The 54,618-nt window shown below is 39.4% G+C and overlaps 4 protein-coding genes, 2 non-coding genes and 3 pseudogenes across 12 annotated transcripts; 5 read left to right on the forward strand and 4 right to left on the reverse strand.

Moving 5' to 3' along the window:
• Positions 1-11,196: 11,196 nt before the first annotated feature.
• On the forward strand, positions 11,197-22,386 carry LOC147941551 (uncharacterized; annotated as a pseudogene).
• Positions 15,682-15,754, reverse strand: TRNAF-GAA (transfer RNA phenylalanine (anticodon GAA)). Its single transcript has one exon. It is a non-coding gene; the product is annotated as a tRNA-Phe (tRNA).
• A 931-nt stretch (positions 22,387-23,317) lies between the features above and the next one.
• LOC104701527 (pentatricopeptide repeat-containing protein At1g68980, mitochondrial pseudogene) lies at positions 23,318-25,338 on the forward strand (annotated as a pseudogene). The gene has a single exon (XR_015560823.1). The product of XR_015560823.1 is annotated as a pentatricopeptide repeat-containing protein At1g68980, mitochondrial pseudogene (transcript).
• LOC147941552 (pentatricopeptide repeat-containing protein At1g68980, mitochondrial pseudogene) lies at positions 24,551-25,338 on the forward strand (annotated as a pseudogene).
• Positions 25,339-36,385: 11,047 nt separating this feature from the next.
• Positions 36,386-42,370, reverse strand: LOC104701528 (DNA-directed RNA polymerase 1, mitochondrial). The gene is made up of 19 exons (XM_010417223.3): positions 41,332-42,370; positions 40,969-41,202; positions 40,725-40,858; positions 40,546-40,612; positions 40,316-40,374; positions 40,023-40,140; positions 39,761-39,874; positions 39,473-39,604; positions 38,976-39,392; positions 38,767-38,817; positions 38,576-38,646; positions 38,398-38,482; positions 38,061-38,216; positions 37,859-37,933; positions 37,649-37,738; positions 37,497-37,544; positions 37,177-37,291; positions 36,985-37,088; positions 36,386-36,866 (listed from the first exon to the last, which is right to left on the reverse strand). The coding sequence occupies exons 1-19, from the start codon at positions 42,097-42,099 to the stop codon at positions 36,756-36,758; spliced, it is 2,949 nt and encodes a 982-aa protein (XP_010415525.2). The 5' UTR covers positions 42,100-42,370; the 3' UTR covers positions 36,386-36,755.
• Positions 42,371-42,509: 139 nt separating this feature from the next.
• TRNAM-CAU (transfer RNA methionine (anticodon CAU)) lies at positions 42,510-42,581 on the forward strand. The gene has a single exon. It is a non-coding gene; the product is annotated as a tRNA-Met (tRNA).
• Positions 42,582-43,149: 568 nt separating this feature from the next.
• Positions 43,150-45,247, forward strand: LOC104701529 (transcription factor BIM2). 2 transcript variants are annotated; one of them, XM_010417224.3, is made up of 7 exons: positions 43,150-43,383; positions 43,535-43,619; positions 43,831-43,900; positions 43,995-44,090; positions 44,235-44,596; positions 44,706-44,835; positions 44,910-45,247. In XM_010417224.3, the coding sequence occupies exons 1-7, from the start codon at positions 43,269-43,271 to the stop codon at positions 44,994-44,996; spliced, it is 945 nt and encodes a 314-aa protein (XP_010415526.1). In that variant the 5' UTR covers positions 43,150-43,268; the 3' UTR covers positions 44,997-45,247. The 2 variants fall into 2 exon arrangements, with proteins under 2 accessions (XP_010415526.1, XP_010415527.1); XM_010417225.3 differs by having other exon boundaries at positions 43,172-43,383; positions 44,706-44,830.
• A 30-nt stretch (positions 45,248-45,277) lies between these two features.
• Positions 45,278-48,880, reverse strand: LOC104701531 (uncharacterized). 5 transcript variants are annotated; one of them, XR_015562194.1, is made up of 11 exons: positions 48,315-48,880; positions 48,071-48,225; positions 47,760-47,982; positions 47,519-47,664; positions 47,220-47,425; positions 47,010-47,144; positions 46,801-46,920; positions 46,232-46,656; positions 45,922-46,158; positions 45,637-45,830; positions 45,278-45,558 (listed from the first exon to the last, which is right to left on the reverse strand). XR_015562194.1 is itself a non-coding variant. In XM_087459094.1 (11 exons), the coding sequence occupies exons 1-11, from the start codon at positions 48,689-48,691 to the stop codon at positions 45,360-45,362; spliced, it is 2,397 nt and encodes a 798-aa protein (XP_087315220.1). In that variant the 5' UTR covers positions 48,692-48,880; the 3' UTR covers positions 45,278-45,359. The 5 variants fall into 5 exon arrangements, 3 of the variants coding, with proteins under 3 accessions (XP_087315220.1, XP_087315221.1, XP_087315222.1); XM_087459094.1 differs by having other exon boundaries at positions 45,922-46,138; XM_087459095.1 differs by having other exon boundaries at positions 45,922-46,138; positions 47,220-47,426; positions 47,564-47,664; positions 48,315-48,818.
• Positions 48,881-48,983: 103 nt separating this feature from the next.
• LOC104701530 (uncharacterized) lies at positions 48,984-50,948 on the reverse strand. The gene is made up of 6 exons (XM_010417226.2): positions 50,398-50,948; positions 50,203-50,309; positions 49,981-50,078; positions 49,288-49,484; positions 49,125-49,198; positions 48,984-49,028 (listed from the first exon to the last, which is right to left on the reverse strand). Exons 1-6 carry the CDS (start codon positions 50,849-50,851, stop codon positions 48,987-48,989), a joined length of 972 nt encoding a protein of 323 aa, XP_010415528.1. The 5' UTR covers positions 50,852-50,948; the 3' UTR covers positions 48,984-48,986.
• Positions 50,949-54,618: the final 3,670 nt, after the last annotated feature.

The raw sequence follows: 54,618 nt of genomic DNA on the forward strand, positions 1-54,618 counted from the left end.
CTTTTCCTCTTTTGTTTCTCTCAAAAGCGGCTAAACACGCCTAATGAGACAAAACTCGAGTTTAAGGGTTTTACTAACCCAAAATGCAGCGTTTAACTTAAGTCAAAATGCAGAAACTCAACCCTGCATCGACCGATGCACAACCTGCATCGACCGATGCACAACCTGCATCGACCGATGCAATCCCTAAACCGTGATTTCGGATCGTGGGTGTTAATATTCTCCCCCACCAAACTAGATTCGTCCTCGAATCTCGAACAACCATCAACCAAGGACTCCCGTGCAACTCTCTCCACGGTCCGCACTCCTCCGACCGAACTACGAAAGGTCACCTCTAGGCGATAGACTCACGCTTCAGGCATTATTTTCTCCCGACTTTTGGACTTCCTTTTTACTCATAGGCCTAAACCTTGAGTTTTTATTGGCTCCTCATCAGACCTAAGTCTGCATGCCATTATGTTGGCTCCTCATCAGGCCTAAACCCGCATGCCATAATATATAAGAAAAAATCCAATACTCGTCTCTCGGGTTGCCACCCTACAACGCGCCCCCGGATCGTCATCCAAAGTCGATATACCAACCATACTCCCAAGCCACAAAGTCTCAGAATATGGCAGTACTAGGAGAACCTAAGTCCCCCAAGAGTCGCGAGCAAACAATTCTGAACACGTCTGAGCCCTATCCCTATCCAGGTTTCCTTCCCGTGGCTCGCATACGACATCTCAATGTCCTACCAACCACATATCCCCTCACTGGGATACCTCATGACCACACAAGGATCATCTCACTGCCACATGGGACAAACAAATGTCCTAAACAGGACCGCCACCAAGGTCAAACAAATGTCCTAAACAGGACCACCACCAAGGTAAACAAATGTCCTAAACAGGACCGCCACCAAGGCCAAACAAATGTCCTAAACAGGACCGTCACAAAGACCATCTGTCCCGAAGGACCGCCTAAACAGGCACTCTGGCTAAACAGCCCGCCACAAAGGCCACACATCTCGCTAAACAGCCCGCCACAAAGGCCACACATATGGCTAAACAGCCCGCCACAAAGGCCACACATCTGGCTAAACAGTCCGCCACAAAGGCCACACATCTGGCTAAATAGCCCGCCACAAAGGCCACATAATATCTCAAAAGACCGCCACTAAGGCCACACAATGACTAACAACCAACCACCCCAAGCGACCAAGTAAACAAGAGAGATGGGCTGGAATACTCCATTCCCGCTCCAGCCACGGATTACAGATGGGACCAGGCTAGACAAGCTCAAGTCTCGGCTTGCTTCTCATACCACTTCTTAAATCTTGCCTTCATCCTCGCCTCAGGCTCCCAAGTCTCCTCCTCAACACCATCACAGTCCCAAAGGACTCTCATAAGAGGAATGTTCTTCTTCCGAAGTTCCTTGATCCTCCTCTCGAGAACCATCACTGGTCTCGCCTCCAAAGTCATGTTAGGCTGAAGATCCTCAGGAATCTTAACTAACAGCTGATCATCCTCACGGAGACACTTCCTCAACATAAAAAGGAAAACCTTATGGAATGCACGCATAACCTCAGGTAACTCCAGTCTATAAGCCACTGGTCCAACACGCTCAATCACTCTGAACGGACCCATATACCTCGGACTCAACTTAGTCTCAGTCAATGACCTGTTCGGACCCCGCAACATGACCATCTTGAGGTACACTCTATCTCCGACCTGAAACTCAAGATCTCTCCTCCTCCTATCGGCATAACTCCTCTACCGATCCTGAGCTTCCTTCATGTTCAGCTTGAAAACCCGGATCTTCTCCGAGGTCTCCTGAACAAAATCTGCCCCGTACATGCTCCTCTCCCCCACCTGAGTCCATCATAACGGCGTATGACACGGACTCCCATACAAAGCCTCCTAAGGAGCCATGCCAATATTCGCCTGATAACTATTGTTGTAAGCAAACTCTACCAAGCTCAAGTGTAAGCAAACTCTACCAAACTCAAGTGATCTGTCCAATGGCCACCCCAATCCAACACACACATCCTCAGCAAATGCTCCAGCATCTGGATCGTCCTCTCTGACTGTCCATCTGTCTGGGGATGATAAGCTGTACTCATATGCACCTTAGTGCCCATCTCTACCTGAAACGCTCTCCAGAACACCAAAGTGAACTTGGAATCTCTATAAGACACAATGCTTGTTGGCACCCCATGCAACCTGACTATCTCCTTCACATACTTCTTAGCCAAGACCGCTGCTCCATGAGTCTTCTTAATGGCCAGAAAATGTGCCGATTTAGTCAACCGGTCCACAATGACCCAAATAGCATCAAACGTCCTGGACACTGACAAACCTACCACGAAGTCCATAGTAATCATATCCCTCTTCCACTCTGGAATGGGAAGACTCTTCAGTAACTCTCCGAGAACCTGATGCTCCACCTTCACTAGCTGGCACACATCGCACCTCGCGACCCAACTAGATACATCCTTCTTCATCCCGACCCAATGATAGTACCTCTTGAGATCACGGTACATCTTAGTCGCTCCTGGATGAATAGAAAACTTGCTCCCATGAGCCTCTCTCAGGATCTCCGGCCTCAACTCCTCATCTTTGGGCACACAAACCCGACCGTGCACCAAGATAGTACCATTATCTGAGACCTAATACTCTGAATTCACATCCTTTGAGGCATTCACCAGCCCCAAATCCTTCTCCTGAGCCAACTGCACCCTGCTCAGAAGATCTGCTCTATCAACCGCCTCCAAACCCAACGGTTCTTGAGACACAACACACAAACTCAATGCACCGATCTCTCCTACCAGAGACTCCATCTCCTGCTCCTGAGCCGAAGCTACCCTTTTCCGACTCAGAGCATCTCCAACCGAGTTAGCTTTACCAGAGTGATAGGCTATCTCCAAATCATAATCCGCCATCAACTCCATCCATCGCCTCTGCCTCAAGTTCAGCTTGGGCTGAGTGAATATGTACTTCAGGCTCTTATGATCTGTAAATACATGTACCTTTGCACCATAAAGATAAGATCTCCAAATCTTCAGGGCAAAAATTACAGCACCCATCTCCAAGTCATGAGTAGGATAGTTGCCCTCATGCTTCCGCAAATGCCGCGAGGCATAGACAATCACCTTCCCATGCTGCATCAACACACATCCCAAACCAACTCTAGATGCATCTGTATAAACCACATAGGGTTCTCCCTGCTCAGGCAAAGCCAACACTGGCGCAATAGTCAACATCTCCTTCAGGCTTGCAAAGCCTTCCTCACACTCTTGTGACCAAACGAAAGGAACATCATTCCCTGTCAACTTAGTCATAGGACGTGCTCTGCTCGCAAACCCCTGCACAAACCTCATGTAGTAGCCTGCCAAACCAAGGAAAGTCCTGATCTCTGTGGCATTCTGCGGTCGAGGCCAATCCCTGATAGCCTGAATCTTCTCTGGATCTACAGATACCCCATCTGCAGACACAATGTGACCCAGAAAACCCATCTCACGCTGCCAGAAACTACACTTGCTCAACTTAGCAAACAACTTCTGCTCACGCAACTTCTCCAGAACTGCTCTCAAATGCAGTGCATGCTTCTCAGGACTCTTAGAATAAATTAGGATGTCGTCGATGAAAATGATGACAGACACGTCCAGAAACTCCTGAAACACGCTGTTCATCAATCTCATAAACGCAGCTGGTGCGTTAGTCAACCCAAACGGCATCACCACAAACTCATAATGCCCATACCTCGTCCGGAAAGCAGTCTTCCTCACATCTGCCTCATCTATCGGGATCTAATGATAACCCGATGCCAGACCTACCTTGGAGAACCAAGTAGCACCTCTAAACTGATCCAACAACTCATCGATCCTCGGAAGAGGGTACTTGTTCTTCATAGTGACCCGGTTGATACCCCTGTAATCAATACACAAGCGGAAACTCCCATCTTTCTTCTTAACGAATAACATCGGTGCTCCCCATGGTGATACACTAGGACGGATGAATCTCTTGCTCAACAAATCCTCTAGCTGCTTCTTCAGCTCTGCCATCTCTGCTGGAGCCATTCTATAAGGAGCCTTGGATAACGGTGTCGTCCCTGGTTCTAGTCCAATCGTGAAAGGATCCGACCGAGAAGGTGGTAATCCCTGCAACGACTGGAACACATCCTCAAACTCCACCACAACCTGAATACCGCTAACTGTAGACTTCTCCACTGACTCTGGCATAGATATAGTAACCAAATAAGCCTCATGGCCCTTCTCGATCATCTTCCCAGCCTGAACGGCCGAGATCACGAGACTCCCAGAAGTCGGTCTAATCCCCTGAAAAACCAACTTCCTTCCTGAGCGCTCAAACTCCACTCTACCCCGATGACAATCCAGATGAACCATATGCCGATGCAACTAGTCCATCCCCAAGATAACGTCATACAGCTCCACAGGGCTGATAAGCAAATCCGCTGGCCAAGACTCTCCCGCGATCTGAATATCGAAACCCCTCGCTCTACCAATGACCCTCAGAAACTTGCCTCCAGCAACTCTGACAACTCCTGCACGCTCTCCGGGATCTCCCACGATACTCGCACTCTCTGCACACTTCGAGGTAATGAAGCTATGAGTAGCTCCAGAGTCAAACATAACATGGGACTTAAACCCTCCCACCAACAAGGTCCCTACACAAACCTCATGTGTTGAGAACCTAACACTTTATCACAAGACAACATAAAATCTGAACTTACTAAGAATTCACAAAGACAAAGTACCAGAAATTATACGTGTGATTGCTCCTGCACTGGTTCCACCAGTCTCTGCAGTCGTGTAAACCCGTGGCACCTGCTCAATCCGTGCCACCTGCTTCCCTCCCGGCTGCACCTGCTGCAACGCTGCCACTGCTACCGGCTGCAACTTGGGACAATAGGGCCTGATGTGCCCTGGCTGCCTGCAGTGATAGCACACACGATCTCCTGCCGTCGGAGCACTCCTCTTGGGACAGCTAGCAACCTTGTGATCCTTGCCCTAACACCCAAAGCAACTCGGACCACCCGGCCTCTGCGTAGCCTCCCATCTCCTCTTGGTTCCCTGCGCAGGCTTGCCGCCCTTGCTAGAACCTCCCTAAGGCTGAGCCTTGCTAGGCTGGGCTGCTGGGCTAGCCGCTACTGACTGTGCCCGGATATCCTCCTCAATCCCTGTTGCAGTCTCAACCAGCTCTTCACGCGTAGCGTAATTCCGCCCTCTACAGTGAACCCTTAAGTTATCACGTAGGGCCCTCAAAAACCTCCTGATCTGAGCCTCCTCAGACTCCATATCCCGACCCCCATACCTCAGAAGTCGACTGAACTCCAAGTCAAGCTCCCGCACTGACCGAGTTCCCTGAGCTTGCTGAAGGAACTGCACCTCCAACATATCCAGTGCCTCTCAAGGGAAATACTTGCGGTTGAACTCCAAGAGAAATTCAGCCCAAGACATCTCCCTCTGCACTCTCTTGGCTGCCATAGAACTCCACCACAACTGAGCATCACTAGTCAAATGGTGGACCCTAATGTCCACCCAAAACTCCTCAGAACATCTTAGAGTAGAAGTTACGTTTCACACTCGTCCTCCACGCCTCCGCAGCAGTAGGATCTGTACTTCCCGAAAACCGCTCGGTACGAATACAACCCATCTTTGTCAGCATGCTGATATAACGAGAATGGACCTCCACATCCGCAGCCACTGGCTGCCGCTCCTCCTCCACTACTGGTGGCACCACCTGAGCCTGAGTCGGTGCCACTTCCGGTAACCGCTCTAACAACTGTGCTAACAAGCCCGCAAGATCAACACCAGGGACTCCAACCGCTGGGATTCCTACACCCGGAACCCTAGCATCACCGGACACTGGAGCATCAACACCGCCCCCTCCGGCCACACTCAAAGAATCCCCCTGGACATCCTGCGACTCGCCAACACCCTCAGCTGTCACACTCTGGTCCTCGGTCTCACTAACCAGTGGGACTCTGCCCCTACCACGACCACGTCCGCGTCCACGACCACGTCCGCATCCACGACCATGACCACGACCAGCAACATCATCCTTTCTAACCATCTGCACTACCATGAACAGAAGGCTAAGCACGCAATTATACATAACACAAAAACATATACTCACCGTGAAATCACACTGTAGGCTCGAAGAGGATGTTCTAGGACTCCATGCCACACACAATGGACTAACTCACATAATCGATCAAGACATGCAATCCCAAACATCACAACAGAAACCTAGTGAACCCAAACCTAGAACCGTAAGGGCTCTGATATCAAACTGAAATGACCTGACCCGTCTTTTAAAAAATAATAATAATAAATAATAAATAATAATAATAATAATAATAAACTACAACTAGTGGTCTCATACCCACTAGCCACCTAACCAAAAGCACAACCAACAGCAGAAATAACAGATACCAATATCCAAACAAGAATCCAATAACTAATAACCAATAATCAAATATAACAATACTCCAATATCAAACAACAAGAAACAAGGAACCAGCAACCTAGCATGTTCTAAAAACCCAACTCTAGCAACCTAGCAATGCCAGACAACATCCAATCGAGTTCCTAGAACATCCTCCTCTTCATTGCCTTTATTCCACGATGCAAGCCTTGTGTCGGTCGATGCAGAGCATGGTTTGTTTGTTGATTGTTGCTTGATTATTAGAGTATAGCCCAGTAGATGGAAGGATTGCCTTACTGAGTGTTTATGAAATACTTATGCATTGCAATTTGTGTTTGTGGTACAGGTAAAGGCAGAGTGTGATCGTGGAATCAAAGCAATGAAGAGGAGGATGTTCTAGGGACTCGATTGGTTGTTGTCTGGCATTGCTAGGTTGCTAGAGTTGGGTCATAAGAAACATTGCTAGGTTGACGGTTCTATGATTCCTGTTGGTTGATTTTTGGATATTGTTTATGTTATAATTATTGGATTATTATTGGATATTGTTATTGGTTTTTCCGCTGTTGGTTGTGATTGTGGTTAGGTGGCTAGTGGATATGGGACCACTAGTTACAGTTTATTTATTATATTATTAATATTTATTATTTATTATTTTTTTTTTTTTAAACGGGTCGGGTCGTTTCAAGGAGCAAACACACTAAACAGATTCAAGATGACGTTAAATGACTAATAGAGACTCTTCCTTGAAACGCAAGAAATGTGTCTTAGGCTTCTAAATGACAATCAGTACTTAAAATCCCAAAATAAGTTGGAAAGATGTCCAAAACACCGAATTAATGGCACAATGAAGATAGAGACTACCGATGAATACAAAACAACAACCTAAATTACTTGATTTATTATATTATTATTATTTATTATTTATTATTAATTAAAAAAAAACGGGTCGCATCGTTACAGTTTGGTATCAGAGCCCTTACGGTTCTAGGTTTGGGTTCACTAGGCTTTGTGCTATAAATGTTTGGGATTGCATGTCTTGATTGATTATGTGAGTTAGTCAATTGTGTGTGGCATGAAGTCCTAGAGCATCCTCTTCGAGCCTACAGTGTGATTTTACGGTGAGTTTATGTTTTTGTGTTATGTTAATTGTGTGCTTAGCCTTCTGTTCATGGTAGTGCAGGTGGTTAGAGGGGGTGTTGTTGCTGGTCGTGGTAGAGGACCGGACGTGGTCGTGGACGCGGACGTGGTCGTGGTAGGGGCAGAGTCCCAGAGGTTAGTGAGACTGCGGACCAGAGTGTGACAGCTAAGGGTGTTGGCGAGTCGTAGGATGTCCATGGAGATTCCATGAGTGTGGCCGGAGGGGGAGGTGTTGATGCTCCAGTGGCCGGTGATGTTAGGGTTCCAGGTGTGGGAGTCCCAGCGGGTGAAGTTCCTGGAGTGGATCTTGCGGGCTTGTTAGCACAGTTGTTGGATCGGTTGCCAGCAGCGGTACCGACTCAGGCTCAGGTAGTGCCACTAGTAGTGGCATAGGAGCGGCAGCCAGTGGCTGCGTATGTGGGAGCACATGGTTGTTATTTGTCCATGCTCAAGGAGATGAAGGGCATCGAGACTGCGAAGTTTTTGGGTGGTACAGACCCTACTGCTGCAGATGCGTGGAGGACGAGTGTGGAACGTAACTTCCATACTCTGAGATGTCCTGAAGAGTTTTGGGTGGACATTGTGGTCCACCATTTGATTGGTGATGCTCAGGTGTGGTGGAGATCAGAGGCTGCTAGGAGAGTGCAGCAGGAGATGACTTGGGCTGACTTCATAGGGGAGTTCAACCGCAAGTATTTTCCGAGGGAGGCATTGGATGGAGGTGCAGTTCCTTCAGTTATCTCAGGGGACGCGGTCAGTGCGAGAGCTGGATTTGAAGTTTAGTCGACTTCTATATTATGGAGGTCGGGCTATGGTGTCGGAGGAGGCCCAAATCAGGAGTTTTATGAGGGCTCTTCATGATGACTTGAGGGTCCATTGTAGAGGACGGAGTTAAGCTACGCGTGCAGAGCTGGTTGAGAGTGCGGCAGAGATCGAGGAGGATATCCGGGCACAGTCCAACAGTTTAGCCTAGTAAGGCTCAACATCATGGAGGTTCTAGCAAGGACGGCAAGCCTGCGCAGGGAACCAAGAGGAGGTGGGAGGCTAGGCAGAGGCCGAGTGGTGCGAGTTGCTTCGGTTGTGGGAGCAAGGATCATAAGATTGCTAGCTGTCCCAAGAGGAGTGCTCCAACAGCAGCAGCTCGTGTATGCTATCATTGCAGGGAGCCAGGACACATCAGGACCTTGTGTCCCAAGTTGCAGCCGGTAGCAGTGGCAGCGATGCAGCAGGTGCAACCGGGAGGGCAACAGGTGGCATGGATTGAGCTGGGGCCACGGGTTTACACGACTGCGGAGGCTGGTGGAACCAGTGTCGGGGCGATCACAGGTAAAATTTCTGGTACTATGTCTTTGTGAATTCTTAGAAGTTCAGATTTTATGTTTAAACTGTGATAAAATGTTAGGTTCTCAACACATGACGTTTGTGTAGGGACCTTGTTGGTGGGCGGGTTTAAGTCCCACATTATGTTTGATTCTGGAGCTTCTCATAGCTTTATTATTCCGGAGTGTGCAGAGAGCGCATGAATCAGAGGGGATCCCGGGGAGCATACATGAGTTGTCAGAGTTGCAGGTGGCAAGTTCCTGAGAGTTATTAGATGAACCAGAGGAATTGATATTCAGATCGTACGAGAGTCGTGGACAGCAGATTTGCTTATCAGTCCAGTGGAGTTGTATGATGTTATTCTCGGGATGGATTGGTTGCATCGGCATATGGTGCATTTGGATTGTGATCGGGGTAGAGTGGAGTTTGAGCGTCCAGGAGGGAAGTTGGTTTTTCAGGGTATCAGACCGACTTCAGGGAGTCTCATGATCTCGGCCATTCAGGCTGGGAAGATGTTCGAGAAAGGCCGTGAGGCTTATTTGGTTACTATATCAATGCTAGAGTCAGTGGGGAAGTCTACGGTTAGCGGTATTCAGGTTGTTGAGGAATTTGAGGACGTGTTTCAGTCATTGCAGGGATTACCACCATCTCGGTCTGATCTTTTCACGATTGAACTGGAACTGGGACGACACCGTTATCCAAGGCTCCTTATAGAATGACTCCAGCAGAGATGGCAGAGCTTAAGAAGAAGCTAGAGGATTTGTTAAGTAAGGGATTCATCCGTCCTAGTGTATCACCATAGGGATCGCCGGTGTTTCCGGCCGTGTATAGACTACAGAGGTTTGAACTGGTCACTGTGAAGAACAAGTACCCTCTTCCTAGGATCGATGAGTTGTTGGATCAGTTGAGAGGTGCTACTTGGTTCTCCAAGATATATCTGGCTTGGGGTTATCATCAGATACCAATAGATGAGGCAGATGTGAGAAAGACTGCATTCAGGACAAGGTATGGGCATTATGAGTTTGTGGTGATACCGTTTGGGTTGACTAACGCACCAGCAGCGTTTATGAGATTGATGAACAGCGTGTTTCAGGAGTTTCAGGACGTGTCTGTCTTCATTTTCATCGACGATATCCTGGTTTATTCCAAGAGTCCTGAGAAACATGCAGTGCATTTGAGGGCAGTTCTGGAGAAGCTGCGGGAGCAGAAGTTGTTTGCTAAGTTGAGCAAGTGCAGTTTTTGGCAGGGTGAGATGGGTTTTCTGGGTCATATTGTGTCTGCAAATAGGGTCTTTGTAGATCCGGAGAAGATTCAGGCTATCAGAGAATGGCCTAGACCGCAAAATGCCACAGAGATCAGAAGTTTTCTTGGGTTTGCAGGTTACTACAAGAGATTTGTGCAGGGATTTGCGAGCCTGAAGGAGATGTTGACTACTACGCCAGTGTTGGCTTTGCCTGAGCAAGGGGAACCCTATGTGGTTTATACTTATGGATCGAGAGTTGGTTTGGGTTGTGTGTTGATGCAGCATGGGAAGGTGATTGCCTATGCTTCACGGCAGTTGTGGAAGCATGAGGGCAATTATCCTACTCATGATTTGGAGATGGCTGCTATATTTTTTGCCCTGAAGATTTGGAGATCTTATCTTTACGGTGCAAAGGTACCAGTGTTTACAGATCATAAGAGCCTGAAGTATATATACAATCAGCCCAAGCTGAACTTGAGGCAGAGGCGGTGGATGGAGCTGGTGGCAGATTATGATTTGGAGATAGCCTATCACCCTGGTAAGGCTAACACGATTGCAGATGCTATGAGTCGGAAGAGAGTAGTTTCAGCTCAGGAGCAGGAGATGGAGTCTCTAGTAGGAGAGATCAGTGCTTTGAGGTTATGTGCGGTGTCTTAGGAACTGTTGGGTTTGGAAGCAGTTGATAGAGCAGATCTTCTGAGCAGGGTGTGGTTGGCACATGAGAAGGATTTGGGGCTGGTGAATGCCTCAAAGGATGTTGATTCAGAGTATCAGGTCCCAGATAATGGTACTATCCTGGTGCACGGTCGGATTTGTGTGCCCAAGGATGAGGAGTTGAGACAGGAGATCCTGAGAGAGGCTCATGCGAGCAAGTTTTCTATTCATCCAGGAGCGACTAAGATATACCGTGATCTCAAGAGGTACTATCACTGGGTCGAGATGAGGAAGGATGTAGCTAGTTGGGTCGCGAGGTGCGATGTGTGTCAGCTAGTAAAGGCTGAGCATCAGGTTCCAGGCGGGTTACTGAAGAGTCTACCCATTCCTGAGTGGAAGTGGGATATGATCACGATGGATTTCGTGGCGGGATTACCTGTGTCTCGGACTTTTGATGTTATTTGGGTCATTGTGGACGGGTTGGCTAAGTCAACACATTTTCTGGCCATTAAGAAGACTGATGGAGCAACGGTCTTGACTAAGAAGTATGTGAGGGAGATAGTCAGATTGCATGGGGTGCTAGCGAGTATCGTGTCTGATAGAGATTCTAAGTTCACTTCGGTGTTCTGGAAGACATTTCAAGCGGAGATGGGCACTAAGGTGCATATGAATACACCTTATCATCCCCAGACAGATGGACGGTCAGAGCGAACGATCCAGACGCTGGAGGATTTGCTGAGGATGTGTGCGTTCGATTGGGGTGACCATTGGGCAGATCACCTGAACATGGTAGAATTTTCTTACAACAACAACTATCAGGCGAGTATTAAGATGGGGCTCCTTATGAGGCTTTGTATGGGAGGTCATACCGTACACCGTTATGCTGGACTCAGGTGGGGGAGAGGAGCATGTTCGGGGCAGATTTTGTTCAGGAGACCTCAGAGAAGATTTGGGTTCTCAAGCTGAACATGAAGGAAGCTCAGGATCGGCAGAGGAGTTATGCCGATAGGAGGAGGAGAGATCTTGAGTTTCAGGTAGGAGACATAGTGTACCTCAAGATGACCATGTTGCGGGGTCCAAACAGGTCATTGACTGAGACTAAGTTGAGTTCGAAGTATATGGGTCCGTTCACAGTGATTGAGCGGGTTGGACCAGTGGCATATAGACTGGAGTTACATGAGGTTACGCGTGAATTCCATAAAGTTTTCCATGTGTCTATGTTGCGGAAGTGTCTCCGTGAGGATGATCAGTTGTTGGCTAAGATTCCTGAGGATCTTCAGCCTAACATGACTTTGGAGGCGAGACCAGTGAGGGTTCTCGAGAGGAGGATCAAGGAACTTCAGAAGAAGAAGATTCCTTTGATGAGAGTCCTTTGGGACTATGATGGTGTTGAGGAGCAGTCTTGGGAACTAGAGGCGAGGATGAAGGCAAGGTTGAAGAAGTGGTTCGAGAAGCAGGTCGCGACTTGAACTTGTCTAGCATGGTCCCAATTGTAGTCCGTGGCTGGAGCGGGAATGGAGTATTCCAGCCCATCTCTCTTGTTTACCTGGTCGCTTGGGGTGGTTGGTTGTGCGACTAAGTAACAAGATGAGGTGGTGTTCGGGGTACAAAGTTTCCGTGAGGCGGGATTTTTGGAGGAAAGTTTCCTGAAATGGAAGTTTCCAAATGTGGAAAGTGCTAAAAATGGAAAGTTTTATGTGAGTTAGAATTTGTCCATTTCTAATGGCGGAGAGCCTTGGAGGAGCTTGTGTGGCCTTTGTGGAGGGGCTTTTTAGTCGTGTGTGGCCTTTGTGGCGGGCTGTTTAGCCAATTGTATGGCCTTTGTGGCGGGTTGTTTAGCCAGAGTGCTTGTTTAGGCGGTCCTTCGGGACAGATGGTCTTTGTGACGGTCCTTCGGGACAGATGGTCTTTGTGATGGTCCTTCGGGACATATGGTCTTTGTGACGGTCCTTCGGGACAGATGGTCTTTGTGACGGTCCATCGGGACAAATGGTCTTTGTGACGGTCCTTCGGGACAGATGGTCTTTGTGACGGTCTTGTTTAGGACATTTGTTTGGCCTTGGTGGCGGTCCTGTATAGGACATTTGTTTGTCCTTGTTGGCGGTCCTGTTTAGGACATTTGTTGGCCTTTGTGGCGGCCCTAGTGGAAGTGAGATGATCCATGTGTGATCATGAGGTATCCTAGTGAGGAGATATGTGGTTGGTAGGACATTGTGATGTCTTACGCGAGCCACGGGAAGGAAGCCTGGATAGGTATAGGACTCAGACATGTTCAGAATTGTTTGCTCGCGACACTTGGGGACTTAGGTTCTCCTAGTACTGCCATATTCTGAGACTTTGTGGCTTGGGAGTATGGTTGGTATATCAACTTCAGATGACGATCCGGGGGCGCGTTGTAGGGTGGCAACCCGAGAGACGAGTATTGGATTTTCCTTATATATTATGGCATATGGGCTTAGACCTGATGAGGAACCAATAAAAACTCAAGGTTTAGGCCTAAGAGTAAAGGAAAGTCCAAAAGTCGAGAGCAAATAATGCCTGGAGCGTGAGTCTATCGCCTAGAGGTGACTTTTTGTAGATTGGTCGGAGGAGTGCGGGCTGTGGAGATGGTCGCACGGGAGTCCTTGGCTGATGGTTGTTCGAGATTCGAGGACGAATCTATGTTGGTGGGGGAGAATTGTAACATCCGCGAACCGAAATTCCGGTTTAGGGATTGCATCGGTCGATGCACTATGTGCATCGGTCGATGCAAGGCCAGTTAAGTGCAGACGAGTTTAAGTTAAACGCTGCGTTTTGGGTTAGGGAAAAACCCTTAACTCGAGTGTTTTGTCTCATTCGGGAGTTTAGCCGTTTTTGAGAGAAAAGAAAGAGAGAAAAGTGTTCTTTAGTCTTCTTGGGGATTTTGGGAGATTAGAAGCTGTTCCTGTAGAGATCTGTAGCTGGGATCGTTGTAGGAGCTTTCTGGAAGTGTTTTCTTGTTTGTTTAAGGTTCAGAATCGTCTTGGCAAAGGTAAGTGCATGACCATGGCTTATCTAAGCTGGAGATCTCTCTGATTTGCTTGTTATGTATTGTTAGGCTTGCTAGATTGTTATTTAGGACGTAAGGAAGCTTTCTTGTGGCTTGGGATCGAGTTTTGTGGTTGTAGGAACGAAGATCCGGCGAGAAGCTTTGGGGGAAAACGATGCTCGGCAATGCATCGGTCGATGCACTTTGTGCGTCGGTCGATGCAAGTGCGAGGACGGCGCGTAAACTTTACGGTTTTCGTGCTATGTCGAGCATGCGTCGGTCGATGCATTGGGAGTATCGGTCAATGCAAGTGAGCTTTGCATCGGTCGATGCATATCATGCGTCGGTCGATGCATGTTTGGTGTCGGTCGATGCAGAGTCCTAGTTTGTTATTGTTGATTGTTGATTGTTGTTTGATGGTTAGAGGTATCTCTATTGCTTTTGTGTATAGCCCAGTAGATGGGAGGATTGCCTTACTGAGTGTTTATGAAATACTCATGCATTGCAATTTGTGTTGGTGGTGTAGGTAAAGGCAGAGTGTGATCGTGGAATCAAGGCAATGAAGAGGAGGATGTTCTAGGGACTCGATTGGTTGTTGTCTGGCATTGCTAGGTTGCTAGAGTTGGGTCATTAGAAACATTGCTAGGTTGATGGTTCTATGATTCCTGTTGGTTGATTTTTGGATATTGTTTATGTTATAATTATTGGATTATTATTGGATATTGTTCTTGGTTTTTCCGCTGTTAGTTGTGATTGTGGTTAGGTGGCTAGTGGGTATGAGACCACTAGTTGTAGTTTATTTATTATATTATTAATATTTATTATTTATTATTTTTTTTTTTTAAAACGGGTCGGGTCGTTTCAAGGAGCAAGCACACTAAACAGATTCAAGATGACGTTAAATGACTAATAGAGACTCTTCCTTGCAACGCAAGAAATGTGTCTTAGGCTTCTAAATGACAATCAGTACTTAAAATCCCAAAATAAGTTGGAAAGATGTCCAAAACACCAAATTAATGGCACAATGAAGATAGAGACTACCGATGAATACAAAACAACAACCTAAATTACTTGATAATTGAAAGACAAATCTTCTCTCCTATTGGGATATTGTGGGAGGAAGCCAAAACATGCAAGCGGGTGGTGGAGTAGAGTCGGAGAGATAGCGGATAGTGCAAGAAACGAGCTCATATATGAAATCGGTTGGACCGGTGTAGTCAGGGTTACAATTGTTCAAGTAAAATCTCCGGGTTTTTTCCAAGTAAATGACAGTAAAAGATAGAAAAGATGGATAAGGCACGTTGATGTGAGTCCTTTTAAGCAACCATTTGCAGCCTTTGTGGTCTTGGTGACTTGGAATGGAATCGCATCGACATGCCTTATCCATCTTTTGTATCTTCTACTATCATTTACTTCGAGTCACCAAGACCACAAAAGTTACAAATGGTTGCTTAAAATTGAAAAAATTAAAAATATTAACTTAACAAAATTCCATTCATCTCCAAAATAGTGGTTGAACAAGTTGAACATTTTGCCTGTAAAATTAGTTTATATTTTCAACTTTTTAAGTTGAATGAGTTGAATAATTTTTTCAACTTTTTCAACCTCTTCCATTCAAATGGTGAAAGTTGGTTGAATAAGTTTTTTTCAAATCCTTCAACATTTTCAATTGTGCAACCATCTGCACCCAAATACTGATTTGTGAACCGTAAAACTTAACAGCAACCACACAGTCTTCTTCATTTGAAGATGAGATAGAGACATTGACAACATCTTCGTATTTTTCTTTGGTTATTGGAGGTAAAGGTATAAACCTATAAAAGCACAATTTTAAAAAATCAATATGATGTCTTGTGACATAGGAATACTATATGTGCAAAATTGGAAATAAATGCGGTGAGCGTGGATCGAACACGCGACCTTCAGATCTTCAGTCTGACGCTCTCCCAACTGAGCTATCCCCGCTTGATGTTTATTCAGTTTTTGTTAATATAATAACTCACTTCTCCTACATATGAAAGATGAAGGGAGTCTCTCTATCCATGATAATCCCCATTTTCCATCTTATCATTCCATTTTGTTATTTTGATATTGAAATTGCTACTAATCTTTTTTTATCAAAAACTTTTAACTAAAAATATTTAAAAATATTTTTTTGAATTCTCCAAATCTTTTATTTAAAAGTTTAGTTTTCTTACTAAATAGAAAATAGAGATTCACAAAAAACATTGAAGTAGTGATTGATCAAAATTTCAGAACTACTGTAAAACGTCATTTTAATATTTTGTGATTTTTTTTTATGTTAACATAAGATTTTCTTACCTTGAAAATATTATTGAGAATTTCCTTTCAAAAATTTTTAAATCTAATATATATGTTCACACTGTTTTTACTTAACACATACTATTCACAACACAAAAGATGGTAAATAATGGTTTTTGTTTCCGGTTTTAATTTGGCATATATGATCTTGCCTCTCTAACTAGATCTACTCCACCACCCGGTCGCATGTTTTGACTTTCTCCCACAATATCCCAATAGGAGAGAAGATTTTAATTTCAATTTTCATTTAATTTTGGTTTTATTGTATTCAGTATTCACCGCTAGTCTCTATCTTCATTATGTTGATGATTTGGTGTTTTGGACATCTTTAAATTCCAACATATTGTTGGATTTGTTTAAGTACTGATTGTCCTTCTTTAGAAGCCTAAGAAACTATTAGTCATTTAACTTCGTATTGAAATTGGTTAGTGTAATAGTGTGCTTGTTCCTTCAAATGCATACAGTTTTCTGGTATTCGATTTCAAAGGATGAGATATGTTAGCAAACGACCCAAGCAATTTGGTTTCTAGTTTATTGAAGTTCGCATAAACACTACAAGCTATTTGGTATTCTATTTACTTGCTCGATAGTTACGACCTCTTTTCAAATAGAAAGATGGCTCACCATTAACGTTTGACAGCAAAAAATCATTCTTAAATTATCTATTTTTTTTTTCATAAGATGTATTATCTTTCTTTGTAATTTCAAGTTTCTATACTGAAGTTTAGGTTTTATATTTCAGATTTTGAGTTATATTCACAGATAAGAAGAAAATGATCAGCTCATTGTAATTTCAAGTTTTTATACTGAAGTTTAGGTTTTCTATTTCAGATTTTGAGTTATATTCACAGATAAGAAGACAATGATCCACTCATTTTAATAACTCATATAAATAGATAGAGTTTGTGCATCCATTGTGGCGTTGTATGGATGCATTGTCTTACAGGTTAATACTTATACTATGATTGACCGTGGTACACCACGAGATAATAGTTTGTATATTTTTATATATAATTGTAAAATAATTGATATTTGTTTTTAAAATAAAATATTCAATTTTTATATGTATTTTATTGTATTTGCAAACATTTACAATAGTAGTTAATAAATATATAGGTGGTGAGTTTGAAAGAAATATAAGTAAGTTTTTTATATTAAGAATATTTGAATAAGTAATTTTATTAAATTTTAATATATACTATTGAATTAATATTTTAAATAATTTTGGTTTCAAGTTATAATTTCAGATTAATGATTAGAATTTTGATGAATAGGATATTTATTAATTACAATATTTATTGTTAATGATAAAATTAGAAATATTAGTTTATCGATGAATGACCATTATATATAGAAAAATAATGAGGATCCAAATCATTTAGTTGAGTAATATATTTCAGTTTTGACCAAATCTGTAAAGATGACACAAAAATGTATTTAAAAGTGTTAAGATTGTTTTTTGAACGACAAGGGAAGTAGCAACAACATGAACCATTTAAGATTAGTGAGCAACTGTGATAACAAAAGTAATAAAAAAAATTAAAAAAATGCGGTGAGCGTGGATCGAACACGCGACCTTCAGATCTTCAGCCTGACGCTCTCCCAACAAAGCTATCCCTGCTTGATATTTACAGACGTTTTGCTTGTGAAAATGATGCATATTCTTTATTATGTTTTAAATTTTGGGATATTTAAATTCTATTTGTCTATGTACTTGGATTTTTTTTGAAGAAGAAGAATGAAAACAAGTGTTTGTTCAAAAAAAAAAGAATGATGGGAATCTCTGACACATAATCATCACTTTGTTTTTGTTATTTTGATATTTAAATTGTTACTAATTTTTTTATTGAAAAATATTCAATAAAAAGAATTTTTGAATTCTCCTCGTTTATTTAATAGTTTAATTTTTTATTATTAAATATGTCAGATTCATAAAACACTAAAATAGTGACTGATCAACATTTCAAAAACTAAATAAAAAATCATTTAAATATTTCAAAAACTACATATAACATAAGATTTTCTCGCCTTGATTATATTTTGTTAAAATGATTATTTAGATTTTTCTTTAAAAATATCTAATCATATATGTTCACACTATTTTTTTTGTCTTGATTATAGTTTGTTAAAATGATTCTTTAGAGTTTTCTTTTGAATTATCTAAACATATATGTTAACACTATTTTTACTTAACACATAATATTCACAATATGGTAAATAATGGTTTTTGTGTTGATTCTTAAGGCCATGAAATATTAAGCGTGGATAAAAAAAAATGAAAGAGACAGAGGCTACTGGTTAATTTGAGTTTTGGTCTCGATATTTTTTTGTACAAAGATAATAATAAAATAATCATAAGACCCACATATAATATTATAGATACACACAAAATATAAGAAATACATATATTTGTATTAACTTACAAATAAAATTACACAAAGAATAATTCATATTATTTAGAAGAAATAAATAATAATATATGAATTAAATGCGGATATTAATCTGTAATATATGAGATGGGAATATTTTTTCCTATAATATGAGATACAAAGATATGCATAAAACACAATCTTCCCCACATATGTGTGGATAGTCATCTTTTTTATATTATAAGTCACTTTTTTATATAACAGAGAGATCGTAAAAATAAACACATCAATAAATTTTCTTATATCATTTAATGACTCTGGCGATGTAGGAGAGTTAGTTTCTAGTCAGAGCCGGCCAAGAGGTCGCTTGGCTTGCGGCCGTGCATAATAAATAGAAAACTTCGGCCGTTTTTAGTAAAAGTTTTCCTTAGGCTAGTGGTTAAGTTGTACTAACATTATCACTATCTCTCAGGTTCAACCCCTATGAGCTGCGATCGCTGGAGTTTTCTTTGAGGTATAGGGTGTCGCCATGCACTTTGTTTATTCGGTTCCACATAATTCAAATATTTTATCACAATGAATGAATTTTATGTCTTCTCAAGCACTGAAATGTCGTTCTATCCTCGTCCTATGTTTATTTGTTGATTTTTAAGCAGTTTTCATCTCCAACCGCATAAATCTCAACTTCCGAGATCTACCTTTGAATCTATGAAGCTAAGCGCCTTATTGATATCAGACTTGAACTCGTTTGGTTTGTCGTAAATCATTAGACAATGTTTCCTAGTATCAAGCTTAGATTCGAAATAGCCCAATTACGTTATATTTTCTTATGCATACAAAATGGTGTTCGACTGTGCGTAATCCACTCTTTGAGCTGCCAAAGTTGATATTTGTATCTTTAATTAGTATGTTTTAGAAGGTTCAAACTTTACCGTCTACAATTCAGAAATAGCAAACTTATTGTGACAAAAAAAAAAAAAAAAAAAAAAAGATTCAAACTGGTAAAACCTATATGCTTTTTAGTTATACTTCTCATACTGACATGACATCATAAACTTGTTTTGCGATATTGGTTGCTTCGATAAAGAATTATTGTTACTATCTTTTCTAGACTACTACTTTTGATATCTTTTCATGTATCTGTCATTGCGAAGGAATGCTCATTACAATAATTAGTAAAAGATACACTAATCAACAAATCATTTGTCAAGATACTACAACTTGTAAATTTCCTTTCAGTTCATCTTTGTTTATGTCCAAACACCATGAAGTTAGAGTCGTTCTAGTACTGTATGTAAGTGAATCTTGGAGGTATTAGTTTAATCTATATATATATATTTTTGGAGACATTTATAAAATAAATCTTGAAATTGGTACTTTTTTATAAGCATGATATTGATATTAAATAATTAATTTAATAAACAAATGAACTTTACTTATATTCGATTTTTTAATAGAAACTAAATGTTTTAAAAGGTAACAAACATAACTGTAAATATATACAAATTTTATTTCCTTATTTTATAAAGAGGTGAGTGAAGAGTTATTGTTCTTTAAAATTTTGAAAAACTGATTTGATAAAAAGTTTTATTTCCTTATTTTATAAGGAGGTGAGTGAAGAGTTATTGTTCTTTGAAAATTTGAAAAACTGATTTGATAAAAAGTGACTTTTAGCCTCACATACTATATTTTACTTTCACGGGTTTCGTACGATAAGTTTTTGCGGATTAAAAATCTTTGAACATGTTGCGTGATCCACCTAGCATGGCGGATTTGGATTATAGAACCAACACTAAAACTATTAGTTTAATTCATATACTATAGATTTGTAGTCATAATTTGGAAAATTAACTTATAAATTATTTTTTAAGAGCATGACGGGATGACGGCATTATTTTTCCAGAGGTTCTGGTCCACTCTTAAAGGTGATCTGGTGGCTTTGGTGAAGGAATTTTTCCGCACAGGACGTTTCGATCCTCGGTTAAACAAAACGAATATTTGTCTCATTCTTAAAACGGAAAGAGCCCAACGGATGACGGAATTTAGGCCGATTAGTCTTTGTAATGTGTGTTACAAGATTATTTCTAAAGTCATGTGCTTCCGGCTCAAGAGATTTCTCCCATCTCTTGTTTATGAAACCCAATCGGCTTTCGTGTCTGGTGGTTTAATTACAGATAATATCCTGGTGGCCCAGGAAATGTTTCACGGTTTAAATACCAATCCTAAATGTAAATCAGAGTTTTTGGCTTTCAAGACGGATATGAGTAAGACATATGACCGTGTCGAGTGGGATTTCTTGGAAGCAGTTATGTTTAAGTTGGGTTTTGATAGTAAATGGGTTTCCTGGATTATGTGGTGTGTCTCTTCCGTCTCGTATCAAGTCCTTCTAAATGGTCAGCCTAAAGGTTTTATTAAACCAGAGAGGGGACTCCGTCAGGGGAATGCTTTATCTCTTTATTTGTTTATTCTATGTACGGAGGTCGTAATTGCTAATATTAAGAAGGCAGAAAGAGAACATAGGATTTCGGGTATCAAGCTAGCTCGAGATTGTCCCACCATCTCGCATTTGTTGTTTGCTGATGATAGCTTCTTTTTCTGTAAGGCAGAGGCGGCTGAATGTACTACGGTAATGGATATTATAGGAGACTACAGGAAAGCGTCGGGACAAGAGGTTAATTTGGAGAAATCATCAATCATGTTTGGCAAAAAGTTCCCCCTGAATTAAGGACTCAATTGAGTTGGGATAAGATGTGTCAGGATAAATGTGAAGGTGGTTAGGGTTTTCGTGCTTTGGAACAGTTCAATGACGCTATGTTGGCAAAGCAGTTTTGGCGGTTGATTCACTATCCCACGTCTTTGATGGCTCGGGTCTTGCGAGGTAGGTATTTTCGGAATAAACATCCTCTACTGGCCAAGAAGCCTTATTCCCCGTCATTTGCTTGGCGGAGTATTTTCTCAACTAAAGGCTTGGTGGAACATGGATCACGATGGGCGATAGGTTCGGGCGGTAATGTCCCGGTGTGGCGAGATCCGTGGATCCCGGATATTCAGCTGAGACCAGCTAATGGTCGAGGGAGGCAGTTACACCCCAATTTAATGGTCAACCACTTGATTAATCCAACTACGAAGGAGTGGTATTTGCCAATCCTAGAGGAGTTCATGGATCCGGCGGATATACAAATCATTCTTTCTATTGAGACCAGTAAATCCTATAAACCGGATAAACTGATCTGGCATTTTACTAAATCAGGGAAGTATTCAGTCAAGTCTGGCTACCGGCTTGCACGTGAATTAGTTAAAGAGGTCGAATATGGACCGACGTGTACGGCTCTTAGGGCGCATGCTTGGAAACTTGAGGTTCCCCCGAAGATTCAACATTTCTTCTGGCAGGTTGCCTCCGGTTCCCTCCCTGTGTTGGAACGCCTTGCTCATTGGGGAGTCAGGTGTGATCCTTTATGTAAACGATGTGGTTTGGCGGTGGAGACTATCAATCATGCTCTCTTTGAGTGTCCCTGGTCGCGTCAAATTTGGGCTTTGTCTCCGCTGGACATAGGCATTGAAGGCTTCCCCTATGGTTCTATTTTTTCGAACCTAGATTTCCTATATTGGCAGGTGCGGTCCCAGTCGGTAGCAACGGATACATGTTTACTCCTTCCATGGATTGTCTGGTCTATCTGGAAAGATAAAAATAAAAAAGTTTTTCAGGGTATCGAGGCAGAGCCAAGTGATGTCATTAATCAGGCGGCTACTGATAAGTTTTGATGGGAGGAGGCTAAGTCCTTCACTTCGGTTCCTTTACATCCTTTACCCGTGGAGGCTCGGGACCTGGGCCCCCCGGTGTCAGGTCGATGGTTCTTGGAAGGCTTCAGATCCATTGGAAGGGTTAGGCTGGTGTCTGTGCAATAGTGAGGATTTACCGTTGTTACTGGGAGCACGCAGTCAGCGACGCGGTCCTTCCCCTCTACATTCGGAGCTTCAAGCGTTGAATTGGGCGATGACATCCATTTTGGCGACGGGTGTTGACTGCCAGAGTTTCGAGACGGATTGTGCTGAACTACTGGCAATGGTGCAGTCCCCTGGTGAATGGCCCGCTTTCTCCAACCTGTTGGATGAGTTTAGCTTACTTCGCTCATCCTTTCCATCCTTCTTGCTTTCGAGGATTCCGCGTACATTCAATGTTCGGGCTGATTGTCTTGCTCGCTCTTCGAGATGTTTAATTTCTGCATTTACTTTTGTAAACTCTTTCCTTCCGGTTTGGACAACCAACCTTAGAGTTAATTTTTAATTTAATGTTTGGTTGAAAAAAAAATTATTTAATATATATGAACTACAAAATATTACACATACTTAACACATTCTTAATATTCAAAAAAAAAAATATATACACATAAAAATATACACTAACATACTATATATGCATATACCTCTATTTAATTACAGAAAACAAAACTAAGTGTTTTAAAATTTTATATTCTATCTAATAATAAATTTAATGTAATTAGGTTAAAAACTATATAAAACGTAAGAAGAAAAAAAACATTATAAATAAAATTATAAATTAATTAGATAAAGTTAATTAATTGGGAATTTGAAAACTAAATAAATTAAAAATTATTATTTAAAATACAATAATTTATAATTTAGTTAGGTGAAAACCTAGTATATATGAAAAGTATGAAACTAAAACACTTTTAAAGTTTCTCATAAAACCGGAAACCCTCTGTTTGTCTCAGAGTATCTCTGAGCGATCAATTTTTTATTTCACGATTCCGACAAGAGTATCATAATAAGATTGAAGTCGATAACGAAGAGACGGAGACGATCCCTGGTTTCTCGAATGTTGAGAAAGACTCTAACTTTAATCTCACTAAGAAGACCCTTCTCTTCGATTCCCCCAAAACCTTCACCTAAAACCCTAACCCTACATCAGAAGACCACCTTTGAATCTACTCTACGCCATTCCCTAATCGCTCACGACACTGATCAAGCATGGAGGGTCTTCCGATCCTTGGCCGCCGCTTCTTCTCTCCCCGACAAGAGCCTCCTCAACTCTCTCATCACCCACTTGTCTTCCTTCAACCAAGCAGATCAAAACACTTCCCTCAGGCACAGACTCAAGCGTGCCTTTGTTTCTGCGACTTACGTAATCGAGAAAGATCCGATTTTGCTGGAGTTTGAGACTGTTCGTACGGTTTTGGAGTCGATGAAACTGGCGAAAGCTTCAGGGCCAGCGTTGGCTTTGGTGGAGTGTATTTTTAAAAACAGGTACTATGTTCCTTTTGATCTCTGGGGACATTTGATTATCGATATCTGTAGAGAAAATGGAAGCTTGGCTTCGTTTCTTAAGGTGTTTAAGGAAAGTTGCAAAATTGCTGTAGATGAGAAGCTTGATTTCATGAAACCGGATTTGGTAGCTAGTAATGTGGCTCTCGAAGCGTGTTGTAAGCAGTTGGAATCTTTGGCTGATGCTGAAAATGTGATTGAATCTATGGATGTTTTAGGTGTGAAGCCTGATGAATTGAGTTTTGGGTTTCTTGCTTATTTGTATGCAAGAAAGGGGCTTAGAGAGAAGATAAGTGAGCTTGAGAATTTGATGGATGGTTTTGGGTTTGCGAGTAGAAGAATCCTTTATTCTAATATGATTAGTGGATATGTTAAGAGTGGTGATTTAGATAGTGTTTCTGATGTTATACTGCATAGTCTTAGAGGAGATGGTGAAGACTCGAGTTTTAGTGAGGAGACGTACTTTGAATTGGTTAAAGGGTTTATAGAGAATAAAAGCGTTAACAAATTAGCCACACTGATCATTGAAGCTCAGAAGTTTGAATCTTTATCCATTGAGGTTGACGGATCAGTTGGGTTTGGAATTGTACATGCTTGTGTCAAGCTTGGATTTTCAGGTAAAAGTATTCTAGATCAAATGAATGCTCAGGGAGGATCTGGAGGGATTGGGGTGTATGTGCCGATCTTGAATGCCTATTGAAAAGAAGGCAGAACAGGTGAAGCTACTCAGCTGGTTACAGAGATCAGCAGCTCTGGGCTTCAGTTAGACGTTGAGACCTATAACACTATGATCGAAGCTTCCATGACGAAACAGGATTTTGTATCTGCGCTTACATTGTTTAGGGACATGAGAGAAACAAGAGTAAAAGATTTGAAAGGATGCTACTTGACAATAATGACAGGTCTCCTTGAGAATCAGAGACCTGAGTTAATGGAAGAGTTTGTGGAGGAAGTTTTGGAGGATCCTCGAGTAGAAGTGAAGTCCCATGATTGGAATTCGATTATCCATGCCTTTTGTAAATCTGGACGCCTAGAAGATGCAAAGATTACATTCAGAAGGATGGCGTTTCTTCAGTATGAGCCAAATAACCAGACTTACTTGTCGTTGATCAATGGATATGTGAGCTGCGAGAAGTACTTCGAGGTGGTGGTTTTGTGGAAAGAGTTCAAAGATAAGAAAGCAAAACTGGAGCATGCTCTTGCGGATGCGTTCTTGAATGCGTTGGTGAAAGGAGGGTTCTTTGGCACTGCGTTGCAAGTGATAGAGAAATGTCAGGAGATGAAGATATTCGTAGATAGGTGGAGGTACAAGGCAACGTTCATGGAGACTCAGAAGAATCTCAGGTTGCCAAAGTTGAGAAAGAGGAAGATGAAGAAAATTGAGTTTCTTGATGCTTTTAAGAACTGGGCTGGTCTTACCACATGAAAAAAAACCCTCAACGATCAAATTCAAAATTTGTCTTTGTGCGGGGCCAAGATAAGATTGATTTCTTATTGTTGTAACCAAATGTCTAGTTCGTAATGAACAATGGCATATTATTATGATTTCAAGTATTTCTTCCAATGCTTTCAAAATTCAAAGTGATCAAATAACTAGAAAACCATTCGCAGATTAAAAATGCATTATCACGCAAAGCATATAGTTGCCTAAACCAAGCAGCTACATTTATTTTATGTTCTAAATTTTAAAGATTGTTTCTCTACAGTTGGCTCATTTCTTTGAAAGTTCAAAGAGAGAGTTTGGATAATTCTTGTTTCACACTAATTAGTTCTAGAATAATTTCCTTTCTTTCTATGTTCAAGTTCATATGATATTCTTTAAAAGCTTTTTAGTGTAAATAATTATAAAGATGTAATTACTTTAAATATTGGAAAAAGTCGATCAAAAAGGAGGGCCTACTAAAGACCATCTAAATGATTCTCAGTCAGTAAAACCCGTTTTTGGTTTTTACAAGACTGACTCCAACAAATACTACTCCGGCTGAAACTGTATCTTTTGGTAATTTTCTGTTGTCGATAAGAAACTGCAAGTAATATGGAGTCCACGCCTTGTCTCCTGCCAAAGTTTGAAACACTCTTTTCTGTGTATATTTACAAGTAACCCGAAAGCCCACCTCTGAGTTGAGAGGTTAACATCAACATTCCTCATTTCTGATTGCAAAAGAATCTTTCCCCTTTGATCAATGTGCCTGTTGTATCGATTGGCCTGAAGAAGCAAACTTTACTATGCCCTGAATGTTAGATGTGGAGCTATCAATTGACTGTGCTGATTGTGCTGCAGCTTAGTTGAAGAAGTTGAAAGTGCAGATGCGAGATCAGAGCTCTGATGAAGCAGGACGCTGCAAAGGACAAAGGTCTGAGCTGCTGACGTGGCACGAAGTGCTGATGTGGCGAAAGCTTGTTAGACATGGTGATGGTGTATATAATATGGATAGACGAGCGAGCTGAATATACTCGGATATACATAGAAGATTGAGAGAATATTTTATTAAGAGAGGATAAAAAGGGATTTCCTTTTAGTTAAGATGCACAAAGATTTAGTTAGAAATCTTTGGTGCAAGGTTAAATAGACGTCAGGCAAGCCGCAGAAAAGGGTTAGCACTTAGGAGCATAGTTTGTGATATTTGTGGCCTTCAAGCAATCATAAAAAGTTTATAAGGTGAGTGTTGTCTATCTCTTTTAAATCTACACAGGGTGTTGTGTTAGCTAGATAAAAGAGTGTGATGAGTTTCAAGTCTTGTAAGAAACGAGAGTTTTTGTATAAGATTGAATAAAAATGTTTGTTTGGCGCGTTCCAAGTGGTTCTAAGTGTTGTGTGCTTCTCTATATCTTAACAATTGGTATCAGAGCAGACACCTAATAAAAGTTCTGGTATCTTTTCAACAGGTGAGATCTTGCGGCAAGGGTATGGAGAAATCACTAGGGTACGTTGCGTTACCAAAACCTTTGAAATTTGATCCGGAGTGTTTTGGTTATTGGAAAGTTATGGTCAAGCAGGTCATCTCAAGTATCGATATGGAAGCTTGGTTTGCTGTGGAGGATGGCTGGTCACCTCCTATGGAGAAGGATGAGGAAGGTGAATTGGTTCCTAAGCACAGGAAGAAATGTACAGCCGAAGAAAAAGCAGAATCTAAACATAATTCACAAGCATTGTCTGTTATCTTCAATGTTCTGCCAAGGGGTATCTTCAGCCAAGTACATGGATGTGTGTTTGCTAAGGAAGCGTGGGATATTCTGGTTGTCACCTTTGAAGGCACAAGCAGTATTAAGCGCACCAGACTGGACAATCTTGCATCTGACTTTGAAAACCTACACATGACTGAAAATGAATCAGTTGCTGACTACAACATTAGGTTGAGTGGAATCGCACAAGAAGCTGTCGTTTTGGGGAAGCATTACAAAGATAAGAAGCTGGTGAAAAAATTTCTCAGAAGCCTACCTGATAAATTCCAACCACACAGGTCTGCTATAGATGTGTCTCTCAACTCTGATGAACTCAAGTTTAATCAAGTAGTAGGGATGATGCAGGCTTTTGAACTGCAGCTGAAAAAGAAGGAAAAACTTAATGAGAATTCTTTTGCACTCAAGGCTGTGGAGGAACAGAAAGCTGTAGAGTCTCAGGAGGCTGTAGATGAAGAAAAAGTGGGTTTACTGGTCAAGAAGTTTTTTCGGAAGATGGAGAGAGGTCAGCGGAAGGGACCAACATCCTTCGGAAAGACTGATGCAAATAAAGATTTCAGAAAGGGTGACAAACATGATCGACAGTGTGCTGAATGTGAAGGTTACAGACATTACAGGTCTGAATGTCCGAACAACAAGCGCAAGAACTCGCTGCAATGCTATGGTTGCAAGGGTTATGGACATATCAAGACAGATTGTCCTTCGCGTGAGAATAAACATAAATTGTACATCACCTGGAGTGAAAGTGATTCAGAAGAAGAGGAAGGCAAGGGCAATATACTTAACAACTTTGTTGCACTGCTGGGTGTTATTGAAGAAAACGAAGACGATGAGATCCTGATGGTAGAAGAAGGTGGAAAAAGGGAGGCTGACTCTGACTCAGATGGAGAGGAAGCAGACTTGTCGGTGGAGGATCAAATAGAACTTCTCATCAAAACTGTATTGCAGAAAACTAAAGACAACACCGATCTACTTTCTGAAAGGGATACACTACAGATGAATATTTCGATGCTGTCAAAAGAGTTGGATGAGGAGAAGGCTAAGTCTCTAAGACTTGAGAAACAGTTGGAGGAACAGCTGAAGAATATTCGAATGTTGAATCAAGGCACTAAAAATTTGGATACCTTACTCAGTAATGGGAGATCGAACAATGTGAAGTGGGGACTGGGATATCAAGGAGCTGATGCTAAGGTATTGCATACACCAAATAGTCAGACTGGTAAGCTTCCAGGGAAGCAGATGACGGATCACAGAGGTGTGTACTCTCAGAATGGATATCAGTTTACCTTCAGAAATATATTTACAGGGAAACCACAGAGACAGTTGTATGCCTCCACCAATTTTCAACGGCCCGCTCAGAGATCTGTTCGACTTAGCAGAAGAACATGATGTTGGTATTGCGGTCATATGAATCACTACAAGGCTTAGTGCTACAGGTTCAAGAATCGAGTCTCAAATCTGGTACAACATGACATGTTCTATTCAAATAGAGGAAGAAGTAATCAAGTGTATGTCAGTAAGGATGATCTCTATTGTCATGTGGCATATACAACTGAAACAATAGAAGCTGATCAGGCTAAGTGGTACTTTGACAGCGGATGCTCCAGACATATGACCGGTGCCTCTGACAATTTGTCGCATGGAGAAGATGTTGTTGGAGGAAAAGTTACCTTCAGAGATGGAGGAAAGGGTACTATTAGGGGCAAAGGTATGACTTGTGGTGAATCCCAACCACATCTGAAGTATGTATTCCTTGTGGATGGTTTGAAGGCAAATCTGATCAGTGTCAGTCAGCTGTGTGATGAGGGTTTGGATGTCACTTTACCTAAGAAGGACTGCAGAGCAGTGGATCAACAAGGGTCTGTAAAACTTCGGGGAAGACGGTCTGGCAATAACTGCTACATGTGGAACTCAGAAAACCAATGCTTCAATGCATCTGCTAAGTTGGACACTGATCTGTAGCATCAGAAACTTGGTCATTTGAACATTCGCATTATGCTTAAACTGGCAAATCATGAGATTGTGCGTGGAATCCAAAGCTGAGGGGTGATCCACATTTCATATGTGGTACTTGCAACAAGGGAAAGCAGATCAAAGTGTCTCATGGGTCAGTGTCAGATATTCGAACAAATCATGCTTTACAGCTAGTCCACATGGATCTGATGGGACCCATCCAAGTTTAGAGTGTATCTCGACGCATATTCATTTTTGTCATGGTTGATGATTTTAACCGCTACACCTAGGTGAGATTTCTTCGTGACAAATCTGACACACTGGAGTGTTTTCGAATTCTTGCCTTGCAGATCAAAACTGAGAAGTGGGCCATTGAGACTATCCGTAGTTATCATGGAGGTGAATGCCAAAATGACAGGTTTGATGAGTTCTGTGCTCATCAGGGTATTACTCATCATTACTCAGCGCCTAAAACATATGAGCAGAATTAAGTAGTTGAGTGCAAGAACAGGACTTTGCAAGAGATGGCACGGGCTATGTTGCATGGAAATCAAGTTCCTCATCGTTTCTGGGATGAAGCTGTTAACACAATCTGCTATATCATCAATCGTGTCTACGTCCGACCAGGAATTGATAAGACTCCCTATGAGTTGTGGAAAGGGAAGTCTCCTACATTTAGCTATTTTCATGTCTTTGGATGTCTCTGCTATATTCTGAATGATAAAACTGCAATTTGTTCATTAGTCATTGTTACCTGGCTTTTTTTTATGGTCGCAAGCTCTTGCTTGATGGCCACGAGCCTAAGACGAGGGTATTGACATTCTTGTTGGTTACTGGATTGGCCAAAGAATCATCTCTTTCAGACATCCTTTTTGGTGATGGGAAGAGTCTTCAATCATTGAATAGGTTAAAGTAGCTTTGCTGAGACTTATATCCCCACAGGCAGTACCAAAATGTGGGTGTCAGGTCCCACATACGAGAATATTAGTGGTCGAAATCGAGTGGGATCTCAAAAACAAGTATTTGGAAAAAAAATGTATTTACTTAAGATTTTTGCCTTGAAATCGCATACCCTTCTCAAGGTTACAATGCTCTTATTTATACTAAAATATGTCATAAATATACACATTAAATGTAATAATTATCCATGAATGCATCTGTTTTGATCTTGTCCTTAATGCTTGTAATGGTTGAATCTTCATGATTGAACGAATATCTTCCTGAGCCGAGGTCCCTTGATCCAGGATTCTTTTCCTTAGTTCTGAGCAACCTTCGTCTTCCCGAGCTGAAATGCTCCAAGCTGATCCTAAATGCTTCAAACTGTCCTTCCTCCCGAACTGCTTATGACACACGTCCAATGACTGGCTTGTTGGTCAACAATTCAGGCCTTTAACCGAGGATCCGAACCTGCTAGAGGGTTCCAGGTCCAACACTCGGCATTGAGTTCACCTACCCCTCGCGCAGCTGATTGAACTAATAATTTAAAACTCCAACGTTATTGAACTAATGATTTAAAATTTTATCTTAAAAATCTAGTCTTATTGAAAACAGTGTGGATTTAACTTTTAATGATTTTGAAGATTTGAAAATATTTTTTTAGTTAAAAATACATATATCTTAATCTCATAATTTTAGGTGAGATTTGAAAGAGTGCTGACGGGTTATGTACGTTGTGTAAGAGTGGGGATGAGACAATTCTACATATTCTCCGAGACTATCCAGCCATGATGGGGCTGTGGCATATACTTGTGGCTCCAAACAAGGCACACTTCTTCTTCTCGTGGGCAGAGAGAATGGTAAAGTGGACACCGCCTAGAGGGGGTGGGTTGCGGCAAAACACATACATCGCCTAGGAGAAGTGGTTGACGCAGTTGGAGTTGGAAGTAGACTTCGAACTCGTGCGGGGTTTCTTAAGACTATGGTGGGTCACTGCGTAGTATTGGTTAGTTGGATCTAGCCTTTATGTGGAGAATTTTTTAAGAAGTTGTTTGATGCCGGTTGTCTCGTACGAAATAGTGGAATTCTGGTGAGATCGTTTATTATGTGTCATGTGTGAAGATTGAAAATTCGGATCGGGTTGTTTCAGTTTGTTTTTATACACAAATTAAAAAAACATATAATATACCTCTTTTACATATAAAACAACATTAAATAAAATGAATTCAACATATAGCGAAATACAATATAAAATATGATTGGTCAAAACAAATTAAATCTTTTTTTTTACATAGAAAATTGCAAAACATCATTTAAAGTAAAAAAAATTTTTTTAAGTCAAACGTCAATTAAAAGTGAAACGGAGAGAGTATAATTATAATATTTCAAATTAATTTAAAAAAAAAATTTAGGTTTTGGTTTTTTAATTATATTTATACTACAAGAAATATGAGTTTTGGTAGCATATCGTTGTAGCACGAATTTACTAACTGCTACTAAAAGTACTAAAATCGGATATCAAATCTTTGGTAGCATTAAATCAGCGCTAACAAATATTTTCATTAAGCGGGAACATAAAAATCACTATTATAGCTGAAAATTTGTTTTGGAAGCAAAAAATTTGGGCTTTTCTTTTGCAATTAGCCCCAAAAAAAAATTAACTTTGTTAGTGATAAAAAAAAAAGACTTATGTTTTTAACCGAAAGGGGATCTAGAGTTTTCCTAAAAATACTTATAGAGCTTGACTTCTGATTTTTATAGAGCTTGACGTTTATATTTTTGTATTGAATTGGAAAACTTGACTTCTGATTTTTCTATCTTGAAAAACTCAATAAAATAGAGCTTTTGTTTAATTTAATTTCTTATCATTCTCCAAAATCAGTAGAAAAAACATAATCAATTCACAATGTAGAATTAAAATTTACAAAATAAAAATGAAATATCATGATATTTGATTTTATTTTTTGTTAACCATCATGATATTTGATTTAGAGTTAATAGTCAAGTCAATATATGTGGAACACGACAAGAGCTGCATCTCATCCATATCAAAACCACCCACGAATGAATCTACTTATCTCTCTTTCTTTGCCTTACTAATACATGAGTTCATTTTGTTTTTCCGGTTTGGTAGACCAAAAAATAATACTGAGGAGAGAGATGGTAATGATAAGTATTATATGGTTACGTGTTTAATAGGCAGAGGCATGATGAAAGGATGAAAAGAGGAGGTGATATCAAAAGTGTTTTTCTCCACATGTCATGTTGTCTAAAGTCTATATTTTCTATTAAAAAAATTAAAATAGTTTTTTTACTTTATGATTTCTCCACATTTCATGTTGTCTAAAATCTATATTTTCTCTTTTTGCTTTAAAAATAATTATAAATTAATTTATAATATAACTTTAACTTTTTTTTAATATATGTGAAAGTGGCAAAACATCGAACTATTAGGGACATAGTGAGTAAATTAGTTTTTAAAAAAGAACAAGGCAACAAATTTGATAAAAATGCAAAAAGAAAAGTCTTGGCTTTTGTTGACAAAAAAAAAAGTCTGGCTTTTTATTGGCTGGTTCATAGAAGTGAGGATCACAGTTTTTCTAATATCCACCGTTCATAACTTTAGATCCAACGGACACAAATAATTTAGGTTTTTTATTTATCTCTTTCCTTTCCTTGTCATCTCATCTTCCTCTCTTATTCTCTTTCCTTGTCCTAGCGTTTATGGAAACGCTACCAAAGCCATATGGTAGTTTGGTAGCGTTTTCAGTGTGCTACTAATACCTATATTTCTTGTAGTGTTATGGTATAATTTTGAAGAGGTAAGACTTAGTATTTAGAGTTTATGATTTCATTTTGAAAGTTTAATTTTAAAACATGATGTTATTTTTGAAACCTTACATTGGCAACGTCAATAGGAATTTAAATCCAATTTTCTAGTTTACGTATAGGTAAACAACAGAGATTTTTTCTCCCATTTGGTTTTTAAGATACCATATTTGAGTTTTTTGATTTGGATTTGGATTTTACATGGTTTTAGTGATTATTTACCGGGACTAAGTAAACTGATTGAAAATGCATTATGTGTACAAATGATTGTAAACATGGGTTTGGATAATGCATTGTCATCTAGATTCACACATAATGCATTTTCATACAAAAATATTATGGTTTCTGAATATGAACACTCTTGGCCAAAGAGAGAACAAAATCCATTAAAACTAATTACAGAGGGGAGCATTCTATGGTTTCTGTTTTAAAGATACTGAAAAAACCAGAGCAAAGAGTAGGGTTACAAAGAAACAGAAAAAGCCTAAGCCAAAGCGCCAAGACCACAACTACTTTGACAGACGTATTTCAGAATTGTTAAAGCCTAAAGGTGCCTATTTTAGAATTGCTAAGGTATTAGTGAAAAAACAAAATTCAAATCCTTTGTGTCACATGATAATAAATTTTCCAGTAATGGTCTACGTGTGAGTAAAACTCACACAGCTAAGTTAAACCCGAAAATTAAAAAAGATAGTTGAGGTTATCCTTCAAGTTTGACCTAGTCCACTGTGAGTTTTTTTTTTACTCCGGTGTATGTTTCTGGCAATGTTTATACGGTGTACTAGATTATGACATGTATATACGCGGGTTTATAATATAAATTTGAACCTGTATAGGCGAAAGGAAATTATTCTATAAATTAATAAGGTCCGGACCATAAAATTTTATTAATTTATAGAGGTTTTAATTTATCGATTATCGATAAATTAATATTTTATTAATTTATGAAAATATTTTTTTTATTTTCATAATTTTGAAAATTTTCTATTACAACATAAAGTACTTTTGTTATCATTTATATTTATTAAAAAAAAATTTTAATTCATAATATTGGTTATCGTAATAGGATGAATTTTAATTGTTTACTAAATTATCTAGGTAAAAGTGATAAATGTTAGAAGTTTAGAGTTAAAGAAAAAATTGCTACTACTATCCTTTATGGTAATGATGAAGTCGAAGAAGATATTGCGGTACCTTTAGAACCAGTTACTAAATAAGCAATTTTCGCGTCTAGACTCTCCATAATTTTTGGATGCAATTGAAAAGACAATAATGAAAAAGTTTAGAGATGAGTTCCACCAAGAATGCAAATTCAAGATTAGACAAACAATAATAGATTCATATTTCACTAGATTTTCATAGATATATATGTGTATATATATATATATATATTTAGTTTATTTGATTATTAATTTATGATATTGATGGGACCATATTTTTACATAGGATTTCCAAAAAAAATATTATTTTATTATTTTATCGGAATGTGTCATTTTTTACACCGGCCCAACTTGGGACCGTAAAAATTTATTAATTTATAGCGAGTATTAATTTAAAGAATATTAATTTATAGAGGTTCTATTGTAGGTAATATATAAAAACAATTTAATTATTTGTATTTTTATTGATGACACTTTTTGTGAAAGAGGAGAGTAATCAATTATTTTCAGTTAATTATTTCATATATATATATTCAAATTTTTCTTATTTCTGAGTGTGAATATGTAAATATTATGTTTAAATCAAATCAAACAACCATATATTTAAGCATACAAAGTTAGGATTAAAATCTCAAAATATGGTTTAAAGATTCACGTATAATAAATATATATAGTAAAAATTAGTAATGATAAGCCTAAATATATTTTGAAAAAATAATTTTATATTTAATATCACATATACTTATGTTAATATGAAATATTTATAAAATTTAGCTACTCTTTTATAGTTTTGTTAAAATGAGTATCAACCTCGTGGAATTGGTTTTATAATTTTAATATCATATATGGCATTTCAGACCTGTACAATGTCAAAAATGCCAATTTATACCTACAAACCCTCGGTGCCACCAATACTCAAATAAAATTCAAATTTCATTTCCAATTATAAAAAAAGTGCTGATTTCAAAGTCAAAATCAACAAATATTTGTCAAGAGCAAGAGCTGACTCAGATGACACCTATTAGATGAAGTGGCATTGTATATTAAAACAACATCGTTTTGATGCTGTAATTTCGTTTTTTAGAAAAAAAGTAACACCCTAGATTCGAACCTGGGTTTATCAAAGTTTGAATAAACGCTTTAACCATATGATACAGCAGCCTTATTCGAATTATTGGGGAACTTTATTGTTTATAATCATATCCGCCCGTGAGAATCTCTCTCCTCTTCTTCTCTTTCTGCTCCGCCGTGGTTCCTTCTCCATCTAGATCCGCCTCTGTTGATCCAATCGCTAATTGATTACATTCATCGTGGTTTCCCAAGATTTGATTTTTTAACTTTTTGATTCTTTAAAAATTTTGACTTTTGGAGATTCTATGTTCCTCTCAGATCATAATCATCATCACTAGGCTTTTTGTTTTCCAGTAAAAATTAAGCAATGAGGAAGCCAAAATTATCGATGCCATTAATGATGCTAAGGAAGAGGAGAAAAGGAAGAGGAGGGAGATTCTCGGAGGTGGATATGGATATAAATATTAAAGTTCCCATATATACCGAATAAGGCTGCTGGATCATTTGGTTAAAGCTTTGTTGAAAACTTGGATGGACCCGGGTTCGAGTCTATGGTCTTATCTTACCTTCTTTTTTTAAAAAACGAAATTAGAACATCAAAACGACGGCGTTTTAATATACGATGCCACTTCATCTAATATGTGTCATCTCAGTCAGCTCTTGACTAATATTTGATGATTTTGACTTTGAAATTGGCACTTTTTTTATAATTGGGTATGAAATTTGAATTTTATTTGAGTATAGATAGACATTAGCACCAAAAATTTGTACATATATAAATTAGCACTTTTGACATTGTACAGATCGGAAATGGCCCTTTTCCCTCCTTGAGAATCAGAGGCCTGAGTTGATGGTAAATTTTGTAGAGGAAGTTTTGGAAGATCCTCGAGTAGAAGCGAAGTCCCATGATTGGAATTCGATTATCCATGCCTTTTGTAAATCTGGACGCCTAGAAGATGCAAAGATTACATTCAGAAGGATGGCTTTTCTTCAGTATGAGCCAAACAACAAGACATAATTGTCGTTGATCAATGGATATGTGAGCTGCGAGAAGTACTTGGAGGTGGTGGTTTTGTGGAAAGAGTTCAAAGACAAGAAAGCAAAACTGGAGCATGCTCTTGCGGATGCGTTCTTGAATGCATTGGTGAAAGGAGGGTTCTTTGGCACGGCGTTGCAAGTGATAGAGAAATGTCAAGAGATTAAGATATTCGTAGATAGGTGGAGGTACAAGGCAACGTTCATGGAGACTCAGGTTGCCAAAGTTGAGAAAGAGGAAGATGAAGAAAATGGAGTTTCTTGATGCTTTTAGTTTAAGAACTGGGCTGGTCTTACCACATGAAGAAAACTTCTTAACGATCAAATCAAAAACTTGTCTTTGTGCGGGGCCAAGATCAGATTGATTTCTTATTTGTAACCAAATGTCTAATGCAAATTCCTTCGTAACTTTTTATTTTTTAAGCAGAGGTCTCAATAAGAGCGTCAGGGATGTAATATGTCCAAACTCATATAATATTATTGATAAGCATTTTAGTGTAAATAATTATAAAAATGTTATTACTTTAAATATTGGAAAAAGTCTATTTTACTAAATTACACGTCGATCAAAAAGGAGTGCCTACGCCTTGCCTCCTGCCAAAGTTTGAAACACTCTTTTTCTGTGTATATTTACAAGTAACCCGAAAGCCCACCTCTGAGTTGAGAGGTAACCATCAACATTCCTCATTGCTGACTGGAAAAGAATCTTCCCCTTTTGATTAATGTGCCTGTTGTATTGGCTTGAAGAAGCAAACTTACTCTGCCCTGAATGTTAGATGTGTAGTATTGGAGCTTCCAATATGTAAGTGAAGCTGACTGTGCTGCAGCTCAGTTGAAGAAGTATGGCGACTGAAGCACTTTCCTCAGATCAAAGTCGCCTCGTTCTGGTAATGGCGGAAAACTTAGGTCTGGGAAGGACTTCTGGAAACTCTCCAACAACTATCAATTCACAGATAAACCATCCATCATGAGTTTAGTTATAAGAAAACAAAGACAGAAATTTGTAATGATGGTAATTGTATATCCCCTGAAAGATGTAATAAGTAGATTCTTTTACGTTTTCTAAGATTGGCTTTTCGTAGAGCTCGACAAACTTCTCTCTGAGTATTGTGTTCATTATATCAACATCACTGGCATGGGTCCAGAACGAATCATGCACCCCTACAAATTAGAAATTGGTATGAAGAGTAAGAATCTAGAATGAAAAAATCAACATTAGTTAGATGCATACGGGAAGGCTAAAGCTGACCTGCGAAACTCAAGCCCGCCCTGTTGCAAGCAACTGCTGTCATCATCATGTGAGACCCATCAAGAGAATGTATAAGATTTGGTGCGAAAGCTGTCATCTGCCTCCGCGACTGGACCTGAACCAAGAGTACAGTATGTAGTGCAGAAAGATGAGACTACTCTGCTTAAAACTCATGAAATCTTTAAATTTATCCAAAGGCTACATCATGATAAGATATAGGCTGAACCCTACTCTTTCTACGAATAAGAACGTCGAGTCATAACTCCCACTGATGGAAAATATGGAGAAAAGTTATGGTGAATGAAATTTGGTGGGGTTACCTTATCAGTCTCACGTTTTAGAGTCAAGACCTGAAGGGTAGTCTTAACCTGCCAAATTTGATGCCTCAATTTCAGTAATATTTAAGAGAGTCACTATCCAGTTTTTCAACTGATCATTTGTGCTCCATGTATCAAAGAAGTTAGAGCATTACCAAGTGTCTACCAGGCATCCGATACGGTTGTACAACTGGAAGGCCAAGAGGAGTCGTCCAACAAACTGCTTTGTTTTCTGAAGCTATTATCTGTCCAACACAGAAAACAGCTCTCATTGTCGTAACCAATTATAAGAGAAAAATTCCTTCGTAACTTATGATTTCTTTAGCAATGGCCTCAATAAGAGCGTCACAGGTATAAGAACTGACCTTTGCACATTCACCAAACCAAGTCTTGATAGCTCTTGCAGCTTCAAACATCTCTTCCAGTGCTTTCAAAGTGATCTAAAAAATGAATAGAGGAGTGAACCTTGGATCCCAAAATCCAAAAAATCATTCGCAGATTAAAAATGCATAACCATAGAAAGCATATCGTTGCCCAAACCAAGCAAGTAAATTAACATTTTCTTACTTTTGCTGCATAACAAGCTGCATGAAAAGTCAGCGAATCATCGTCCCCAAAGGTATTACGTTCTTTTAACCTCTTCTTTATTTGGTCGCGTGCGCCAGAATAAGTAACACCATACACTGATGTCATGACCGTCTGTTTGACCAGCTTTCTGTCAACCTACAGAATTTCAATAGTATAGTCTGTTGTCAGATAGGAATATAGGATGATCACAAACAAGTATTAAAGTGACATATAGTAGCAGTACATCTGATCCATATGGTGGTGGGATAAAAATTTGTTGTCAATTAACATGTTTGGCAGGAGGTAGCCTATTTAACAAGCAAGAGATATGAATAACCTGGTCGAGCATGAGTTTGGCATATTTGGCATTTGGAAATGTTTCAGGATCTTTCTCTGCGTCTTGCTGCATGATCTTGAGAACCCTGATTTAAAATTTAAACCAAGTTAACAATCCTGTCTGATTAGAGTGTTCATATAGCCAGAGTGATAAGGGAATACAAAGATAAATAAAGTACCTAGCAGCAATTTCTGCATAAACATCTGCCGGCTTTTCACCTGTTACAAGGTTGACAGCATCTGCTCCCAACTATAAACAAAACCAATTGAAAGAAAGAAATCAGAAAACCTTAAGGAGAAGTATATTTGCCTATGTTCGATAGAATGAATAAAAAAAAAATTTATCGTTACTGAAAAACTAATGGCATACCTTATCCCTCCCAAGAGCAGCATAATGTTGTAAGCCATTACATGAACCATCCTTGCAATAAAAATTAATAAAGGAAAAAAAAGATTATCTACTTAAAGAGCATAGATGATGATAATGCAAAGCAACAAAGGCGTCTATATAATTTTCATTTCACTAGAATGTCATAAAAGTTGTTCATGTACAAAGTATGGATAAAATCTAGCAAGTACCTGGTGGATGGGGATATGAGATATAGCAGCTTCAGGAAAGGGGCTTCTCAAGGCTTCTGAAAGATTAATGCAAGCAGCCAAACACTGAAAGGGATCCTCTGCGTTAAGCCACCATCTTTTTCCTTCAAGAGGTCTATCAGAAGAATCAAATATATCTTTTAAGTGACTCTCAGTAAATGCAACCCGATCCTTATAAGCCAACTTATCAACTCCACCAGCATATAAGTTTGCTATATGTATCTTCAGCCAACGCAATCCCGATTTCCCAAGAGGCTTTCCCTTACAAAACTCAAGGATGCCTCGACAGAGATCAGACCCAAGATGGTTAAGATATGGATGCATGGGATATGCTCGGCCACGAAAATCAACGTTGTGAGGGTAGTAAAAACCTTCCTCGTCCTTCATTTTACGTGCCACCTGCTCAATCAAATGAAAGTACAATGATGTTTTTATACATTAGAGCAGCAAGAGGAGCTCAAAAAGAAGCCTTCTCTTACCTCGAGTTTGAGCTCTACATCGCACCTTTGTGAATGTCTCTCACTATTTTCCTTATTTGCTTTTTTCAATTCCCATTTCCAATGTTTTACATTCTCCTGGTCTTCACTTGTTGGCTCTTCTGGAACGGGTACCTTTTGGAGTTTATAAAGAGGTGAGAAAAATCCAAATTTCTAGAAGAGAAGTATGAGCTAAAATTACTTCCTTCTCTGAAGAATATGGAAGTATATAGGTGAATAAGAGCTAGAAGTATAGATTCATAAAGGAAAGGACAGAGAGAGAGATCTTACATCTTCACGGTCAACCAGACCACCAAGTCGACCTCCATTAGCCCAGATTCTGTCAACCAAACTTAACACCTTTTTGTTTATTCTCCATTTGGTGTTTCCTAGAGTATCTAAAGCCTGATTAAACAAAAGGAATCACATGAACCCATTTATTCATATAACAAAATATTCATAATTTTGCAACTCCCAGTTCTGCTTTTAAGAATCCAATAAATGGTTAAGCTCAAGCAACATTAACTTCCAATAAAGATGAAGGATATCAGACCTCAAATACTGGCTCCAGTTGCTCCTTTGGAGTTTGTTTGATTACAGTACGTTGTTGTTTAGCTCCATGTGTTCTCATGACGTATGAAGGCAAGAAAAAGTGTGCCCCTTGATCGTACCTGTAAAATACTGTCAAATTACATAGCAATTCTAGAAACATACTTGAGCAAACTGTAGATATCCCCTGTATGACGGGTACATAAGAACAATGCCCAGAGAAGGAGAAATTTATCAAAGGGATCTAGCAAGAGTAAAATAGAAAACAATCTAAGTACTAATTATTGGTGAACATACCCTGTCCAGTTCCGAGGAGGTATTAGCATTGGCAAGTAGGGAATGACCATATGTCTAGCCTGTTTAAAACAAAGGAAAATGGTGAGAGAAGAATAGAAAGATTGTCTCAAACTCAATTTAAAATGCCTTGATATATAGTGTGGTAAAAGATTGTTCCAACCCTAACATCACAAAGGTACAACTGTTATCAGATAAAAGATCCGCAAAACATAGTCCACGATTCTGCTTACTGATTTGTCAAGGCCCTTTTTGACCAGAGGATCACATTCGATGCAACCATATCTCCTGCTAGTCTTTCTGAGGAAGAATACAATAGAATGTAAATAAACAGCATCGACAAGGAGAGGGAGAGACGGAGACAGAGACAGATACATGTGAATGAGCATAAAAAGAATCACAAGCCTCTTACGTATTTTCTAATGTGACAGTTCTGAAAGTTTGCTTAAAAGCAGGTCGGATGTCAGGTGGACCATCATCAAACTGTTCAGCTGGAGGTTGTATATAAGCATTTTGCATCAACAGCTCAATCAAACGTGAGCCAACCTAGAAGCACAAGAGCCGATTTTAAATCACAGAGAAGAGAAAAAAGGAGAAGGAATATAAGAATTAGTACAAAGCGCTGTGCATTAACAAGTGTGGAAGTATAAACAAACCTTCACTTGTGCCTCTTGACCCCATGGCTTGAATGAGTCATGTTTCTTCACTAACGCTTTTACTTCCCTCAATTTCTTTTTTTTCATCAGTACAGAAACCTGTTTCTTCACCCTTTCCGTTTCTTTGGTCACAGTTTCTTCTGAAACATGCACAGCTTCTGATTCATCATTGATCGTCTTGTCAGTTGCATTCTTTTTCTTCGTAGTTTTCTCCAAAAAACTGTTGATCCTGGCCTGCTCCATCAATCCAATGAGTCATTTTTATGATTCCACTTAGATTCACTCTCAAGTCAATTTCTCAAGTCAGTCTCAACCTATATCATGAAATAGCATCAAAAGCATCGAGAGAAATTGAAACTTTACCTCCTGCTCAACGGCGTCCCCAATCTGAGTAGCAGCATTGACTAGCTTAACAATGCCAACACCTTCCGTATTAGTCATCAACAATCCCATCATCTTATGCATAGTGATAACAGCCATCATATCAGCCGGAAGCTGCTCCATAAAAGGCGCATAAGGAATCTTCCCTTTCTTGATCTTGAAAGCATCAAGATCAGCTTGAATAGCATTACGAAAAGGCTCAAACCAGCCGAGAAACAAAGACTTGACATAAGGCAGATTCGGTGCAAGCTTCTGCTCACACATATCAGCTAAAATCTCACGACACTCTCTCGCAGCTCTTTGCCACTCTTCAGTCTCCATTTTCACTTGTCTTTGTTTCAGCATATAGTACTTCTGTGCTCCCATCCCCGCGATGACTCTCTTTGGCTGCGTCGCTGCAAGCCTAGCCTTTTTACGGATCCTCTCAGTCTCTTTCTCCATCTCCGTTATCAATTCATTAACTTCATCAGACCCAGAAGAAGAAGACTCATCATCAGGATCAGTAGAATCAATAGCTTGAGCAGCTGTTGCATACCCTTCAAAAGCATAATAGCATTGACCATGACGAAACGAACCCAATCTACCCAATTCGTTAATTGGGTTTATCGATAAACCATTTCTAACGCCAATGAGATTAACAGAAGAAATGATCCCACGAACTTTATTCACCGGAAAATGAGTACCGGAGCTAGAATCAGATAAAAACTTAACCTTTCTTAATGAAGCTCTTCCCAAAAGGTTCCTCCACATTTTTCCAATCGTCTTTGTGATCGCCACGAAATGGCTTCAGGTAGATTAGTTCCTCCACGAGCACAGTCTCGGGCTATGTAGCTATTGGATTTGTAGAGATGTCAATACAAACATAGAAATGAAAGAATGAAGATTCGATGAACAGAACTTTCAAAAAAAACTTGGACTTGGGTGAAGAGAAGGAGAAGATCTGGAGAAAAGAGAAAGGCACCGTGAAGTGTGCATACAGCCGCCGAAATAAACCCTTCATAAAACCTTCGGTTTCTGCTTCACATTTCATGGATCTTTGTTCAACCCGACCCGTTTATCAGATCCGTTACCGCACTTAATTGGGCTCAAAGCCCATATTCTAGCACTAGTTATACAAGTATATACTATATATAACATAAATAACATACCAATATCAACAAATCAGAGTGGCGCAGCGGAAGCGTGGTGGGCCCATAACCCACAGGTCCCAGGATCGAAACCTGGCTCTGATAAAATTTGTTTTTTTTTCGTTTTTTTCTTTATAAACTTTGGGCTTCAAATAGCTCGGCCCAATGCTGATCACATCTATAAGCCCTTCTTATGCAGTGTTTTGGAAGCTCCATTTGTCTTTTCACCAAAACTGTAAATTTTAAAAACCACAAATGTTACAAAGTCTTTCAGTTTATATATACAGTATATGTTATTTTGAATGTTATCAATTAAGGATATGAATTTATAAATAATGTGAAAGACTGCAAAAATCATAACACTAGAGTGGTGTAAATAAAAACATTTTCACGGGTATGCTACTTTTACGGTTTTACCATTCGATTAAATAAAACAAACATGGTACGTACGAAGGTGAAAATTAACAGATCAGAAAGAGACCACGTGCATCACGTGACGACCTTTAAATTTGATAGGTTAGAATCCCGTCTTATCACGTGAAACCCACGTGTCATTAGAAGCTACGGTTCGATTACAGAGCTTAACCGGGTAATATCGGTACGTACACGTGTCGAAATCATGAAACTGACGGACAAAAAAACTCAACTGAGAGAGTTCATGTAAGTCTCTCCCACAGGTAATCAAAACTCAACCGAGTCACGAGTCACCCACAAAACAAATAAAAAACAAACAATAGAAGAAGAAGAAGCTCTCGTCGACGGCAAAAGTTGGAAAAAAAAACTCCGGCGAAGATGAGAACCGGAAAAGGAAATCAAGAGGAAGAAGATTACGGTGAAGAAGACTTTAGCTCTAAACGTGAAGGTCCTTCTTCCAACACTACTGTTCATAGCAACAACAACAACAGAGGTAAAACTTGTTCGATCCAATTCTAGAGATTTTTTTGAATTTTCTTAGATATTGGTTCTTCGATTTGTGTTTTTGATTGGATTTGAATCGAGATGGATTTGGTTTTGGAGAGTTTGGGATTTGATTTGCTGGTGTTGAATTTGGAAAGCAGATGCAAAGGAAAATGATAAAGCTAGTGCGATACGTTCTAAGCATTCAGTCACTGAGCAACGGAGAAGAAGCAAAATCAATGAAAGGTATGAGGATTTCAAGCTTTTTTTTTTGGGGTGGCTTGCTCTTTTGAACTGTGGAGATTCAGAGTAACAATCTTTAGGATTACTTATGACTTTGTGTTTGGGAATTTTGCTCTGCCTCAATGCTGTGGTGTTGATATGGGGACTTAGTTCTACTATCATCATCTTTGTTTCTGTATAGTATGAGTGCTGAATTTCTTAAATCTCTTGTCAGATTTCAGATATTGAGAGAGCTAATTCCCAACAGTGAACAAAAAAGAGATACTGCTTCTTTCCTTTTAGAGGTATTTCATGATAATTTAATGATGTTCTATGTGATAATATTCATTGATTTTAGATCTTGTTAGCCTTAAATAGCACTTCTGTTGCATTCTCTAGGTGATAGATTATGTCCAGTATTTACAAGAGAGGGTGCAAAAGTATGAAGGATCGTATCCAGGATGGAGTCAGGAACCAACTAAGTTGACACCATGGGTAAAGTTTTCACTTTATATCTTTCAGAAACATGTTTAGATGCGTTCAGCTTCTACTATGTTATGTTGTGGACCTGCAAGTGGTTCTGCTGCCAGTTTTGTGTAACTTTTAGCTGAATTTTTATGTTTTCCTGATTGGAAACAGAGGAATAATCACTGGCGAGTTCAGAGTTTGGCGAACCACCCAGTAGCTATAAATAATGGATCTGGTCCAGGGATATCTTTTCCTGCAAAGTTTGAAGAAAACGCTGTGGCTTCTACACCTGCAATCGTTGCAGAACCGCAAATCCCGATTGAGTCTGACAATGGAAGAGCTATAACCGGCAAACCGATTGAAAGTCAACCTGAGTTAGACGACAAAGGATTACCACCAGTTCAACCAATTCTTCCGTTGGTACAAGGTGAACAAGCTAATGAATGTCCTGCTACTAGTGATGTGCTAGGCCAAAGTAATGACCTGGTTATTGAAGGTGGAACCATTAGCATCTCTAGTGCCTACTCGCATGAGTGAGTTAAACCTAATCTTCTAAGTCTGCCTCATTTCTGTTAGTTTTTGTTTTTTTTTTATCGAAGTGATCGATTGGTTTCTTATTAATGTGTATTCTGAAATGACCAGGTTATTGAGCTCATTAACACAAGCTCTCCAGAACGCTGGAATTGATTTGTCGCATGCAAAACTTTCCGTCCAGATTGATCTCGGGAAACGAGCCAATCAAGGACTAACTCATGACGAGCCATCAAGTAAGGTAAATTAGTCGGTTTCACATTCCATGTAAACAGTAACCATATACGATGATGTTGATACATACTCTCTATGCAGAATCCATTATCATCTGATACACAAGCAAGAGATCCAAGCTTTGAGGAAGAATCTGAACAGTCTCATAAGCGCATGAAAACACTGTGACATTTCTCTGTAAGGCTCAACGGCTTTGGAATATATAAATGTATTGACAGATTGCTTCTATCGTGTACATTGTTCGGCTTCTAGGGGATTCCTACAGTCGTTAAGATCAATTATGGTTAAGTAGATTGTACGTTTTTTGTGGTTCTGAGTTTGTATCATCTTCTTCATCATTCATGTAATCTATCAATATGATCTCTTGTGGAATATCAGATTACGTTTCAAGTTTATCACATCATTGTTTTCTGATTTTATCTTCCTTTGTCTATACCCGTTAGCAAGAATGAGACAAACTGATTTATGACTTCGAGCAAAAGACGTAATAATAGAATCAGTTCAAGCTACATAAAAGATTACATGATTCTTTCATCGATTGTTGTGATGACCCATAATTTTGATAAGAAAAGCATAATCAAATGCAGTCTCTTCGCATTGAGCATACCGACCACCTTCACCGAAATGGCCCCCATTCATATTTGTTCTCAGAATCACAGCTCGTGAGCAGTCCTCGCACGTACTCTCCCGTATCTTAGCCACCCATTTTGCACCTTCCCATACTCCAACCCTAGAAACCAACAAACACACGAAATTGTGATCCATAAATTCCAAAACTTAAGTAAAATCATTCTTGTGTTAAGCTTACCTTGAGTCATGAAACGAAGTTGTGACATGCATGGACGGATAGCAAACATCTCTGCGTATGTTATCATATGGAGAATAGCTAAGGATGGATCGGAAGTCGGTTTGAATGTCCGGATTCCCAAATTCTTCATGGTCCAAGAGTGTGAGAGGTAATTTTGAATCTGATAATGTGTTTAACACGTCTACGAAAGGAACCTGCACAATGGTACAGCTTGATCATATATAAGCGTTTGCATATCATTATGGACACAACCAAAGCATTTGCTAAGATAACCAATATTCTAACCTTCAAAATTGCAGCTCTAAATAGACTCGGGTGCATATTCATGGCTGCAGCTGGAAGGATAGCTCCTGCGCTGTACCCAATAGCAGCAAGATGGTGTCTATGCACATAACCCTTTTCGATTAGATAATTCGCACTATGTATGAAGTCTTGGATTGAGCTTTGTTTCAACGATCCAGTTCCGGATTTGTGCCATGAAAAATCCCTACCACCTCCTCCCCTGAGACCAAAATGAAACTTCTATAGGAGGCGCACATTCAAATTACCACTATCACATTCAAACTGAACGATTTAGTAATGTTTTATAACTGACCTCACATCAGCAAAGGCAATAACCCATCCACGATCAAGCATACTCAATCGATTTGTGCACCAGCTTTTGTCCAAAGCTTCTCCATACGCACCATAACATATCAACATTCCCGGTGATTCACTCTTCTTCGATGCTTCTCGTGAATACAGAATTGTAAGAGGGACTTCAACTCCATCATGTGAAGAAACTTCTTGTCTTTCACAAACATATGCATCAGATAAACCCTCCCACTTATGCATTCGAGAATCTAACTGACCATCTTGTTCCTCACTCGTTCTATCATCAAGTTGACATCTGTTCTCTATCGAACCATCTGCAGGGTACCATGGCGTACTACTATCAGAATTACCTATAACCCCTCTCTCCTGTTGCACAATTGAGAACAATCGTCTTGACACATCATAGTCGACGATAGTGTCAGGCATCTACAATCCCAAAAACAATAGTAAGGTTATTCAGAGAAACTATCAGAGTAGAAAGAATCATTTTACATGCAAAACAACTACCTTATGGCATCAAAGCTACAACAGTAGAAGAACCCGTTTCTTAAAGCAACAAAGTAAACATACCACAGGAGATGAAAGCACCACTCGGTATATAGAGCTCTGAAAGTTGTGGTTTGAACCTGGCGCAACACTGCATTGATCAGGTGGAAGAGGGAAATACCAGGGATTAAGATCATCCATATGCTGCAAAAATAGAAACATACCTTAGTAAAACTGTAGGAACACCGAGAGAAAACGTAAAAAGACACTAACGCAAGATTAATCAGAAATACCTTCATATTTGCTTTTACGGGCATATCAATAGAACATAGCATAGGGAAGCCATTCTTATTAAGAAAAAGCACCAGGTAGTCATTGAACATGTCCATATCTTGTATTAACACTTCATCATTTGGGCAGAAAACAATCTGACAAGAAAAAATCAGTATTCTTCTCTATCTCAAAAAAGTTACAGAAAACATGATTTATAAAATAACCAAAACCTGCCAGTCAGATGCTTCAAGTTCTTCCACTAAGCATCTAGTTAAATAATAGCCTTCACCAGACCACTCACTAGTTGCATTTGAGGGAGAATTTGTAAGAATGTAAAAGAACCCATTGTGGTGTTCCAAAAAACACTGCACGCCAGGGACTCGTTCACGAGTTCTTCGTAAATTGGCCATTGGCTTATCAGCATTTACAATATAAACCTGAAAACAAGATAACTCAGCTTGAGCATAAAGTATATGGGTGATAGAGACTATATAAGAAAATGCAATTGAAAGTTCAAAACAGGTTAATTCCTCGGATGAAGTCCTTGAGTTCGAATTGATAGTAACAAACTTGCCATCTTTTGTGGTCGTTATGTCTACACAGAAACTGGAATCCTTTTCTGTAAACACTACGGTATCATCTCTCCCATCTGATTCAACATTTGTAACAACAACCCTGCAAAAACATGTCACAGTTGAACAAACAACCCCAAGTTTCATAAAGACAAAAAAGCTATCAATCTACTACTAGTTTAAGTTTACAGTATTTGCCTGTGAGGTCTTTGGCATTCATCTGCAACAGTATAAAACAAGGTGACTCCATCTAAAGCCCATGCCAAGCTAACAACTCCATCAACTTCCAACCTCGGAACTAAAAGACCGGTTCTCAAATCCTTAATTTGAAGAAGGAAACGTTCACCTCCCTCGGGATCAACCGTGTACGCAAGATAGTTATGATCAGGTGAAACCCGACAAACCCCAATGTGAACATAACCTGAAGTAATAGTACACATAACACTTGCGTAATCGTTTACGACTCTTAAACTAAAACTGCAACATTACGCTAAAGGAATAAACTTTACCGTACTGCTCTGCAATTTGATTCCAGTCAAGCACAACTTCTTCTTCTTCTTCTCCTCCACGAAAAAGACCAGAGAGCCAATTTGTTTCAACCTTGTCCAATCTCCTACACAGAAGTGGGTACTCTTTTCCTTTGGGTATGTATTGCCTATATAACCTACTCAATTGACAATTCAAAACCCGATTCAATCCTTTTTTTGACTCGAATCAAAAAAAAAAAAGTTTCAAGATTATAGAGAGATGAACCATGGTCCCCAACGCTCAGGAGGTGTGAAAATCTCTTCCGGAATACGAGTTTTCATCTCGGAGACTAAATCACGCCTTAAGGCTTCTGTGTCAGCCATGAAAGCTTGAGCGTACGCGTTCTCACGCTGGACGTAGTCGGCGAAATCGGTATCTTCTGTATTCTTCATCCAACGGTAAGGATCTTGCCTTGTGATTCCGTGGGTCGAGACCGTGAAGGGGATCTTCTTTGGAGCCGGAGGAGCTTCCGTTGGAACAGAGAGTGATGCTGTTCGTCGAACAAAACATTGCGTCGAGAAAGATGAAATCGCCAGAGACAAGAGTGATGATATTGTCGGCGACGACTTGGTGGTACGCCGGAGAAGAGATATTGTCGTCATAACTACACTCACAGAGCTAAACTAATAAAACCTCTCCAGCTACGAATACATATGTCAAAATCAAAAGTTTCGATTTTTTTTTTGGGTAATTTTGTATTCAAAGTTGTAAGCTTTTTTTTACTGCAACATAAAGAAAGTCTCGTTTTTTAAAAAAAAACTGCGAATTCGAATGAATAAAATGTGTTCTTTTGCATCTTCGCTAAAGCAAAAGCTATACACTGATGATGAAACAGATCGATCATATACCATCCTCATTTACTTCCCCACGATTGGGTGTAACAAAACTAATATATTTCTATGCCTTTGCTGCATTTGTTTCTTTTTCTTCTTCGGCATCCTGCAAACACGAGAAGGCAGATTTAGATTAAACCAAGGTGTTCGTTCTCTTCTTGTATCTTTTGAAGACAAAGAGAGAATCAAATGTTTAACTTACAGAGTTGCCAATCTTGTCGAAGTCATCATCACCCAGGCTTCCTCCATCATCACCATTATCATCATCATCATCATCTGCAAGGTTTCACAATTACACAAACAAAATTCAATATTTAAGACACGTCTAAAACTTGAGAAGCAAAGTATAAGTCAAGGTGTCTCACCGGGAGCTTCGTCACTGTCTTCTAAATCTCCCAGGAGGAATGTGTCAAGATCTTGCTCAGAGGATGCAGTAGATGTTCTGCTTTTTGCGACATTCTTTTCACCTGTTTCTGTTCCTTCAGCCCCTGGGCTCTTCTTAGCTTCTTCCTCTTTACTCTCTGCTTTGTTCCTAAGTTCCTCCATGTACTTCCTCTCATATCTGAGCCAAAACAAATCATTTCCTCTTAATTTATGCATGCGGCTATCAAGTCTCATACCCACGAAAGACATGGGTGCTCAATTCACTAATCACCTAACAGATATACACAAATGATTAAGATGCCAAGATCTTCTATACATTTTCAGTTAAACGTTCCTTTGGCTTTGCCATTCTCATTTGTGAGTTACATGGTTTTCCGAGATAGCTACTGAACCGAGCTAGAGAAGACTGGCAACATAGATGATTTGCAACAACTAGAGAGAATTCACTAAAACAGTCTCTGGATCAACCCCACGTTCCAATATGATTAGTTATGGTTTCATTTAACCAAACTTATGCATCTAATCACATGTCTTAAGCTGCATTGATTAAGCTATGAGACATCATAGTCTTAGTAATATACAGGTCTTACGCTATCTTTACTTCCTCCTATGCGCTTCTTCAAAAGTGAGTATCAAAAACGTTTTAGAGTTGGAGAGAGATAGTAGAGCCTTACGGTGCAACATGAGTGCTCACTAAGGTAAAGTAAATCCTCCAGAACCTCCTTTCTTTCATGACTCGTGGGCATAACTCATATCTTAACTTCGAAATTTGCTGCAACAAACACAAAATGCAAACATCAAACAATGTAGCACATAAGAGATGAATCTACAAGTTAACCAGTATGCAAGATCAAACTATATAGTATTCTCAATTCCCAAAATCCAAGTATTAGTACCTTGACAGAACCAAGAACAAGAGTGGCATGTCTCTCCTGCCACTCCGATAGATCCTTCCGAACATTAGACGCACTTGTTTCCAAATCAGAAACTTCCGACGATTCATCTAATCCACATTTACCACAACACATTGCAAATCCTCAATTCCAGAAAATCAAAGAAGAAGATAAAACAACAAGATAAAGCAACCATACCTTGTTCAGGAAAAGCCTGGAACGTAGCAGACGTCAAACCTTTAACAAACTCTCTCAAATCATCGGTGATACCAAAGCTAACAAGCTCAGATTCAGAGATCACAGAGCCACCACTAGATCCTGATCCTCCCCCAAACGGAGGTATAATGTCGGCAATAGATTTAATATTCTGGATCTGATCAGCTTGCTTCAACGCAACGACTTTGAGCTGATCCGCTTTGGTTGAAACCTCGGCGGCGAACTCCTTGGATTTCTTCGCCGTCTCGGCCACGAACTCGGAGACGTTGAGCGAATCGGCTTTCTTAGAAGCTTCGAGAGCGAACTCTTTGGATTTTTTAGCGGTTTCGGAGACGAGATTGACGAAGGTTGTTGAAGATGATTGTAGTGTTATGGTTTGAGACTTCTTCGCTGCTTCTTCTGCAAACGATTTCGCTCTCTTCCATAGATCTTCCATTCTTCTTCTTTTTTTTTTTTTTTGCTCCGATCTGTTATTTTAGCGTTACTGATGAAATTAAAGGTCTTTGTTTCCGTCCTACGCGGAGAGAAACCTCTGAGTCAATCAGAGGTGTTTGACTTTTAATACGTAATATTATGTGTTTTTTTTTTAATTCCGTGAAAATAGTGAAATATATATTTTATAATTTTATAATTTTTAATTATAATTTTTTTTTTTATAGAAATATGATCTCTACTAATTTACACTTTCGTATGTAAATTAATTAACTCAAATTTAATTTAGAAAGAATACTTTTGTGAGAATGATGTCACTCATAATAAAATGAAAAAAATAATTTATTTTAAAAAAAAATCAAAAAAAAAAAGATTAAGAAAATTATATGCTGAACTGAGAAGGAAGTCATGGAGCCGATAAACTTCTAAGGCGCTAAAGATGTTGAACTTCAAAAGTTGTGTATCTGTGGATTTTGCTCTAAGAGCTAACTATATCGAGCTATTATATCAGGAAACGTGTTTTCTTGACATTGAGGTTGATTAAGAAACTCTGAAATGAAGATGTAAAAGAGATTGCTGATAAACCTCTAGCACCTGAGTTGGAGGAAAGACAACTTCAACCGATAATTGATAGGCTAGTCGCCATTTGAAGGAATTATAGATACAAGTGAAAGTATTGTAGAGGCCGATATATGGGTTATATGATATAATTGGTAGTCTTGTTTGTGCATCATTGTTAATGAAAGAGGTTAATGATGATGAGGGAAAAGTTTTTTGTGATTATGCATGACGTTGTTCGAGAAATGGTATTGTGAATCGTATCTGCTCTGAAATAAAATAGGATGTTTTTATTATGCATGCAGGTTTTGAGTTAAGAATTGGAACATTGTGAGAATTATGTCCCCGAGACCCAGAGCCCAGAGGTGTCTGACTTTCAACGGTTTTCTTGGTCGCACTAATCTTCATGGCCATCGGAACCAATTTTATCAGTTTTTTAATTTAGTGAAATATATGTATATATATATTTTATATTTTAAGATATTTAACTATAATTTTTTGTAGAAATATCTCTTCTATGGATGGTGGTTTAGACTTTCTTGAATTGTTTGAGAAAAAAAAAATCGACTTTAATTTTCTCGTATTCAAATTAATTACCTCGAATCCACCTGAGAAGATAGGTTTGTGTTAATTTCAAGATTAATAATAAACTTTTATTTGTATGCAAAGGTGCAGATAATCGTTTTTGTTATATATATCGACTTTAACGGAAAAAAATAGATACAGCATGACATGCACTACAAGAAATCTTATAGAAGACGTTACTTTAAAGTTTAAACTTTTAAAGCATGGAATTAATAAGATTTAAAATCAGTTTTTAAAAAAAAAATGATATATATGCTCTAATTATGGGCTTGTCGACGTTGAACAAAGCATACAAACGTTTAACATGGTGCATTGGTGCATGTCAAGTTGTCAACGTTGAACAGAGCATAGAAACGTTTGTTGAGTTCATATGATATCATAAGAGCATGATAATTGCACATACTCAAATGAGTGTCTTTATCTTTTCATAAAAGTAAAAATAATACTAATATCTTCACACCCTTGTTTTTAATTTTTGTCTTTCATTAGTCATCTTTGGATGCCTAAATCAAAACAGAGTTCTTGAAGAATAACTACAAGCCAAACAAAGAAAAGGTAAAAAAACATGATGGATGCGCAGAAGTTGTCGACCTGATCGTACGCCAATAACCTTCTCTCATCTTCACAGAATTGTTTCGCCTAAGGTTTCAAATTCCAAACCACAAAAGAAAATTAACATGGTTATAGAAAATTAAATCAATCAAGCACAAGTAACATGGTGAATGAGATTAACTTCAGATACCTTTGGAAGAGCTTCTGGGAGACGGCCATTATGAAGGAGCTGAGCTATATCTGAGTCATATTTCCAATGCCATTTATTTCAAGTTAATCGGAGGAGTGGTTCAAGAGTTATCATCGTTTTAGTGGATACATATACACCCAGCTCGAGTCGCATCACCTCCACTCGATCCAGCTCGAGTCGCATCACCTCCACTCGATCCAGCTCGAGTCGCATCACCTCCACTCAACCCAGCTCGAGTCGTATCACCTCCACTCGACCTACCTCGAGTCGTATGACCTCGACTCGATCCGTTCCACTCGATCGCACCCCAGGGAGAGACGACACGCGACTCGACCACACATGTTTGGTTTCACAGGCTTCAGGAGATTCCCGAACTGACGCTCTATCTTGTCGTTTTAAGTTTTAGGGATTCACATGTTTTTACTATATATACATTTTGTTAAGTCTTGGTTTAGGACATCTTATCTTTATCTTATTTTCTTTTCTAAGATTTGACCTAGCCACCAAAAAACGCTCTGAGACTTGTAATCCGACATCTCCGAGTTTATTCAGCTTTTGCACTTGATTTTTTCTACAAAGTTGTTCTTCTCATTTCTATCTATCTATTATGCTAGGTTCAATGTTTTCTGGATTTGTATCTTTGGTGATGATTTCCGGATCTGAGTAGTGTTAAGGTTCTTGGGGATGGGATAGACTAGGTGGAGGATCTTAAGATGTAGGGTGTTTAAGCTTTAATTTGTATGATTCCCTTCTGGACTAGTGTTAGAATTACTAATTTCTCTCTGATCAATTGGAACTAGGTTCGAGACATTTCCACACCCAAAAGGTGTTTGATGAAATGTCTGACCAACTAGTGCCAGAGACTTACGTTCCTAGCCTAAGAGATTAGTTGTCTAGGATATTTGTTGACGTGAATGAACTTGTTTGTCATGCCTGCTCGACCATGTTTCTCTAGCGAGAGCTAGGTATGGAAGTGGTTGAGTCTGAGTAGTTTTTTCCAAGAGATTGGATTAGCTAAGTTGTGATGTTCATTGTTTAGGGATAGTTTACTTGTCGTATGTTAAACACTCTATAGACTAGGATACTCCACCGACATCAATTACTCTCATCTTTAGGACTTTTATATTCTTGATTGATATTACATTCCTGAGACTGTTTCGTTTCTTCATGCTTAGAATCGTTTTCGTTTTTACTTTTGTTTACTTCTTGCCATACATTTTCGTTTCTAGTTCTGTAGTTCATTTTTCGTTTTGCATTTTCATCATTCTAGGATTGTTAGATAAAACACTCTCTTTGAATTGGCTTGACTTGTGAAATCCTGATTGCATCTTGAGTGATAGTAAAGTTTCCCAACTGGATTGACACCTTAAGTATTACAACTGCATAAAATTAATTGAACCTGCTAGGACATACAAAAATCCTAGTATCAATTTGGCATCGTTGCCATTTGGGATTCGTTTTGCTACATTTAAGGTTTCAAGTTCTGCAAGATTAAGTTCTATTACACTTATCATTCTGAGTACTGACTTGTTTTGGTTGTCTGCTTGTTTGTTTTGCATATCAGGACTTTGTTGATTGCAACGTTGCATGCACACCAGATCAAGAAGACAACAGAACCTCCTTCCTGCTATCGACGATATCAACCGGTTACAAAGACCACAACAAGCTCGTCAACTCACTGATCATCCCGCACTCGTCACAATGGAACAACCGAATAGACCACATCCGGGACTGCGAAACATTGGTGCTGGGGATGCACCAAACACTCATACTCAGCGTGCTGGAATCGTCCCTCCCGCCGTGTAGAACAACAACTTCGAAATCAATAGTGGTATGATCTCCAAGATCCAAGGAAACAAGTTTCACGGGTTGCCTATGGAGGATCC

This window comes from Camelina sativa, chromosome 7, assembly GCF_030686135.1.
Source record: "Camelina sativa cultivar CO46 ecotype springtype chromosome 7, ASM3068613v1".
Classification (NCBI taxonomy): domain Eukaryota; kingdom Viridiplantae; phylum Streptophyta; class Magnoliopsida; order Brassicales; family Brassicaceae; genus Camelina; species Camelina sativa.

Excerpts from the sequence above, each read along its gene's own strand:
- LOC104701531 (XM_087459094.1), bottom strand. The coding sequence starts at position 48,691 with ATGACGACAATATCTCTTCTCCGGCGTACCACCAAGTCGTCGCCGACA. Across the intron at positions 47,983-48,070 it reads TCAAATTGCAGAGCAGTACG|GTTATGTTCACATTGGGGTT; the intron begins GTAAAGTTTATT and ends CTATTACTTCAG. Across the intron at positions 47,145-47,219 it reads TTGAAGCATCTGACTGGCAG|ATTGTTTTCTGCCCAAATGA; the intron begins GTTTTGGTTATT and ends TTTTCTTGTCAG.
- LOC104701529 (XM_010417224.3), top strand. The coding sequence starts at position 43,269 with ATGAGAACCGGAAAAGGAAATCAAGAGGAAGAAGATTACGGTGAAGAA. Across the intron at positions 43,620-43,830 it reads AGAAGCAAAATCAATGAAAG|ATTTCAGATATTGAGAGAGC; the intron begins GTATGAGGATTT and ends ATCTCTTGTCAG. Across the intron at positions 44,597-44,705 it reads TCTAGTGCCTACTCGCATGA|GTTATTGAGCTCATTAACAC; the intron begins GTGAGTTAAACC and ends TGAAATGACCAG.
- LOC104701528 (XM_010417223.3), bottom strand. The coding sequence starts at position 42,099 with ATGTGGAGGAACCTTTTGGGAAGAGCTTCATTAAGAAAGGTTAAGTTT. Across the intron at positions 40,613-40,724 it reads ACTGTCACATTAGAAAATAC|AAAGACTAGCAGGAGATATG; the intron begins GTAAGAGGCTTG and ends ATTCTTCCTCAG. Across the intron at positions 38,217-38,397 it reads CCAAACTCATGCTCGACCAG|GTTGACAGAAAGCTGGTCAA; the intron begins GTTATTCATATC and ends GAAATTCTGTAG.
- LOC104701530 (XM_010417226.2), bottom strand. The coding sequence starts at position 50,851 with ATGGAAGATCTATGGAAGAGAGCGAAATCGTTTGCAGAAGAAGCAGCG. Across the intron at positions 49,485-49,980 it reads GTGAGCACTCATGTTGCACC|ATATGAGAGGAAGTACATGG; the intron begins GTAAGGCTCTAC and ends GTTTTGGCTCAG. Across the intron at positions 49,029-49,124 it reads TCGACAAGATTGGCAACTCT|GATGCCGAAGAAGAAAAAGA; the intron begins GTAAGTTAAACA and ends TCGTGTTTGCAG.